The 70,861-nt window shown below is 45.9% G+C and overlaps 3 protein-coding genes and 1 pseudogene across 4 annotated transcripts in view; all 4 read left to right on the top strand.

The window, feature by feature from the left end:
- The first annotated feature begins 4,652 nt into the window (after nucleotides 1-4,652).
- LOC136162889 (sulfotransferase 1C2-like) lies at nucleotides 4,653-18,629 on the top strand. 2 transcript variants are annotated; one of them, XM_065927313.1, is made up of 8 exons: nucleotides 4,653-4,744; nucleotides 11,139-11,312; nucleotides 11,588-11,713; nucleotides 12,359-12,456; nucleotides 12,949-13,075; nucleotides 13,516-13,610; nucleotides 13,757-13,937; nucleotides 15,967-18,629. In XM_065927313.1, exons 2-8 carry the CDS (start codon nucleotides 11,165-11,167, stop codon nucleotides 16,077-16,079), a joined length of 888 nt encoding a protein of 295 aa, XP_065783385.1. In that variant the 5' UTR covers nucleotides 4,653-4,744; nucleotides 11,139-11,164; the 3' UTR covers nucleotides 16,080-18,629. The 2 variants fall into 2 exon arrangements, with proteins under 2 accessions (XP_065783385.1, XP_065783386.1); XM_065927314.1 differs by lacking the exon at nucleotides 4,653-4,744 and adding an exon at nucleotides 6,760-6,786.
- A 10,327-nt stretch (nucleotides 18,630-28,956) lies between these two features.
- Nucleotides 28,957-39,265, top strand: LOC136163997 (sulfotransferase 1C4-like; annotated as a pseudogene).
- A 5,883-nt stretch (nucleotides 39,266-45,148) lies between these two features.
- Nucleotides 45,149-55,628, top strand: LOC136164355 (sulfotransferase 1C4-like). Its single transcript, XM_065929199.1, has 7 exons — nucleotides 45,149-45,569; nucleotides 49,972-50,097; nucleotides 51,049-51,146; nucleotides 51,437-51,563; nucleotides 52,092-52,186; nucleotides 53,284-53,464; nucleotides 54,360-55,628. The coding sequence occupies exons 1-7, from the start codon at nucleotides 45,416-45,418 to the stop codon at nucleotides 54,473-54,475; spliced, it is 897 nt and encodes a 298-aa protein (XP_065785271.1). The 5' UTR covers nucleotides 45,149-45,415; the 3' UTR covers nucleotides 54,476-55,628.
- Nucleotides 55,629-59,758: 4,130 nt separating this feature from the next.
- Nucleotides 59,759-70,861, top strand: part of GCC2 (GRIP and coiled-coil domain containing 2) — a 38,467-nt gene continuing 27,364 nt past the window's right edge. The window contains exons 1-6 of the mRNA XM_065929200.1: nucleotides 59,759-59,850; nucleotides 59,946-60,002; nucleotides 61,394-61,478; nucleotides 62,596-62,660; nucleotides 68,193-68,297; nucleotides 69,300-70,861. The exon at nucleotides 69,300-70,861 is cut by the window's right edge and continues 913 nt beyond it. Of these exons, the coding sequence (XP_065785272.1) occupies nucleotides 59,845-59,850; nucleotides 59,946-60,002; nucleotides 61,394-61,478; nucleotides 62,596-62,660; nucleotides 68,193-68,297; nucleotides 69,300-70,861 (1,880 nt within the window). The 5' untranslated portion in view covers nucleotides 59,759-59,844. The remainder of the gene's footprint in view (nucleotides 59,851-59,945; nucleotides 60,003-61,393; nucleotides 61,479-62,595; nucleotides 62,661-68,192; nucleotides 68,298-69,299) is intronic.

A 70,861-nucleotide genomic window follows, 5' to 3' on the forward strand; every position in this document is an offset into this window, starting at 1 on the left:
ATGAATTGAGGAAGGAAATGGCAACCCACTCCAGTATTCTTGCCTGGAGAATCGGAGGGATGGGGTTGCCTGGTGGGCTGCCGTTCATGGGGTCGCCCAGAGTCAGACACGACTGAAGCGATTTAGCAGCAGCAGCAGCCCCTCTTAGAACTGTCGGCTGAGTCGTTTAGTTTCACGTGTCCTGATTCTCCTTGTTAAAGCCTGCTCAAGGAAGCATCCGCCCTCATTCACACAAGTTGTACTAAGGTCAGTGCTTTGTTTTAAAAGAGTCAGGAAATAGATGACTAATGAGAACCTACTCTACAGCTCAGGGAGCTCTACTTGATACTCTGTAATGGCCTATATGGGAATAGAATCTAAAAAGAGTGGATATGTTCACTTTGCTTTGCACCTGAAACTAACCCAACATTGCAAATCAACTAGACCTCAATAAATTTTTTTTAAAAAAGAGATGGGTCAAAAAACAAGTAAAGAAAAGGAAGAAAGTTGGGAAGTTTCCCTCTGTAGGCATGCCGCTTTCCTGTCAGGTACAGAGAGCCACCTCCTCCTCCAAGGACCTGAGTCAACCCTGTCTGCAGCCTGTGTTCTTTCACCTTCTAAGCAAGCATGCAAATCATTAACCACAGGACGGATAATCCTGTGTGTGTGTGTGTGTGCCTGCTCCCCGACACGTGGCCTCTCAGGTGAAACCACAGGGAACCCACTCCCCGTGGGGCAGAGGGAGGGGACCCAGCTGGTGGGGGTCCCAGGATATCAAGTTCCCTACTCAGGGCACAAGTCCTGCTGTGATGGGGGGGAGGGGCACAGACTCGGGTTAGGTCTGAGCCGAGGGACTGAGATACAGCACCTAGAGAAGATGGAGGTGAATGCCCCATGCCATAAGAATTCACACTGAGATTTGCCGAGCCCCTCAACCCCCAGAAGCATGTTTAGTTTTCTGAAGATGTTCCTTTATAAACAGCCTTGGGACATTCAGGTTGGTATGCAGTTATGTCTATGAAAGTGTTAGCTTCTCAGTCATGTCCGGCTCTTTACAACCCCATGGACTACACCCCACCAGACTCCTCTGTCCTTGGGATCCTCCAGGTAAGAATATTGGACTGGGTTGCCACGCCCTCCTCCAGGGGCTCTTCCCAATGCAGGGTTTGAACCCACTTGTTCTGTGTCTCCTGTATTGGAGGGCAGGTTCTTTACCAATGAGTCACCTGGGAAAACAGTTTTCTCTACATGGATATAAAATTGAAAAAAACCCTTTGAAATCGTGAAGCAATCTGAACAATCTTCACACAGGAAGGCTGTCCACTTCCAGTGAGAGGCCTTGGATGTCAGCATTGTTTCTGGAAATCGTGACCAGTGTGTCAGCCGTCAGCGGGGCTGAGTCCCTCCATATCTCGAATGCTCAGGCAGGGCTTGACTCTGCTTCTCCTGCAAGCTTACAAGAGCAGGTACTGCTGTCAACTAGTCCCCAGGCACTTGCTTTTCTGTTCTCCACAGGTGAATTCCACCAAACATTTATTTTGCTTACCTTTTTATTTTATATTGGAGTTGATTAATGGGGCTTCTCAAGTGGTTCTAGTGGTAAAGAACCCACCTGCCAATGCAGGAGACATAATGCCAGGAGCGGTTATGGCGGGTCCCGCCCGTGACGAGGTCATGAAGAAAATACCGGGCAGGCAAGGCCGTCCGGGACCCCATCCATGACGAGGTCATGAGGAAAAAACCTGACAGGCAAGGCCGTCTAGGATAAGGGACCCTCCAGGTTGGCCTCGGCCTCTACCCCACCCTGTATCCTCCCCACATTTTCTGCTGTTGTTCTTGTTTGCCCTGTTGCAGATTCTTGTGTTGCCTGCCTCCTGCTCCTCTTTCACTGAATGAGGACCAACTTAAAACCCTAATTAATAAATCTCCTGGACGCTGGTACCCTATGAAGGGGCCAGGGATGAAGGAAATGCTTCAATTCAAACCCTTTTGCTGGCATTCTGGCTTTTGATAAATATGTGCTCTCATTGCACAAAATGCTCTTGATTGTTCTAAACATCCTAAGCACAGTACGCTAACAAAAGAAACTATTAAGCATAGGCCCCTTCCCGGGGTGAGAAAAGCTCCACAAATATTATAGCCACAAATGTGCCTAATAGAAAATAGTTTAGATAGGGATTAGCTGGCGACTTCTTGCAGGTGGTTAACTTTTAGACTAAGAGCCTGTTTTGTGCCATATCTGCTGTTTTTGCAGTCCTTCGCATTTCTGTTCTGTAAAAAATGTAATCCTATCTAGTTCCCATAGAGATGACGCTTATTAGAAAGAAAATAGATTAATTATAAGAAAAACAGGGTCGGCTACTGAAGTTGCTTAAGTCACACCAGATGCAAGCCATAAAATGTTAGCAGGCCTGAAGGCCAAATGATAAGAAAGACTCTTGTGAACAAAAAAGTATGTGGGTGACATCCAGTTTCTGTTGAAGGTCAAGTTGTTGTAATGTTTTGAGACGACCTGTGTGTAAGCAATATGCACTTCCCCCAAAGATATTGTTAAGGGTATAAAGGAGCCGTGCAAAAATAAACTTCAGACTTAGCCCCGAGCTTTGTCTCCCTCTCTCTCTCATTCGACGATGCCGTTCATCCTGAGGGTTCCCATGGATCCTGCTGGGGCTGGACCCCAGCAACATAACAGACACAGGTTCGATCCCTGGGTCAGGAAGATCCCCTGGAGGCAGGCACAGCAACCCACTCCAGTATTCTTGCCTGGAGAATTCCCTGGATGGAGGCGCTACAGTCCATAGCAAAGAGTCAGACACGACTGAGCAAGTGACCATGCACGCACATGTGATTAATACACTATGTTGATTAATACATTTCCTTTTGAGACACTGGGCTCCTTTGTAAGGAGGAGACTAAAGACTACAGGCAGCCAACCTGTTTAAGCTTCCTGCACCTGGAGCCTATAGATTTGGAATTCAACGTGAATACACACTCCACTTGCTTCCAAAACTCTAAATGCCACCTCTGTGGATCACTCCTGTACCCCCAACCTTCTCCGGGGCTGTTGTGTTTCCAGCTTCTAGGGAGACAGTCCCACTGTCCGACTTCTGGCCTAAGTCCCTCTCGCCTCGTCGCCACCCCATCCGTCTACTGCCCCTCAGGTCCACCTCTGTTCACAGAAGCATGGCTTTCCTGGGCATTTTTCTCCTTGATCTCCCATAGCTTAGATACTCTGATGTTCAGTTCAGTTCAGTCTCTCAGTCATGTCCGACTCTTCACGACCCCATGGACTGATGCACACCAGGCTTTCCTGTCCATCACCAACTCCGGAGCTTGCTCAAACTGATGTTATGATATAAAATTAATACTTAAATAATATGATGAAAAGTCAATGAATCGTATGTTACATGATAAAGGACACAAGAGGGGAGGAAATAAAGATATTTGTTTGTAAACACACACATAACACAATAAGGAGGAACTCATCTGCTGACCACAGCCCTTGTCTCTGTAACTGCCTCTCCCACCATCTGCTCCGATGCCCCTTTGCCCCCAGCAAGCAGCTCAATGCTATGATTCTGACCTGGGACCTCAGGGTTCCTTGCTGAAGGGTCTGGACCATGAGCTGTCCTCCTGGGAGGGGTTGCTGTTGTTTTCCATTGACCTTGAGCATGGGGCATGGTGACACAGAGACACCCCACAGGGCCTCCTGGATTCAGACTCCCTCTTCCTCACCTTCCATGGATGGATGGATGGACAGATGACTGACAGATGGGTACATGAATGGATGGATGGATGGACAGATGGATGGTTGGATGATAGATGGGTGCAAGAATGAATGGATGGATGACGAATGGATGGATGGGAAGATGATGGACAGATGGGTGGGTGGATGAATGATAGATGGACGGATGATGGATGGATGGATGGACAGATGAATGATAGGTGCATGAATGGATGGATGGGTGAGTGGATGAATGATAGATGAACAGATGATTGATGGATGGATGGGTGGATGGATAGATGATGGATGGGTGGATGGATGGGTGGGTGGATGGATGGTAGATGAACAGATGATTGATGGAAGGATGGAAGGATGGATGGGTGGATGGATGATAGATGGGCACATGAATGGCTGAAGGATGGATGGATGATAGACTGATGGCTACTACAGAATCTACTACAAAATCTCAGTACCTCTTTTTGTTCTCTCTCCTTTGTTTCTGAGGGCCTCACATCTTTGTACAGAATCTCCAGCTTTCTCTGCCACCCCCCGAGCACTTGGCATCTTTCTAAAACCTTATAGAGATTCCAGGAGCAAGTATTCAAGCTAACAGTCATCTCCAGTGGCCCCTTAGGTCTCCCGACAAATGGAGAGAAGGCTTGTCCTCTTGCTGTGGCCTGGTGTCCACAAAACTGCTCTCAGTCCCAGCCCCCCCCCCGCCCCCCCCGCACTGGAGACAAGGCACCCAGTGCTGCTGGTCCCCGGAGGACAGAAGCCGCCTCTAGACCAGGTGTGTCAGGGCTATCGAGAGTAAACGCTGAGTCAGAGCCCTGGTGGGAGGAGGCCAGTCCCTGGACAAGGAAGCTGTGTCAGGCCCAGGCAGCCGCAGTGCTGAGCGTGGGGCCACGTGCCTCGAGGAGAGGTCCAAGGTGACTCCTGCTGCCCGTCCTCAGCTGAGCTCAGACGGCCTGCAGGGCGCTCAAGTCTCCCTCTGCCAAACCAGGACCCAGTCCTCAGTCTGCTCGCCTGGAGACGCCAACTGTGAGTAATAAAAACGTAGAGAGGATGGACTTATGACTCTTTCTTCAGTTAGTCCTTCAGATGAAATGGAGTAAAACATTGAAAATAAAATGGTATTAATTTTGGAAGGGGGTGGGATTCTTAGCCCTTAAAAAGCAAGAACACATTTAGATGATCCTGACTAATGAAAGATTTTTTTTTAACTTATTTTCTAGATGTGTTCATATATAATTAATATGTTACATGGTGTAAGTTTAAGGTATAGAAGGTGTCCATTTGACACAAGTACACATCACAAAATTACCCCCACCAGAGCGTCACATAATTACAATTATTTCTTTGCGGTGAGAACGTTTACTATATACTTTCAAGTATATGACAAGTATTGTTAACTCTAGTCACCACGCTCTGCATTAAATCCCACAATTTATGGGTTTCCCAGGTAGTACTCGTGATAAAGAACCCGCCTGTCAGTACAGGAGACATAAGAGCCGTGGCTTTGATCCCTGGGTTGGGAAGAGCCCCTGGAGGAGGGCGTGGCAAACCACTCTAGTATTCTTGCCTGGGAATCCCATGGACAGAGGAGCCTGGCAGGCTACAGTCCACGGGTTGCGAAGAGTCGAACACAAGTGGTGCGACTTAGTACACACATTCCTCTTTTAACTGGGAGTTTGTATCTTTTGACCTGCATCTCCCTAGTCCTCCTGGCACCATTCTACACTTTGACTCTGCTGTGAGTTCGACATTTTTTAGAGATTCCACATGAAGTGATTCCATACAGCATTTGTCTTTGTGTGTCTTACCTGACTTCACACAATGCCTTTAAGGTCCACCCACATTGTACAATGTAGTGAACATGTAGTAGTGAACATGGCGTAGGATGAGGAGCCACATATCCCGTGGAACAGCTCTGCTTACTGGAAAGGTCCTGCTTTCCTCCGCTCCATCACGGAGCCACTGCTATCCTGGAGCATTGAACCAAAATCAAAATACAATTACGATGAAACTAATATAACATTGCATGTCAATTATACTTCAATCTTAAAAGTCCAATCATGGAATTGCAGAGCTCTCAGTTAAGGTAACAAGAATCCTGTCAATTAACTAAAAGGGAGCAGAAAAATCATGCAACTGGCTCCCATCCCACCCAGGATTAAGGTAAAATAATCCCAATTGAAAAACAGAAGCCAGTCTCATCACTCACTTAACATAAGACAGGTTGTGTGCTGTGAGCTTAGTCGTTTAGTCGTATCCAACTCTTTGTAACCCCATGGACTATAGCCTGCCAGGCTCCTCTGTCCATGGAGATTCTCCAGGCAAGAATACTGGAATGGGTTGCCATGCCCTCCTCCAGGGGATCTTCCCCAACCAGGGATGGAATCCGGGTCTCCCACACTGCAGACAGATTCTTCACCATCTAAGCCACCAGGGAAGCCCATAAGACAGGTTAACAGGAGAAAAAACTAATTTAATTTTTACACACAGGAGCCCATGGAAATATGAGACCTGAAGAAGTGACAAATAGACAGCTTTTACACCTTTAGACAAAGAAATAAATTTGTGAATAACAAGCAAATTTGTGAAAGAGAGAAAGAGTTTGGGGCATGGGGTAAATTGATGAGAAAGTGTCGCCATCGGGAAGAAGGAAGTAGGTTTACTTACCCAGCCTTCTTGGCCCTGAATCTGGGTCTCTGGGGGTAAGGATGCTTCTTCCTCTTATTCGGGGAAGTGGAGGGCCCTTCACCTGGGAGATTTATCTTTAAGGGGGACAGAGTGAGTCAGTGTCTTTCTTATATCACCTATTTCTTAAGTAACTTTGACTAAACAATTCTGGGGCAGCTGCTTGTGCCCCTGACAGCAAAAAGCCCTGGGTTACCACGTGGGGGACACGAACCCTCCCCACAAGGGCCCCACCTCCTGCAGGCACTAGGACCCCTGACTCAGGTAATTTGAGCCTTGGCAGTTGCCATCCAGGCAGCTGGCCACATCCTTAGAAAGTGCCCTCTGAGCTCACTGACCCTTGGTCCAGCCTCTGGGCTCTGATTTTCAGCTGAGACTTGAAGGTAAGGATTTGGCTTAAAAGAAATCCTTTACTTAACGCGTTGGTTTACTTTTTTAATCTTTACTGTTAGTAATGTAGGTGCGGCTATGTAGACAGGGCTGATTAGCTCAAGCCAGAAAGAATTTTCACCAACCTAAAAAAGTAGAGATATTGTTGGTGCTGGATTTTGAGGCTTAATCAGGTTCATGTTTGGGGCAGAACCACATTGTAGGATGCATGTCACCAAGGGGTGCAGTGTCTTCTTGTCTTTCTTTCCAGGGTATCAGAAACCACAAATGATAAATGCCTAGCTTCTTTCACCACTTTGGGCTGCAAGGAAACATTACAATTCTATGATTTATTATTCATCTATTGGCTAGAGTGATTCTATGAAGAGAAACTTCTTTTATCTGCTATTAAGTATTCAGCAGAACAGTTATATAGAAAAGTCAGGAAGAACCATTTTCCTCCATTTATGATTTCAACAGTTGGTTTCTAAGCTTCAGCAAAGGCCTTTGTCATAGTCCCCTTGGGTTGTCGTAACCACACACCACAGACTAAGCAGGTTACACAACAGAAAGATGTTTTGTCACAGCTCTGGAAGTGGGGAGGGCCCGGGTGTGGCCAGCCTGGTCTCTCCCGAGGTCTCTCCTGGGTGTGCAGGCTGCTCCTCACTCACTCTGTACAGCGGCAGCCCTGGCTTTAATCTCCAACTCTAACAAGAACGCACCCAGGTTGGATGAGAGCCACCCTACTGGCCTCACCTTAACTCAGTCACCCCCTTGAAGTCTTGTCTGCAAATGCAGTCACACACTGAGGCCCTGGAGATTAGGGCTTCAGCATACGAACCTGGTAGGGGTGGCATCCGTCTATAATCGTGACCAGTGAGTGAATGCCATTGCCACAGATACAGAGCACCACAAACTCAGCCACTTTAGAGGACACACACTAATCATCTGATGATTTTGGAAGCGAGAGCTCCAAGCAGGCATCTCGGGGCAGAACCATGGTGCCAGGAGGGCCGTGACCCTTCCTGCAGGTTCTGGGAGCACTGGCTCGGGGCTCATGCTTTCTCTCGGCAGAATTCAGCCCCTATGACCATGGGCCAAGGTCCACGTCCCTGCACTGTCGGCTGGGGGTCCTTCTCAGCTCCCTGGGACCGTCCCTGGGCTCCTGTCCCCTCCCGCTTCAGGTCAGTGGTGGCCTGGGTGTCCCGCCAGGCTTTGAGTCCCTCTGGCCTCCTGGGCTACTGCATCCCTCAACTGGTTTTTCCATGCCTCCCGCTCTCTCCTACCTGTCCTTGGGGTCACATTAGCCCCTCTGCCCCAGATAACCCAGGATGAGCTTATGGCCTTCATATCCTTAACCCTAATTCCATCTGCAAAGTCCCTTCACCAGACAGTGGAATGAGCAGAAATAAGACTCAGACACCTTTGGGGCTATTATTCTACGTAACACAATATATATTTTAAAAAGAAATATATCAAAATAATAACAACTCATGCAATAGATTTTTTTTTCCCTTGTGTATCTGGGCTTATTTTAAATTTTATGTAACATATATGTTTATACTCATAATGAAAAGAGTAGTTCTTTTTTTAATTTATTTTTGGTTGCACTAGTCTTCGTTGCTATGCACAGGCCTTCTCTAGTTATGGCGAGCGGGGGCTACTCTTTAGTTGCTGTATGCAGGCTTATCATGGTAGTGGCTTCTTTTGCTGCCAAGCATAGGCTCTAGAGTACACAGGCTTCAGTAGCTGCAGCAAGTGGGCTGAGTTGCCTCGTACTATGTGGAATCTTCCTGGACCAGGGATTGAACTTGTGTCCCATGCGTTGGCAGGCGGATTCTTAACCACTGGACCACCAGGGAAATCCTAGTAATTCTTTTTTATGACTGAAGTGTAATTGATTTACAATGTGTTAATTTCTGCTGCACAGCAAAGTGATTCTGTTAAGCATATGTATACATACTTTTTTTTTTTTTTGCATATAAGAGGTAATTCTTAATGAAGGAATGTGGGATTACCAGGCAGGCTTTGGCTGCATTTCTGAGCAAGTATTGTTGTTCAAGGGGCTCTGAGCAGCCTCACTTGTGTGAGGGTGTTAACATTCCTTTCTAATAGATCCTTGATTTATTTACAAATTAAAACAGAAAAGTTTGTAGAAGACCTACCATGAAAGCCCATTAGAAGCTTTGTTCTCTTCCCTCCTCCCTCCTGAAACCCACCATAATCTCAGGACTTTTGTCCAATCTCTACCTTCTCTGACACTTTGCAAAAACAGCTCCCCCTCAGTCTCCATTCTGAAGGACTGGACTTGCTCTGAGGTCAGGAATCCCTTAATGACAGGCCTGGATGTGGTGAGCACTAGCCTCCAACCAGCTCCCTGGCAGGGCTGCACCAGCCCCCCACTCAATTCCCAATAACCGTTTATAGGCACATCTTCAGGAAGATGGCAGGAAAAGAAGGCAGCTTCTCCTGCCTTTCATTTCTTTTAAACTTTTTATTTTGTCCTGGGGTATAGTCGATTAAAAATGTGATGGTTTCAGGTGGACAGCAAAGGGACTTAGTCATACATACACATGTATCCATTCTCCCCAAACTCCCCTCCCATCCAGGCTGCCACATAAGGTTGAACAGAGTTCCCTGAGCTACACAGTATGTCCTTGTTGGTCATCCATTTAAAATATGGCACTGTGTACATTTCCATTCCAAATTCCCTAACTATCCTGGAAGGACCCTTTCATTTTATTCAAGAGTCAAAATGAGTTAACAAATATAAGGTATTCAGCCGAGCACATGTGGATCTAACTATCCAGTGACTGTTAAATTCTGACTATTGCCAGTGTCCCTAGTGGCAGCAGTCAGCATCTCTGGAATCACAGTAGCCAGCTATCCTAGGAAATAGCAGCAGCTCCTCCTGCTTTTCTCATTTCATGCATTTACGACTCTTTCAACAGAGCAACAAAACAAACAACCTGATTCTAAACCGGACAGAGAATTTAAATAGACATTCTCCAGAGGAAACATACAAATGACAAATGAGCACATTTGAGGGGAAATGAAACTCAAAAGCACAATGAGATGCTGCCTCTCATTCTTTAGGATGGCTACTATTAAATTAAAATAACAACAACAACAACAGAGAATAACAAGTGTTGGTAAGGATGAAAAGAAACCAGAAACCTCATATACCGCCGGTGGGGATGTAAAAGTGTAGCCGCTGTGGGCAACGGGATGGCAAGTCCTCAGAAGAGTGAACATAGACTCATAAATGGTCCAGCAACCCCACTTTGGGGTATTTACCCAAAAGGACTCAAAGCAGGGTATTGAAGAGATATTTGTACACCCATGTTCATAGCAGCTTCATTCTCAACAATTAAAAGTTGGAAGGGTCCATGCATGAATGAATGAATAAAATTCAGTCCTCATCAACTTGTTTGTTTACAAACAGTTCTGTTGTTATTTTTACTGGGAAAGTGTTAAATCTCTGATGTTGAGATTTTCTATATAATTGTCTTTCCACTTATTTACGTCTTTTCTTTTTTCCCTCTGCACCTCATGGGAATGAAAAATTTCATTTATTTATATGAATAAAGATTTATAGTGACTTCCCTGATAGTCCAGTGATGAAGACTTCAGCTTTGATGTGGGTTTGAGTTCAATCTCTGGTCAGAGAACTAAGATTTCTCATGCCTCGCAGCCAAAAAAAAAGACAAAATATAAAACAACATCAATATTATAACAAATTCAATAGACATCTTTAAAAATGGTCCACATAAAAAAAATTTATATCTTACAGATTCTTTGTGAAACTCAATACCTGTGTTTATATACATAATGTATTTATATGTATATTTACATTTACATTTGGATTTTTCTTTTCTGCTGTTGTAAACAAGATCTTTTCTACCACCATATCTTCTTGTATATGAACAATGTTCATGTTTTACATAATAAATTGGTACTCAGCCAAAAATAAATAAATAAATGAAATGCAGTGCTTTCTGAGGGTGAATTCACTCTCAGAAAGGAAGGAAATTCTGACACCTGCTACAACATGGATGGATCTTGAGGACATATGGCAGGTCCTCAATGGACAAGCACTGTCTGGTTCCCCTTGTGTGAGGTCCCTGGAGGAGTCAGGTCCACAGAGACAGAGCATAGCATAGTCGGGGCTGGGGACAGGGGAGGGGCTGAGGAATTAGTGTTTAATAGGTGGTTTCACTTTGGTGAGATAAGACATTCTGGAGATCATGGTGGTGACGGTTGCACAACAGTGAGCTTGCATTTACAAGTGGATAAAATGGTAAATGCCATGTGATGAGTATTGAACCACAATTTTTCAAAAACCTCCTCTATTCTCTGCTCATAGGGACTGCCGTCTCATCCCCAGACCCCATGGCCCTGACCACGGCGGGGACACAGCCCTCACTAGGGGAGGTGGCGGGGATCCCCCTGCCGGCCACCACCGTGGACAACTGGCCCCAGATCCAGGGCTTCGAGGCCCAGCCGGACGACCTCCTCATCTGTACCTACCCTAAGTCAGGTAGCTGTGGGCTGGGTCAGCAGGCTCCCTCGGGGCCACAGTCCCTGGAGGGATGCCTGTGGGAGGTCAAGGGCCCTGCTCTCCTGCCCCAAGGACAGGTTCCTCGGGGAGCTTCAGCCCCTGGGTTTATGGGCTTACAGCTTTGGGGGACCCACCTGCTGGGCTGTGGGCCCTTGGGTGGGGAAGAGGTTGACCTGAACACCCATCAGTCCACCAGGGTGCAGGAGGCAGTTGTCTGACCAGTTTCTGCCTCTCATCTCTCCATCTGGCCGCAGGGACCACGTGGATCCAGGAAATTGTGGACTTGATCGAGCAGAGCGGGGATGTGGACAAGTGTCAGCGGGCGGCCATCCAACACCGCCACCCGTTCCTTGAGTGGGCCCGGCCACCCCAGCCCTCCGGTGAGCGCTCCTCCCCGCTGCCCCATCCCCGGCCAGCGCCCTGGTTACGACTAGTGACCCTGCATTGACCAACAGGTCATCTCCCAGAGCCCAGGGTCACCTGCCAGCTCTTCCTGGGGATTTGGACACAGGTGCCAGGACTTGTGTCCTCATCACAGTATCATCCAATTGGTTTAAGGACGCGGAGGTATTTGCATCAGCGTCTGATTCCCACACAGGAGCAGCTGCTTCCAGGGAGAAGGTCGTGCCTTCTTGATCTCAGCGACACACTCTTTCCCCACCCATAACACATAGATCACACAGAGCAGGTGCTGGGTTGGTGTCTCCAGGGAGCGAGTAGGAGTCAGGACCCATAGGCCATTAGGGTCACAGTTCTCAGAGAGGAAGAAAACAGCCAGCACACGGGCAACTGGTGGGGGTGGGGGCCTATGCTCTGGGACCCCTCTCCCTTGGCTCCTCACCCCCAAACTGAGATCCTGCAGCTGCGGAGCGTGTGCGCCACCCACAGGTAAAGGCCATGGGCCCACCATGAAATCTCCCAAGAGCAGAAAGGTAGGCAGGTGACCAACACGCTGGACAGAGCACTGGACAGAGGTCCCCCTGTGATGCTTGTGAGACAAGGTCCTCCTCTCAATCTCTTTAAAGGTGTGGAGAAGGCTGGAGCAATGCCTCGGCCCCGGGTGCTGAGGACCCACCTCCCCGCCCAGCTGCTGCCTCCATCCTTCTGGGAAAGCAACTGCAAGGTACCAACATTTCAGGACGGAGGGGGCGAATGCTCCAACCCCAAACATCCTCCGTCATGTGTGCTTCTCCACCTCCCGGGCTGAGGATCCAGAGTCACGGTTGAGATGAAACCCATGGGATGCTTGGTGGGGACAGCAGAGGTACTGAGTGCAGTGAGGCCTAGAACGTATCCACACTGTTACCATGAAGCTGACCTCCAGGGAGACCAGGATGAAGGCATTCGGGGGCCATCACAGCCACCATTACAGCTTCTGTCTGTCAGGAGGCCCTGGTTTCTGGATAAAGATTGTTCTAGGAGATCAAGGGGGCCACAAGGAACCAGCTGCCTTGTGGGGAGGAGCCAGGAAGGGAGGCGGGGACCGCAGGGAGTGTGGGTGGCACAGCCCAGGTGAGCAGCAGGCACAGGCCCCCTGGGACAGCTGAGTATTGGTGACCCTGTGAAAACCACCCTCTATGACACTTCACTCCCTCTCTACACTCTTTCCTTCAAGTTCCTCTATGTTGCTCGAAATGCCAAGGATTGTCTGGTCTCCTACTACCACTTCCAGAGGATGAATCGAACGCTTCCTGATCCAGGCACCTGGGACCAGTACTTTGAAACCTTCATCAGTGGAAATGGTAGGGGGCCCCCTCCCATCTCTCCACCACCACGGCCGTGTGGCTCAGCCAGGTCTCCACACACCACAAGACCCCCCAGGACACTGAGTCCTCCCATGGCCTCAGCAGACGTCCCCACCAGATCTGGAAGCTTTTATTCCTGGTCACCCGACCAGCAGGGTCTCCCCTTTCCAAAAGCATCCCTGTCCCGTCATAAGGGCACTGTGATGACAGACAATATATGTGAAGCCACACTGGTAGGCAGGTTGGGATAAATTCCCCTGAGGCTGCCCCATTCTGCCTCACCCCCCACATCAAACAGATCACAACTCATGGATGTATCTGGCTGTAATCTATTTCCCTCTCTCTCCAATGCACTTGAGGTCAATCACATCCCTGAGCATTGGAAGGTTTTGCAGGGCCCTGCACCGGCTCTCTGCTGTGTTCTCTGTGTCTTACAGTTGCATGGGGGTCCTGGTTCGAGCATGTAAGAGGCTGGTGGGAGCTGAGAGACAGCATCCGGATGCTCTTTCTCTTCTATGAGGACATCAAGAGGGTGAGTATAGGCCACGTGGGTAGAGACCATGTCAGACCCAGCTCTGAGAGACCCTGGGCTACTTCCAGGCTGCACGTCTTGCAGGAGAACAAGTGTGATCTTCTGACACAATGCATCCTTCCATTGCTGTGTTACCTACCCCACAGAACCCAAAGCAGGAAATTCAGAAAGTGATGAAGTTCATGGGGAAGAACTTGGATGGAGCCGTGCTGGACACCATTGTCCAGGAGACGACGTTTGAGAAGATGAAGGAAAACCCCATGACCAACCGTTCCACGGCTCCCAAGACCGTCTTGGACCAGTCCATCTCCCCCTTCATGAGGAAAGGTGGGTGGGTTGCACAGACTGCACAGAGATGGATGTAAACCAAGTATTCTATCTGCCTAGTAGCATGGTGCCTGCCCTCCTGATAGGAGGGCGCTGGGCTTTACCAGTCCCAGGACAGTGCATCGTGCATCATGCCTGCTGCTGGAGGCCCTCAGAGAGGAGAGTTCGCTGGTCCTTCGGGGGCAGTCCAGACATCCTGGGAACGCCTGACCTGAGGCCTAGGACCCCAGCAGTAGCAAGGTCTGGGTCTTTGCTCCGAGGTTCTACACACAGATGAGGGCTCTTCTCCACCAACCAGCTTCCTACCTTCCTGCCCATTGCTCTTCTTCCTGCTTCACAGTCTCTCCTCATCAGCCAGTCTCATCATGGCTGAACAGCATGACTTTCAATGGCAACTACTGCTCAGATCTATCTCCTTCCATAATACTTCTTCATTCCAATTCCTAAGAGAGGAATCCTAATTTGCCCAGCTGATGGTTTTTATGGGAAGGCTCAGTAAAGAACCCACCTGCCAATGCAGGAGACCTGGGTTCAATCTCTGGGTCAGAAAGATCCCCTGGAGAAGGGAATGGCAACCCACTCCAGTATTCTTGCCTGGAGAATCCTCATGGACAAAGGAGCCTGGCGGGCTACAGTCCATGAGGTCACAAGAGTCGAACATGACTTAGCAATTGAACAAAAGCAACACCACAATGTTTTCAAAGGGAAAAAAATAAAACCCTTTATCACTGTTTAATTTAAAAAGTAATATATGTGATTATGAAAACATAAATTCGCATTTTAAAAGTTCTCTTTACCAAAACCCTGCTCCCCAAAGCCCCTCTGTAGCAGTTTTATCAATACAGTCTCAGCTGTGGGGACCACCGCTTTGTAAATTCTTTTCTTCTTTCTTCACACACAACTGGGTTTCTTTTGCTGCATTTTCCAGCCTACAACAGCTTCCCTGTTACTGAAACAAGCCAAGCAAATCCACTTCTCTCCCTGGGCAGTCTCAGGTAAGGATCTGGTGAGCTGCCCAGCTCTCCACAGTCCCTCCCCTCAGCTCTGCAGACATACAGGCACCACGGTGAGAGCCAACCCCACAAAACTCAGGCAGGTCCCACAACACACATTCCTCACTAGAGTCTCAAATGTGCCACAAGGGCAGGGCACGGTGGGGCCACAAGGCTCTCTGTTTGGAGGCTTGTGTCCAGATGCATCATAACTCATCAACTCTTCCCCAAGAGTCAGACTCTCAGCTCTGGCTGTTTTCAGTCCTTGTCTTTGTGAATCACACTCCAGCAAACTGCACTGTGCCTAGGTTCTCACGTCCTGACACTCTTCCTTCTCTTGCATAATTTTCCAGAAGAAGCATTGGTGGGGCAAAGAGTATTTCCCTCTTTTGAAGCTATTTTTCATAGTTACTGTTGGGTGAAAAATAGTACCTCATTCATACTTTTCCCCCAAATCTTTTTCCTTTGGGCTGGAACTTACCTCCAGTGAACTGCAGTGTACATTTAACAAGACTTGATACATGAGTGCACACATGCAACCAGCACACTAAATAAGCCTTAAACATCTTCCTCCCCACAAAGGCCCTTCTCCTGCCCCTCTCCAGGCCATCTCTGCCCCTGGAGACTCTCCGTGTGCTTCTCCTATCACCACACCCATTGTGCCTGATCCCAGGCTCCCTTGAACAAATCAGGCAATGGACTATCTTGTATCTGGAGTCTTTTACTCAGTGGACATTTGGAGATTCTCCCAAGTGGCCGAGTGTTAGAAGCTCACGCTTTCTCACTTTTCTGTGGTCGCCCTTCATGTGAGCAGACCTCGCATGGGACCCAGATGCAGCTCCTTGGGGTCGATCGTCCTCTGATTTAGGGGCCCTGACCTCTGATCAGGTGCCCTGGGGCGCCTCTCAGCCAAGAGCAGCAGGAGGAGGGGTACCGCCAGGGGCGTGGGTGAAGCAGTGTGCAGGCACAAATCCCTTCTTCACTTGGGTCACCAGGACTCCCAAGCAGTGACGCTCGTCTGGGCTTTCCCCTTCCAGGAATCGTGGGGGATTGGAAAAACCACTTCACGGTGGCTCAGAATGAGAGATTTGATGAAATCTACAGGCAAAAGATGAAAGGAACTTCAATCAACTTCTGCACAGAGCTCTGAGCCAAATAGCAATAAAGAGGCAGCTACCGGGATCCAACATCATCCTTCATCCCGACCGAAGAGCCTTGGAAAGTAGGCTCTCCACTGGCCCTGTGCTCATTTCAACCATTCTTTCCAAAGTAAGAAACTAGATGGCTTTATAAACTAAGTCAAATACAAGACTTGAACACTGCAAGGACTTTTAAAATTTCCATTATTCTAGAAAGTGCATCCTAGTTCTCTAGTCTGTAACATAATTCTATCTTCAGTATCCATATGCAAATACTTGGCTGCTTCTCTACTGAGAGTATGAAGCCTCTGACGTCAGGAACTCCAGTTGTGCTCAGTCTCAGGTCCCACCTGGTCACTGTGGGAAAGGACATGTGGAGGATGGGCCTCCCGAGGGTTCATGTTCTGATGTCCTTCCCTGGGACCAAGGGGAGGGACCAGACACTAATGCGTGACCCGAGGAGTCCTGGTGCTGAGCTGCATAGAAAACAGAAAGCTCAGGCAGTGAATTTTAATGGAAGAGGGACCTAGGAGACAGGGGAGTGGCATCAAGTGTCAGCCCAGACACAGTGGTCGGATTTGGAGGCAACAGACTCTCACTCCAAATGCCGGGCCCACCGGGGAGCCCGTCAGCATCTGAGCCCTTCATGCTCCCACATTAGCTCTGCTGCTCTGTCCACACTCAGCAATTCACTTGTCTGTACCCACACGGGATGGTAAAGTCTTTTGTGTCTGGTCCCACATCTTAGTCAACATTCACTCCAGCACTTCAGGCAGCACCTGGCCTGGAACGTGTGTGCAGACAGTGCTTGAGTGCCAGCAGATGGCATGAACGTGAATGACTACAGGAAAGCAGGTACATGGCAGGTCACCAGTTTCCAGCTTTTAGTCCCAACTTCTGTCATCCAAAGCTGAAGGCGGAGGGGACATTGACCTGGGGACCCAACGGTGAGGATGCATTAAGGCAAATGAAATTCTAACTTTTCATTACCACCCTTCACTGGCAACTCTCAACAATGTCAGGGATAAAATACTCTTAAGGGGCTGCGGGCAGGGTAGGGGGAGGGCGGGACAGGGTCTATTGGCCGAAGTTCTAAACAATTGCTTAGTTACTACGGAGTTTTTAATTGGAAGATAATTATGATATTGTGATGGTTTCTGCCATTCGTCAACATGAATCAGCCACAGGTACACATATGTCCCCTCCCTCTTAAACCTTCCTCCCACAGCCCACCTTATCCCACCCCTGTAGGTTGTCACAGAGCATCAGCTTTGGGTTACCTGTGTCATCTAGCAAATTCCCACTGGCTATCTGCTTTACATATGATACTGTATATGATTCAATGCTTCTCTCTCAAATCATCCCACCCTTATCTTTTCTGACCACAATGCCATAAGACTAGGTATCAATTACAGGAAAAAAAAAAACTAAAAAACACAAACACATGGAGGCTAAACTACACATTTCTAAGTAACTAACAAGTCACCGAAGAGTCAGAAAGAAAAGTAAAAAATACCTGAAACAGACAACAACAAAAACACAACAACCCAAAACCTATGGGATGCAGCAAAAGTCATTCTAAGAGGGAAGTTTATAGCAGCACAAGCTTACCTCAAGAAAAGAGAAAAACGCAAAATAAACAATCTAAACTTACACCTAAAACAACTAGAAAAAGAACTACAAGAAGATAAGATGCTTGGATGGCATCACCAATTCAACGGACAGGAGTTTTAGCAAACTCCAAGAGATAAAGAAGGACACACGAGCCTGGCGTGCTGCAGGCCATGGGGTCACAAAGTCAGACACGACCCAACAGCTGACAATAGCAACTGAGTTTTAATCAGGGGTACGTAAGCTTCCAAGTAGCGACTTTTTATTACATTAAAAAGTTGTCTCTATCCCCCACAGATTGAGATTTTAGATTATAAATTTTTTGCTGTTTGGTCCCACATTTTCCTCCCCTTTGTGGAGATTATTGATAACTAAGAGGACCGCCCAGCCCCCAGCCCCTGACACACAGCCACAGCCACACCTGTTTCTTTCCAGGATGAGTTTGTAACAGTTCAGAACGCTTCATGTTCACTTCAGGTACAATCAGGGAACCTGCATTACTGAAGTGTTTCTATATCTAAACAGTGGTGGATTCAGAATGAATAATGATACACAGTTGGTTTAAAAACAGAGAAGTAGAACTTATTTGTTCACCTCTGTCAATCGCATGACTCCTTGGCAGTTTTGCTTGTATTCTGATTTTAAAGTGGGAAAATTTAAATGGATGTGAATTGTGATGTATAAGATTTTTGTTTAGTGAGTTCATAGTTTTGTTCACACAGAAAACAGTTTACTGATTTTGAATAACTTTAAAACTGAAATTTACTTTTCTAATAGTTATTTGTTTTAAAGCTCAAGAATGAATCAAGAAAATGAAACATTACATCAGTGGTATGATTTAGTCACTGTCTGAACTATACTTTTTCTGGACACTTTCATTTTAGTAAAATAGACTTGTGATTTCTTTTAAACTGGAATGAGTTTATACACAAAATAGAATAAAAGTTTCCATTGACTATGTTTTCTTACTGAAGTTTTATTATTTGTTTCTACACATGATTAATACAAAAATAATTCCTTGTATATGGGAAGGAAGTGTTTTTAAAAAAAAAAAGATGATTTGTTCCAGAGTCAGATACAATCCAACCCACAAACTGCCTTGTGATTTGTTTGTTTAATTAAACTCTTTCCTATTCCTCGACAACTAGGAACCAAGCACATGGACTTAAGTTTTAGTGAATCTGAGAGTTTAAAAATCAGTTCTGGGAGATTAGATGACCTTATGCATGTGTGCTACGTCACTTCAGTCACATCTGACTCTTTGTGACCCATGGACTGTAGCCCAACAGGCTCCTCTGTCCATGGGATTCTCCAGGCAAGAATACTGGAGTGGTTGATCTCCCTCCTCCAGGAGTTCTTCCCCACCCAGGGATCGAACCCACTTCTCTTATGTCTCCTGCATTGGCAGGCAAGTTCTTTACCACTGAGCCACCTGGAAAGCCCTTAGACAGGCTGCAGGTTTTTAAAACACCTGCAAGTCACCCCTACATCCACCCTCCCAACAACCCCAGGGAAACCCCATGCTGACTGGAGCACATTCTAACTAAAGTCCTAACAGAATGCAGACTTGCAGGTAAAAACACAAGGTCTGTACTTGGACCAGTTCTCAACAGCTCACCAGGGAGAGCTCATAGGAGCAGAGACGTAGAAATAATGCCAGTCCCAGGGGTTGAGTATATTAAGCAACAAGCCAGATAAGGAGGCCATAGCATGCCCTCTGGCTGGACGCCTGGACTTGTCAACAGCCAGCAAGGGTGATTTTAAGAAGACATTTCATCTGAGAAAGAGTTCCATCCATGCTTCATTGGTTCACAACTGGACAGCAGCTTCGTGAATGCCGATGACACAGCGGTGAGGAAGACCCCTCCCAGAGGCCACTGGGTGGGAAGTGAGACCAAGGACAGGAAAGTGGGGACCCTCACACGTGAGAGACAGGTGGCCATGGTTCTCAGAGCACAGAGTTCATCAACTGTGGTTGGGTCTGAGGGTTTAGCCTCCCCAAAAGCTGCAGCGATGGCCTTGACCAGGAGAAGAGGACAAGCCAAGGGAGGGGACATGGGGAGAGGCTCGTGATGGAGGGGGTGCTACGCCTGTTCCAGGACCGAGGGAAGAGCCTGAACTCGGGGGCCACAGAGGCGGTGAGAGGAAGACAGGTCTTGGCCGCAGTGCCCAAGATGCTCTTCATAATCCAAGAGCTGTGAGAACCCCCCAAGCCTCTGAGAAAAAAGGCGACAGGTGGACCAGCATTTCAGCATGTGCTCTGTGGGTGGAGGGGTGGGAGCAGGGCTGGGCCGGGGCATTGAGGATGAGCTTCCTGTTCTCCTTGCTTGATGTTCTCCTACAATAAACCCTGCACTTTCCTTCACCACAACCTGGTGTCAGCAGATTGGCAGGCAGATGAACAGACCCTGGTTCTGTCGGTAATATAACCGTTAACAGAAAGGCATCCTGTGCTTGTCTTCAGGACCAAGTAGGGAGTGGGGGTGGGGGTGGAGTGGTGACCTGATGCACTGGACAAGCCCTGGAGCCACAGCTCAAGGCTGAGCTGACTCTGCCAGTCACTTGCCTGTGCTCACTGCCTCACTCTCTGCCTCAGCTTCCTCATCTGGAAAATGGGGTCCATGATCATAGCTACTGTGATGTTGTGGTTTATAATAAGAAATACATATATTTGATCTTTATCTCGTTCCTGGCATAGAGCTACTAAAACCCTGGGGGTTTCCTAGCAGCAAAGGAGCCTTTTATTATATTAATGTGTTGACTCTTGGAAAGTCCACACAAGGGTGATCAGGAGTGAGAACTTCGAGCCCTGCCCTGGAGGAATGGCTGGAAACTGAGTTCAGACACCAGCGGTCAGTGATACAATCAACCAGCCGTGATGGAGCCTCTGTGTAGCCAGTTAGTCAGAGTCAGTCGCTCAGTCATGACCAACTCTTTGAGACCCCATGAACTATAGCCCTCCAGGCTCCTCTGTCCATGGGATTTCCCAGGCAAGAATACTGGAAAGGGTTGCCATTTCCTTCTCCAAGGGGTCTTCCTGATCCAGGGGTCAAACCCACATCTCCTGCATTGTAATCTCACCGTGTGAGCCACCACGGAAACCTGTGTGAGCCCAAAGGGAGAGGTTTGGAAACCTTCTGGATTAGGGAACCCAGGAGGTCAAGGAGTTAATTTGGGCAAAGTCGAGTTTAAGGAAGGAATGAAGCAGATAGAGTTCTTGGATCTAATGGCTAGGAGAAAAAGGTGGCCTGAGAAAATCCCTACAGTTAGAGGACCCAGGATGCACCTGCAGGAATCAACACTTCTATTTACTGAACAAATAAGAAAAATCCTGAGCTTGTGCAAACCAGGAATAGGGCTTCCTGATCCCCGGTCTCCTCGGATCTGCCAGAGGGCACTCCGAGGACCTGCTCTCACCTGCAAACTCTGGAGGGTACAGGAGAGTTTTCTCTCGCGCGCCCCTGGCTCACCCTCCCCTCCCCTCCCCTGCAGACCACTCCACAGGATGACACCGGTCCCACCGGCCTGGAACATGGAGTCAGCCCTTAGAAGCTTCTGTGAACAGGGAGGGTCCCACACCTCAACAGAGTCTCCTCTTCAGGGCAGGAAAGTCGGCCAGACCCATCCAGACACAAGGCCCCAGCCCCGCCCAGGGAGCCTTTGTGTATTCGCTCTTAGGCGAGTCCATCCAGGCCCACCCATGTGTATGGGTTCTAACACGAACACATAAAACGGTGATGAAAGAGACAGGCAAGCCCACTTGAATCCTCTCCCTCTGCTGTGAGGACTTGACCCTGCACACATGTCCACAAAACACGTTCACATGTTCTGCAGGCCGTGGGAGCTGCACTGGGGCTCCTGGACCCTTGGGATTAGACAAGCCAGCTGAACCACACTGGCTGGGGAAGTACAAGAAAAACAGTGTTCTTCCAGTCCCAGAGGCAAGAATTATGCAACTCGCTCTACAGCCTCTTTGGGTCTCAGACATGATTTGCTTCTTGCTTTTTGAGACCAATGTAATATTACTACCTCCAAGTACCCACCACCACACAAAACAGTTTCTTCTCCACCTGTTGTTGCTCTACTTGGCTCAAAACCCCCTGGTTATTTGTTCAACACCCTGCAAGGTTCTGTGTGTCTTTGGTGCAGACAAACACTGCCTAATACTTGCATTATCCTCCTTGAATTATAAAAATTCCTGCCCCGATATGACTTCACTGCTTTGTTTTCTCCAATTTTAAAAATTCAGAAGCAGAGGTCATCTGCCTCTGTGCTTTATACTGCTTGTAGCACTCATCCTTCTTGGAAGCTAGAATAAAGATGCAAGGACATACCCATAAGGTAGGAGAACACTTAGGTAGTGGGAGCAGATATTTTCCCAATGGAGGGGCATCCGGTGTGTAATTGAGGATGAGGAAGAGTCTGTAGGAAAGAGAAAGAGGTGGCGGTGGGGAAGGTGAGTCCAGGGGGCAACCAGGGACTGAGGATAATGTGTGATGCAACCAAGGAGAGGTTCCTACAGGGAGACACTCACCCGTGGGAACAGAAGTCAGAACAGGCAGTGAGGATTTGGATGGAAAGGAGGGCAGGTGGTGGAGATGCTCTGCATGTTGATCTAGGGGAGGTCACAAGACGTGTGTAGGAGGGAGAATCCATCAGTTTGTTCACTGAAGCTCTGTGCTTCTTACTGTCTGTTAACTATGCCTTGACTTTTAAAAGCCTATCTGTAAGGACACTGCAAAACTCTTAGAGGAAAATATAGGCAGGACACACTTTGATATAAATCACAACAAGATCTTTTTCCAACCCCCTGCCTAGAATAATGAAAATAAAAACAAAAATAAGCAAATGGGACATAATTAAACTTAAATGCTTTTGCACAGCAAAAGAAACCATAAACAAAATGAAAAGACAGCCCTCAGAATGGGAGAAATTATTTGCAAACAAAGCAACTGACAAAATACACCAATAGCTCAAGCAGGTCAATATCAAAAAAACAACTCAAAAAATGATCAGAAGACCCAAACAGACCTTTCTACAAAGACATACAGATGGCCAAGAAGCACATGAAAAGACACTCAGTATCACTAATTATTAGAGATGCAAATAAAAACTACAATGAGGTATCACCTTACACCAGCCAGAATAGCCATCATCAGAAAAAATTTACAAACAATAAATGTTGGAAAGGGTGTGGAGAAAATGGAATCCTCCTATACTGTTGGTGGGAATGTAAATTGATACATTCACTATGGAGAACAGTATGGATATATCTTTAAAAAACTAAAAATAGAAATATCATATGACCCAGCAATCCCACTCCTGGGCATATACCCAGAGAAAACTGTAATTCAAAAGGATGTATGAAAACCGTAATTCAAAAGCTATGTTCATTGCAGCACTATTTACAATAGCCAGGACATGGAAGCAACCTAAATGTCCATCAACAGAAGAATAGACAAAGAAGATGTGGATAGGAATATACAGAGGAATATTACTCAGTCATAAAAAGAGATGAAATAGTGCCATTTGTAGAGACATGATGGGACCTAGTGATTGTCATTCAGAGTAAAGTCAGAGAAAAACAAATATCATATATTAATGAATACATGTGGAATCTATAAAAATGGTATAGATGAACTTACTTGCAAAATGAAAATAGAGACACAGATGGAAGGAATAAACACATGGACACCAAGATGGAAAGGTGGGAATGGGATGAATTGGGAGATCGGGATTGATATATATATACTATTGATACTGTGTCTAAAATAGACAACTAATGAGAACCTACTGTGGAGCAAAAGGAATTCAATGCTCTGTGGTGACCTAAATGGGAAAGAAATCCATAAAAGGGTGGATATATATGTATACATGCATAGCTGATTCACTTTGCTGTACAACAGAAACTAGCACAGCATTTTTTTTTCATTTATTTTTATTAGTTAGAGGCTAATTACTTTACAATACTGTAGTGGCTTTTGCCATACATTGACATGAATCAGACATGGATTTACATATGTTCCCCATCCTGATCCCCCCTCCCACCTCTCTCCCCATCCCATCCCTCTGGGTCTTCCCAGTGCACCAGCCCTGAGCACTTGTCTCATGCATCCAACCTGGGCTGGTGATATGTTTTACACTTGATAGTATACTTGTTTCAATGCTATTCTCTCAAAACATCCCACCCTCACCTTCTCCCACAGAGTCCAAATGTCTGTTCTATACATCTGTGTCTCTTTTTCAGTTTTGCATCTCGTTTTGCATCTATACATCTGTTTTGCATATTGTTACCATCTTTTTAAATTCCATATATATGTGTTAGTACACTGTATTGGTGTTTATCTTTCTGGCTTACTTCACTCTGTATAATGGGCTCCAGTTTCATCCATCTCATTAGAACTGATTCAAATGTATTCTTTTTAATAGCTGAGTAATACTCCATTGCGTATACGTACCATAGCTTCCTTATCCATTTGTCTGCTGATGGGCATCTAGGTTGCTTCCAAGATCTGGCTATTATGAACAGTGCTGCGATGAATATTGGGGTGCATGTGTCTCTTTCAGATCTGGTTTCCTTGGTGTGTGTGCCCAGAAGTGGGATTGCTGGGTCATATGGCAGTTCTATTTCCAGTTTTTTAAGAAATCTCCACACTCTTCTCCATAGCGGCTGTACTAGTTTGCATTTCCACCAACAGTGTAAGAGGGTTCCCTTTTCTCCACACTCTCTCCAGCATTTATCGCTTATAGAGTTTTGGATAGCAGCCATCCTGACTGGCATGTAATGGTACCTCATTGTGGTTTTGATTTGCACTTCTCTGATAATGAGTGATGTTGAGCATCTTTTCATGTGTTTGTTAGCCAACTGTATGCCTTCTTTGGAGAAATGTCTGTTTAGTTCTTTGGCCCATATTTTGGTTGGGTCATTTATTTTTCTGGAATTGAGCTGCAGGAGTTGCTTGTATATTTTTGAAATTCATTCTTTGTCTGTTGCTTCATTTGCTATTGTTTTCTCCCATTCTGAAGGTTGTCTTTTCACCTTGCTTATAGTTTCCTTTGTTGTGCAAAAGCTTTTAAGTTTCGTTAGGTCCCATTTGTTTATTTTTGCTTTTATTTCCAATATTCTGGGAGTTGGGTCATAGAGGATCCTGCTGTGATTTATGTTGGAGAGTGTTTTGCCTATGTTCTCCTCTAGGAGTTTTATAGTTTCTGGTCTTATATTTAGATCTTTAATCCATTTTAAGTTTATTTTTGTGTATGGTGTTAGTAAGTGTTCTAGTTTCATTCCTTTACAGGTGGTTGACCAGTTTTCCCAGCACCACTTGTTAAAGACGTTGTCTTTTTTTCCATTGTATATCCTTGCCTCCTTTGTCTAAGATAAGGTGTCCATAGGTACATGGATTTATCTCTGGGCTTTCTATTCTGCTCCATTGATCTATATTTCTGTCTTTGTAACACAACAGTTTAAAGCAACTATACTCCGTGGACAGAGGTGCCTAGTGCGTGACAGTCCATGAGGTTGCAAAGAGTCAGACACAACTGAGCACACACACAAACACACATATACTACAATAAAAATTAATTTCAGAAGTCCATCTGGTGCTAGTCCTCAGATATGACAATCTGTCATATTCACAGACAATACCAGAGCCTCGAGAATTCATTTGGCCTCAGAAGCCAGGGTAGAATCCCCCTGTCCAGCTGGTGACCTGACGTCTGTCTCCACTTAGTCTGGGAGGGGGTTTCTCTGCATCCCCAGGACACAGGGTCATGCCTCCAGGTGCCTAGACACCTGTTCCAGACGTTCCTTCAGTGACATCACTGGCCTCTCCACCTCCATGGGCATCCACAGGTCCAGGAAATGATGAACACAGGCAGCCCCCTGACACGCTGCCCCAGGGTCCTTCCTCCCTCCTGATAGTGTCCAGGTAGGGCCCAGGGAGCCTCACTGCAAGGAAAGCCTGGTCTGACACAGGGTTCAGGATTCTGATCCTACTTCATGGGGTGGTACTGAACCAAGCAAATGTTCTCTCCAATTTGCCTGACACCCAAGCCCTTGGGTGAGTGGGGCCTGTGCCCAGGGCACTGAGGATAGAATACCCATGTGGGTGCTGTCTTCACTCACTATTCACAGTCTGCTGCTGGTGCGCAAATCCAGAGGGAGGGAATGGAGATGGACCTGGTGGGAAAGATGGGGGACTCGGCACGGTCCCAGCTTCTCCCAGGGGAGGTTATCCAGATCGAAGGGATTATCCTACAGAAGGACACATGCAGGATCTGGGATGAAGTCTGGGCCTCCCAGCCAGGCCTGACGACTTGGTCATCACATCCTACCCCAAAGTAGGTATGCAGTGGACAAGGGACAGCAGGCATGGGCAAGTGCTGCTCTGAGTGGACAATACAGAGGCCAGTGGTGGTGGCGGGGTGGGGGAGGCCCTTGTCTGTAAACCAGACAGGAGGGCAGAGGATCTGACATTTGTCTATGAAATGTTAAAGATTTTAAAGAGCTAGAGCCATCAATTTATTAAAAATATGTAACTAGTCAAAGATCTCTCTTGGTAAATGTCACACTTCACTTGAAAATATGTGGGTTAATTTCAAATATCTTTTGATATTGATCTCTAACATAATTCCACAGTGATAACAGAACAGACTCTGTATGATTTCAATACTTTTAGACCATGAAATTTCTGCACCTGGTCTTAGGTCTCTGAACGTGTTTCAGTGTCTCCTAGTTTATAGTCTATGGGAACTTAAATTTGTATCCTACTCTTGTGTGAAAACTGTATAAATCTTAATTATATCGAATTGGTTCATAATGCTTTTAAGGTCTATTATATTCTTCTACTTCTCTGTACATTCATTGTATTAATTTCTGAGAGTCTGATATTGAAACTCCAGCTAAAAATTTATCTACTTGAGTGGAAGTTGCTTAGTCATGTCCGACTCTTTGCGACCCCATGGACTACACAGTCCATGGAATTCTCCAGGCCAGAATACTGGAGTAGGTCGTCTTTCCCTTCTACAGGGGATCTTCCCAACCCAGAGATCAAACCCAGGTCTCCTGAATTGCAGGTAGATTCTTTACCAGCTGAGCCACCAGGGAAGTCTTATCTACTCAAACAATTGTAATATATAGTGGAATTCTATGTAACTTTGTTTTGTATTTTCTAAGTCTCCTGTAAATATGTGTTATCATATTTGATAATTTTAAAAAAATATTTTAAGAAAAAAAATACGCAACTAGTAAAAGCAGAGTCTTCAGGTCAAAGCATTCATGCTAATCTTTTTTGCTTTATCAAGGCTGTTCTAAACACCAGGGACAACCCTCGGGCATGCAGACACAATGCCTGTGGTCTCTATTCTGCTGGCACTTGGGGTCCAGTCTGGAGCAGGATGTGGGCCCCTGGACAGACCTTCACTCAGGTCCTTGATTACAGCACATGACTAGGGCCCTGGAGGAAGCCGGGGGGTTGACAGGAAGCCAGTGGTGGGGCCTAACTTAGAAGGAGGGAGATCTCCTGCAGGAGCTTGGAGCTACTGTGACTGTTTCACCTGCTTCAGCCACTGTGACCAGGATCACGACCCAAGGGACTTAGAAAAGTGTACCCCATGGTCTGAGGGGTCAATGCTCAGAGATCAAGGGTCACCAGAGCTGGTTCCCCCAAGGACTGTGGGAAGGCTCTGCCCAGGTCCCCTCCTTGGCTTGTTGATGGATGGCCATCTTCACAGCCACCTGCGTTGTTCTCCCTGCATGCACGCCTGTCTCCAAACAGCGTGCACACCAGGCACACCAGATCAGGGACCACCACAATGACCTCATTTTAAGTTCACGGCTTCTATAAAGACCCAAACCCCAATTAAGGCTGCTCGTCACCCTAAGTCCTCAGCCTCACTCCGAAACCATCTCCTTTCTGTCCACATCACAGACCTGCTCCCTCAGGAGGCAGATTCAGTCAGATACGAAGATGTGGGATGTTTAACAGCCATTGCTGTGTGGCAGGAAAGGAAGCAGGGCTCGAGCATTCATTCAGTCCCAGCAAATCCTCAGACAACCTTGGTTCAGATGCTCTGAAGTTGGGGGGCCCCTTGGGGTTCAATTCAACGCAGTGAGTATGGTATATGAAGTGTGTGCTCAGTCGTTTCAGACATGTCTGACTCTTTGTGACCCCATGGACTGCAACCCACCGGGCTCCTCTGTCCATGGGGTTCTCCAGGCAAGAATACTGGAGTGGGTTGCCATGTTTTCCTCCAGGTGATCTTCCCAACCCAGGGATCAAGCCCTGGTCTGCTTGCGTCTCCTGAATTACAGGCAGATTCCTTACCACTGACCCAGCCGGGATGCCCAACAGAGGGGAACAACATCCCCATTAAATGAAGTGTCGCCAAGTTACAAGCACCAGGGACTCACCTCTGGAAAAATGATTAACAAATTAATCATCCTATCTTGTATTTCTTTTTTCTTTTTTCACCCAACCTGACATGCACTTTTTTTCTAAAATGTTCAGTGTCACACCAGGGTGCTCGGGTGGGAAAGGGGCAGAAATGAGGGTTAAAAATTACTGGGAACAGGGACTTCCCTGGTGGTCTAGTGGCTAAGATTTCGCCCTCCCAATGCAGGGTGCTCAGGTTCAATCTAGTCAGGAAACTAGATCCCACATGCCACAACTAAAGATCTCGAGTGCCGCAACTAAGACCTGACACAGTCAAATAGATATTTTTTTAAGTAAATAAATTAGAAATGTATGGTTAATTAAAACAAACAATAAGCAGGGATAGATTTTTGAGAGTGCTTTAAGCTACACTAAGTTATTCAGGTTTGATCTTAGGGCCTCCTGCAGACATGTCTGTGGGCTCTTCAATAACTTCACTGTCATTTTATTAGTGGGGTGATTTGAAAACATAACATAGGCCCATCCTAGGTCATCCCATCCTACCGTGTAATCAGGAGGCCTCCTCTGCACGCAATGGTTTGGGGTCAGATGGTTCTGCCGTAATTACTGAAGGCTGATGGGATGAGAAAAGGAGGCAGGGCAAGGGCAGAAGGGTGGTCCTCAACAGTAAGTGAGAGCCCAGGGAAGGCCCCATGTCAGAGACTCTTACCCACAGTGAACCATGGGGGCTGAGCGCCAGTGGAGAACAGGAGAAGTGGTTTCCAACACTCAGGCATGAAAAAGGGCTGACCATGACCTAAAACCCAGAAGCCATGAGTGAAGAAAATGGACAGAATCAATTCATAAAAATTAAACTCTTTCAGGAGTCGACTAGGCAAATACAATGCCTTCCCCAAGAACTCTGAAGATGCACCTTCCGGTGCAGCTGCTGCCTCTGTCCTTCTGGGAGCAGAGGTGTAAGATGAAGTCAGGGCAGACAGCATATGAGAACATGGGGCGTATCCTACTGCGCCACCCCCGTGCGGGTCTACAGGAACACCAGGGCAGGTGGGGGCCAAGATTGTCTTCCCCGTGCATCACCCTTCAGGATGAAAGTGGGCTGGTGGGTACACACCCACACCTGCTGAGGGCCGGGACAGCATGGCACCCCCAGTCCCTCAGATGCTATGGGTGGAGACGTTACATGAGCTGTCTGATGACACCCATGGGACAGGGGACTGAGATGGGTGTGAACCCAGGTCCTCCTGACCTCACGATCCTGATGGTCCCACCACCCATGTCGCTCACCCCAAGGCTCCCACAGCCACAAAGTTCTGCCTGAGCATCTGCACAGCTGGCCTGCCCATGGCTGTAGGTGGTGGGCATCGAGGGACCAGAAGGCCATGAGGAAGGAAGGGTAAATACCACCCTCTCACCCCTTTTCTCTTGTAGCTAAACCGCCTCTTTAAAGCATCAAAGGGTGCCTGCAAGTTCTAGTCCTTCCAAGACCTGATTAAAAAGCAGGTGGTTATGTCATAACTTTGCAAACATCAAGACTATTTTCCATGTTGAGGCCTTTGGGATGCAGATGATTTTCACAAACATCCTGAGTTGGTCACAAAGGACTTGTTTCGACTCTCAGAGCCCAAGAGACCACTGATGCCCGCGTGGTCTCCAGGCATGCCGACCTGCAGGCAGAGTCCCAGATGGGCCAGCAGTACCAAGCTGAGCCCCAGTCTTCCCTTTCCTGGGGGGATAGCATGGGGGTTCTGGGCCCTCTGATGGTATGGATCCCCATCTCACACCCCCTGGCTCTCCAGGCCTTCAGAGCCTCCACCCCTCCACCCAAGACCTTCCCACAAAGATCCAGAGTCCAGGGAAAGGGAAAAAGACTGAAGACACTGTCAATACACTGTTAGTGCAGACAGAGCCAGGCCTGGGCCAGGGTGGTGGTAAAAAAATAAAGAATAATTACACCATTGACCTGGAGGAAGTGGGTGAAGTGTCACAAGGGTGACAGAGGGGCTGGTTGTGGGGAGCTAATAGGAATTCACTGAGTGATGGAGAGAAAGAGGGTCCTTTTCACCAAAGAAGCAGAAGCCAGGGCTCTGGCACTAAATTCCTGCAAGACCAGAAATGTGGCCTGAGAGGCAGGCAGGAACCAGGCTCATTGCCAGCCTCACACATCTGGATTTTATTCTATGGGCTCCTCGGTCCACTGAAGAATTTAAACAAAAGAAGTGATGCCATTTCACTTTGGAAAGCTCCCCTGGGGCCACAGCAGCGTGGGGTGACGCAGCTGGGCAAGACTGAAAGCTGGGTGTCAGTGAGGAGGTGATGGGACCAGTTCAGGGCAGAGAGGAGGTGACTTCCAGGCAGACAGAAGGAACAGAACCTTGGGAGCTGCTCAGGGCTGGCTCTGGAAGAGGTGCAGGAAGAAGCGTCCAGCATGGCTGTGGTTTTAATGGGGTTAGTGTTTGTGCCGTAAACCAGCGGTCCCCAGCCTTTTCAGCACCAGGGACCAATTTTGTGAAAGGCAATTTTTCCATGGACGTGGTAGGGGTTGTGGTTTCAGGACAATTCAAGTGCATTCCATTTATTGTGCATTTTATTTCTATTATTTTTTAATAAGAACTTTTGAAATTTTTATTTATTTATTTTTGGCTATACTGGGTTTTCACTGTTGTTCACCGACTTTCTCTAATGGCGGGAGGCAGGGGCTACTCTTCGTTGCAGTGTGTGGGCTTCTCATTTCAGTGACCTCTCATTGTAGAGCATGGGCTCTAGAGAGCATGGGCTTCAGTCGTTATAGCACATGGGCTTAGTTGCCTTGTGGCATGTGGGATCTTCCCGGACCAGGGACTGAACCCATGTCTCCTGCATTGGCAGGCAGATTCTTAACCACTGAACCACCAGGGAATTCCTATTTCTATTATTTTTGCATCAGCTCCACTTTAGCTCACCAGGCATTAGATTGGAGGCTGGGGACCCCTGCCATGAACAGAAAGATGGTGTAAGAGAGGAAGACTGAGTCTGGGTGAAGACATTGAATTTTGAGCCTTTGAACCTGAAATGCCAGCAGGACGTTCTGGTGGAGACACACAACTTTCTGACTTGGAAGAAGGGCCTGGATCAGGGACAACTCTGAGAGTCACAGACCAGTAAAGTTTATGGCAGTGGAGGAAGATGGGGAGAAACAAAACAAAGAAGTCCACAAAGCAAGAATAAATGTAGGCCCCAGGCAGACTATAAATAAACCAACAGTTAATAGAGGGTTTTAAACATGTAGTGACTCCCAAGCCCTGGTGACAACAAGAAGGAAGTTGTGTCTCTGCTTCTGACAAAAGTCATGGCCACACCAAATCCTTGCACTATTTCAAGAGGCCTGTCCTCTTGAGGTTCGTCAGTTCAGACCACCTCGTTCAAGGGAGGGAGGGCTGAATGGGGCAGGACATGCTAACTAAGGAAGGCCAGAGGGGTGAGAGGCACCTGGAAACAGGTGCTCCCACAGGAAAAGACAGGTATGGCCATGAGGAGAAGGGAGGCCCACACACAGGGCCCCGCACACCTGGTGAGATGGTTTAACTTAGTCGTGACAACAACGCATGGACATGGAAATGTTTTGTACAGGCAGCAACCCAATCAGACTTGCATGTTTACAAGATTGTACTCTGGCCACCTAATGTGAGGGCTTCCCAGGTGGCTCAGTGAGTAAAGAATCCACCTGCAATGCAGGAGATGCAGGAGGTAAGGGTTCAATCCCTAGGTTGTGAAGATCCCCTAGAGGAGGCAGGGCAACCCACTCCAGTATTCTTGCCTGGAGAATCCCAAGGACAGAGAAACCTGTCGGGCTACAGTCCATAGGGTCGCAGAGTCAGACACGACTGAGCGACTGACCAACAAAAACAAGATTATATGGGCGGCTGGATGACGGGCAGAAGAGAGCAGGTATGTCCGTGGCTTTGAAGATCTGGTAGCTGTGAACACGGATGCACACCGAGTGCCCCCAATTCTTCTGTTATTTACACTGTTTCTTCATTTCTTCCCATCACTCCAGATAATCTATGGTCGAGGAATGCCAAGGACACCAAGGTGTCCTACTATCATTTTCAAAGGAAGAACAAAAGACTCCCCGACCTGGGGACCTGGGACGAGTACTTTGAAAGCTTCCTGGCTGACAAAGGTAAGTCAGACTCCACTCGTGTCTGCAGAGGATAAGGGTCCCTGTAAAATTGTCTGTCTGTGGGAAATAACATTCACACATAGAAGGAGCTCTGATTGTCTGGAGGGGAGGAATACAGGCGATGCCCCTGAGAGGTACAGCATGGTGCTGGCCACTGTCACCCACAGTCAGAGGCTCTGCTTCCAGGGACATCTCCACAGGATGAGGCCAACAAAGCATCACAGAAGGCCAGCTCTATTCAGAGCAGGTTCCACCTCTAGGCCTATGGGAAGTGTTCCACATGCATTAACCTGTTCAGTCTTTAGAGAATCCCCCAGGGGTGGGAGGGATGCCATGTTCTTAGGCAGTCACACTCCCATCAAAGAGACTGGTGCAGGCTTTCTTCCTAAAACTCAACCTCTAAACGGAGTCCAGGAAAGGCAGATTTTGTCAGAAGGCATGAGATTATGGAAGCAAGGGGAAGATGAATGTCTGCTTTCATTTTTTGATAAACCTATTGAGTACTTTCTGGAGAAGGAAATGGCAACTCACTCCAGTACCCTTGCCTGGAAAATCCCATGGATGGAGGAGCGTGGTAGGCTACAGTCCATGGGGTCACAAAGAGTCAGACACGACTGAGCGACTTCACTTTCTATTGAGTACTTATGGTCTCACCGGTCCCTTGGCAGAACCAGAACAACTTTCAGATGCCTTAGCTCATCCATTCATGCCATTGATTCTCCTTAAAGCACAGGACTAGAAAGCACCCTGTGGACCCCCCACATCATGTGCCTGTCCCTTCCTTCTTTCTATTGACTGCAGATGCCCCAGAAGGCTGACCTCTGGGTGTCTCCTCACTTCCACTCACCCCAGCATGTGGCCACATGCCCTCCACGTGTTGCCCAATCAATCCATGGTCCTTGTTGTCCCCGCCCATAACTACCACGCTCTTCCCAGGGCACTCTCCCCATCACCCCCAGGATATCCCATCCCCACAACTCACCCCTGTTCTGGGGCACAGATGCAGCCACAGGGCTGACATCTTGGAGTCCATGTGTCCAAACCCGAGCTCCCCTCTCTCCTCCCAAACCTGACCCCCTGCTGCCTCCGCTTCTTGCAGCAGGCTCTGGCCTCAACTCCTAAGCCCGTCCTGAGCCTGTCCTTCCTCACACACCCAATCAGCCCAGTCACAGACCTGCCAACCTCACCTTCAGAAGACTCCCAGGACCCTCACTTTCCCCCTCCATTCCTACTCCTGTCATATCTTCCCTGATCAGTGAAGAGCCCAGCCTTTCAATGACTGCCCTGACCAACACAAGGCTCTTCTTAACCCAGAAATGGGGGGATTCTGTTAAAAGGGGAGTCAGACCACCTCACTCCTCTGCTTGAAGCCCCCAGCTCCACCCAGCCCACTCTGAGTGAAAACCAGAGCCCCCTGGAACCTCACAGCCCAGGCTCGGGCTCCTGATCATGCTCCCTCCTGGCCCTCAGCCCCCTCGCTCTGTCCACACCCCCGCGGCCTTCTCGCTGCACCCGGACTGCCATGCTCCTGCCCCCACCTGCACCCTGCTGGTCTCTGAGGTCAGAAGCACGCTCCTCTTTCTTCTGGGTCTCACCCAGCATCGACCTCCTACCTCTCCTCCCTGTTTATTTTCTCATGTGAGTCACCATCTGCTGCATGCCCACACCTCCCTCTCCTATGTCCACTCTGAGATGCACAGTCAAAGCAGGGACCCCTGCCTGTTGTGTCCACTGCTGTCTCCTAGTACCTGGAACAGCTAAGGATGAAGCAGGCTTGTGGAATAAATTGTGTGTCCTAAGTCACATTAGTCATGTCCAACTCTGTGACTCCTTGGACTGTAACCTGCCAGGCTCCTCTGTTCATGGGATTTCCCAAGCAAGAATACTGGAATGGGTTGCCCTGCCCTCCTCCAGGAGATCTTCCTGATCCAGGGATTGAACCCTTGTCTCCTACATCAACCTGCATTGACAGGTAGGCTCTTGACCACTAGTGCTACCTGGGAAACCCAGAATAAATTAACCTACCCCAACACTGCCTTATGAGGTAGGCACTGTTAAGAGCCCTCTTTTAGGGATGAAGGTTTAAAAAAAAGCAAGACTCAGAGAGGTTAAGTAACTGGCCCAGGTCACACAGCTGGGTCAGACCTGGGATCCAAACCCAGCAGGTTCCAGAGCCTGAGGGACTAATCACACCAGTTCCTGAAAGAAAGAACTGCAGTAAACGCACATCAGAGGAGTTGTTCTGGAGCAGGGCCGCCCGTGGCTCTGGCCGTCTTCTGAGGACTCAACTCACCTTCCCTCCCACCTTCTCACAGCCCAAACTCATGTTTTCCTTTCAGTGGTCTGAGGGTCCTGGTACGACCAAGTGAAGGGCTGATGGAGGAAGAAGGACAGCCACGCCATCCTCTACCTTTTCTATGAAAAAATGTTGCAAGTAAGAAATGTCCTTGCATCCTGACTTCATGGCATTTTTCTTCCAGTTACAGACCCAGGAGAGACATGAAGAAAAGTGAGGTGTAAAGGTTTGTCTATACAAAGCATTTTGCAGGCCAGCTCCACTTCTCCACCACCTCACCTGCAGCTGCCATATTCTCAATGCAGCCCGGACTCCAACTTTCCTGGACCTGGCAAGAGGCTCCTGCGTCTTCCCTGGATCAACCCACCCATGTCCCCCAGAAGCTCCCGTTTCAGCCAGAAGATCCCACTCTGTCTCTCCAGGCTCCTTCCAGGATCACTACCTCCCTGTTATCTACTCTGATTTCCTATGGAAAGAATTAGGATCTCAGTTGGAAAGAACTAGTGAGGAAGAATAGAGCTATTTTGGTTTGCTTTCTTATGATATTAAAGCTTTATCATTTTAAATACAAGTTTCCCATTAGTAGCATCTCTCGCACGTGTGATCCTGGTTCAAAGCCTGCTTTGTACGTTTACAGGTAACATAAACCTATGGCCAGTGTTGCCCTGACCTCGGGTGGTCACACCCAGTCTCCCCTCCTCCCCCTGCTCCTTTCCATCCTCCTGTTTGGTTGGGTGTCCAACCCCTCTCCACCCACCCTCACTCTCAGCTTTCCCAGGTGTCAGCATAGCCTCCGCCAACCCAGCCCCCCGCCCTGTCCCTGACTGAGGGCTGAAGAGACGGGCCAGCAGGGTCGGGACAGACATGTGACCCCAGTCAGGGTGGCCAGGGAAGAGGGGAGCCCTGCAGGGGCCCAGAGACCCCCTTACTGGGTGACTTCCACCCCACCTGCAGCCTCTTCCCCAGAGGGTCTGAGGCTCTCATGAGGCCCCTCTGCAGACAGGTGTCCTCATCAGGCCCTGAGTCCGGTCATCAGGCACATGGCTCCACACGTGCTCAAAGGAAAAGTGACACCCCTCTCCTCCCAAAGAGCATCTTATCTGCTCCTGGGTGAGCGTAGTTTCCCAGATGAGATACTTCCCAGGGCCATGCCAACTCTTACTTGCAGCACGTGGGATCTAGTTCCTTGACCAGGGATCGAACCCAGACCCCCTGCGTTGGGAACGTGGACTGTTAGCCACTGGACCACCAGGAAAGTCTCTATAACTGCACTTTCAGTGGCCATGTTTAGTGATTTGACATGCATAAATCTCCATATATTAATAAGCATAACTTACTAGAATTACTTTTAAACATAAACTAACAAGTTTTAAAACACTGCCTTTAACTGTTTTAAAACATTTAAGAACCTGGGCTGAGTTCTCTAAGGTTTGACCGTGCTTGCATTTTTTCCTTGAATAAAAAAATATATATATCTACCCCCTCTCTTCCGCTCTCCCCCACAGGACCCAAAACGTGAAATTAGGAAAGTAATGGAATTCCTGGGGAAGAACTTGAAAGAAGTTTTAGACAAAAATGTCTATAACACTTCATTTGTCATCATGAAAAATAACCCCATGACCAACTATGTAAATGATGCCAAAATGAATCACCAACTGTCTCCATTCACGAAAAAAGGTGATGTTTACCTGCCCCATCTGCCCCCTGACAACAGACAACTTTTCTGATCCACAGTGGTTTTCTACCCTTCAGGCTCGGGAGTTGCAGCAAGTGTCTTCTGAAGTGAGTTCCTCAAAGTCTTTTTCTGAGACAGCCCATGCTTCGCCCTCAGAGAGGAGTGGGAATCCATGAATGGTGCCTACTCAGTCACATCCAACTATTGCAGCCCCACGGACTGTAGCCCGGCAGGCTCCTCTCTTATGGGATTTTCCAGGCCCGAGTCCTGGAGTGGGTTGTCATATCCTCCTCCAGGGGATCTTCCAGATCCAGGGATCGAACCCGTGTCTTCAGCATCTCCTACATTGGCAGGTGGACTCTTTACCACTGTGCCACCTGGGAAGCCCACCACTGTGCAGCATCTGAGTGTAAGTGAGTTTCTGAGAAGGAGCTTGCTTAGTTCTGTTTAACCCAGAGCTTCAAACACGTACGTGACCCAAACTCTTTCTTAAGTGAAGCCTCTAATCTCCAGGGAGCTCTCGCTCCTCCCAGTACATTTTGGAGGACGGTGCGAAGGTCACTGGCCTTCAGACTTAGAAGGGTGGTCTTCTAGTTAAATCACTTACCCAAGAATGACTGCGGAGGCACAGTGGGTCTCGGAGCCTGCCCAGAGCCCACCCTAGGCAACCACATTGCCGCCTCCTTAACAGACTTCATGAGGTTATAATTATTTTAGGAAAATGGAAAAAAAGTTCCTAGTACATGTTGCTTAATAAAATAAGCAAAAACTTAAGGCTCAGAGGAGACATTTTCTATCTAATTTGATCATTAATGAACCTGGTTCTTTTTTCTATTGGGAAAAAGATATTGTCTATTTGTCCATGTATTTATAGGCACAGCAAGTACTATACATGTTGGAAGGTCTATTTCTTAGCTGTGGAGATTTTTTCCCCCAGCTTCATTTAGGGATGATTGTCAAGTAAAACGGAGAAGGCAATGGCACCCCACTCCAGTACTCTTGCCTGGAAAATCCCATGGACGGAGGAGCCTGGTAGGCTGCAGTCCATGGGGTCACGAAGAGTTAGACACGACTGAGCAACTTCACTTTCACTTTTCACTTTCATGCATTGGAGAAGGAAATGGCAACCCACTCCATTGTTCTTGCCTGGAGAATCCCAGGGATGGGGGAACCTAGTGGGCTGCCGTCTGTGGGGTCACACAGAGTTAGACAGAACTGAAGTGACTTAGCAGCAGCAGCAGTCGAGTAAAAAGTGAGTATAATGTACACAGCGTGACGTTTTGACATATGTACACACTTAGAAACAATCACCACAACCAAGCTGATAATACAACACACCCATCATGGTTACCCTATTTGGTGGGGGAGTGAAAACAACTGAGCTCCACTTTCTTAGCAAATTTCAAGTATACAATAAATTATTGATTACAATCGCCACATTGTCGAGTAAGTCTCCAGAATTTATTCATCTCATAAATGAATGTTTGCACCTTTGGTCACATCTCCCCTGTTCTCATACCCCCAATAACACCACTCTACTGTTACTATGAGTTCAATTTTCTTAGGTTCCACATATAAGTGAGATTGTGCAGCATTTGTCTTTCTATATCTGGCCTGTTTCACTGAGCATAATGTCCTCCAATGTCACCTATGTTGTCACACACGTCAGGATTTCCATCTTCATTAAGCCTGAATAATATTCCCTTGCACAGGCACGTGATCCTCTCTGTGAGCTTATCCTCGTTTGGGCTCCACAGTGCAGCTTTAGGTTCTTAATTAGACTCTGAAGCCTTCCCAGGGCTATTTTTCTTCATGGATGGCTGGTTGTTCTTTGTGAGAGATGAAGGCTTGTATCTCCTACTCCAGGCTTCCCTGTTGCTTCAGATGGTAAAGAATCCACCTGCAATGCAGGAGAGCTGGGTTTGATCCCTGGGTTGGGAAGATCCCCTGGAGAAGGAAATGATAGCCACTCCAGTATTCTTGCCTGGGAAATCCTGTAGACAGAGGAGCCTAGCAGGCTCCTAGCAGTCCATGAAGTCACAAAGAGTCAGACATGACTGAGCAACTAACATACACACACACACACACACACACACACACACACACACACACACACACACACTCATCTCCTACTCCACCATTTTTTGCTGATATCAGTCATCTAATTTTCTTATAAGCCAACTGATAAGTTACACAACTGTATAATTTATTACCCCTAGAAAATTAAGCAGATCTACATTTCACATGAAAATAACACTACACAGACTTCAAAGTCTTCATGAAGCAGATGACACAGAGAAATCAGAAGAGAATAGCTCTATATGGAATCTCTGGCCAGTTTTCATTATTAAAACTTTAAATTTTTGAATACTCCACTGCATAAGCATGAAATAGAGCTGACCAACTCTACTATTCCTTCAGATTCTGTTGCTTTGTTTCAACTACATGTTAAGACAATGACAATGCAAGTTGGGAAGGGGAATCCTTGGTTATGTTCAACTAGGAACAGGGCCTGAACATGTCCTCTGAGATACAGAGGACAGAAGATGCTTGAGGTTTCAGCCCTCCATTGACCTCTGAGGAGAAGATAAGAAATTGGGTGCAGTTACCTTAAGTGGAAAGTTAGATGAACTCAGGGTTCAGGTGGACCAGGTGGGTCAGAGGGCTGCAGGGCACGACACGGAGCATTAGACAACCAGGTCTGGGTTTACTCCCTGCCCGAGTGTCTCAGGACAGGACTATTCACAGGTGCCTCACCTGTGAGATGCAGTAGTCACATCTGTAGCCTCAAGTCTCTCTCAGCGTCAGGAGGACCACTGGCCAGTGTCTGCATCAGAAACTTAAGTGCTGAGAAGAACGGGTTTACCTACACGCAAAGCAATTCAAATTTTTGAGAATGTCTCTGAATGTGCTGTCCACCACTCTTGCCAGGAGTCATCAGAGATTGGAAAAATCAGTTCACTGTTGCGCAGACCAAGAAGTTTAATGAAGACTATGAGAAACACATGGCTGACACCTCTCTGTCCTTCCACATGCACTGTAAGAGGCAGCCTATGTGAAGCAGGAGAGAAATCTGTTTCCAAAACCACCACTGCCTCATATGACCCAACACGAGGGTCTTTAAACGATGACCTGGGCGTTCTTCAGCCTTGAATTCCTGACCCATCTTTTGGATGAACCCAGTGTGATGTCAGTTATCCAGCATCTATATGCATCATTTCCTTCTCTCTCTGCAGAGTTCAGTCTTTAGGTGGATGTCAGGGTACCAACATGTAATATATGACCTCATACACATGTATCACTTCTGTTCCTTCTATATATCCTATATATCCTCTTTCTATCTTCTGTTATAATTTTCTTTGAATTCAAACATTTCTTTCAATCTTTTGCCTCAAAAATGCCAGCTCCATTCATTTGGTAAAATGTGTATTGGGTGCCTTATTCATGCTGGGGAGGGAAGGGCATCAAAAGATGATAAAAACAGGACTTCCCTGGTGGTCTAATGGTTAAGAATCCACCTGCCAATGCAGGCAACACAGGTTCGATCTCTGGTCTGGGAAGATTCCACATACCATGGGGCAGCTAAGCCCATGCGCCACAACTATTGACCACAAGCGCCCTAAAACCCATTCTCTACAACAAGAGAAGCCACTATAGTGAAAAGCCTGCATACCACAATTAGAAAGAAGCCCCCGCTCGCCTCAACAAGAGAAAGACTGCAGGAAACAATGAAGACCCATCCTAGCCATAAATAAATGAATAACTTAAAAAAAGATGATAGTAACTTTCCTGGTGGTCCAGTGGCTGAGACTCCATGCTCCCAATGCAGGGGAGCTCCCACATGCTGCAACAACTAAAGATCCCACATGCCACAACGAGGGCCCGATGGGACGGGATGCTCACGTCCCTGTCCCTCCAGCCTCCCTGTGCTGAGGGTGCGAATAAGTAAAATGTGGTGGACGCACATCTCAATCACAAAGCAATCAACTGGAAGCAGCAGATTTACACGTGGCAACAAGAAGATGTCTTTGAAATGCTGTGCTTAGAGGGAAAATGTGAGGAAGCAAAGGCAGTGAATAACTCAGTATAGTTTATAGGAATTAAACACAGTCAAACCAAAAAGATTCATTTTGCAAGAACACATACAAAGCAACAGATGCATGCTAAATACCACAGGCTCTGTGGAGGAGGGGACTGGGAAGGAGAGCAGCCCCGCCTGGACCAGTGATGGCAAGCCGTGAGCCAGGCCTTCATCCTCTCCACTCCCCGCATGGATCAGCCTGCCTCTACCATGCCTGTGCGCTCCTGGGACCACTGGCAGGAGACTTCTTAGAGAAGACGCACAATCACGTAATGACGATCACAACATCGGCAGATGTGGGCACAGAGACAGTCATCAGGCTGTCTGAACACCTGAACATCCATCAGTCTCTCTCCTGACCAGCGGACCGTGAGGAGAAGCAATGAACAAGAAGCTTCCCTTGCCTGGACCTCCCACCCCCCCACTCCAACATCCAGGACATCGGCCCTGCATACTGCTTCTAAGAGTAGCGTCCATCCCACTGATATGTTCTCCTAGGATGTCCACTCTGCTCCCCGGGACCCGGCTGGCACGGGCTCCTGTGGGGCCCACAGGTGGTGGGGTGGGGTGGGCAGAGCGCGACCCAGAGGAGAGGTCTCAGCTGCATCACCCCTGGGCTTGGATATCACTTACTGCTCTCTCGAGTCCCTGCACATCCTCTCTAGTCACCAGACGTGACTGAGGAGATAATGAGAGATGCCTAGGGACTAAACAGCCCCCAAAGATCCTATTAAATCTTCACCTCACCTCGTTGCTGTGAGACCAGCAGCAGGAGACATACAGACAGATAAACATCCCAACAGACGTCAGTAGCCATGCGATTCACAATTTAGAGACAGAGGCGAGGAAAGGAGAGAGGGAATGAGAGAAAAAGAGGTGGGAAGGCCAAGATCAAACTGAGATGTTTCACATTAACCGTGTGCGATGCTTGTTGATAAAACTGTCATAAGTACTTGTCATGTGCTTTGACACATACAGGCAAACCTCGGGGGTACTTTGGGTTCACTTCCAGACCAAGGCAGTGAAGAAAACATCAAATAGAGTCACCTGAATTTTTTGGCTTCTCAGCACATGTAAGAAGCTATGTTCAGGGCTTCCCTAGTGGTCCAGTGGTTAAGAGTGTACCTGCCAATGCAGAGTAGGTGGGTTCAAACCCTGGTCTGGGAAGATCCCTTATGCCACAGAGCAACCAAGCCCACAAGCCGCAACTACTGAAGTCCTTGAGCTCAAGGGCCAGTGCTCTGCAACAAGAGAAGCCACCACGGTGAGAAGCCCTCAGAACACAACGAGAGAGTAGCCCCTGCTCACCACAACTAGGGAAAAGCCCACACAAGATCAAAGGCCCAGTGGACAGTCAGAAAAGAGGGGCCAGGGAGAACCAGAGGAGGACAGGGCAGTGTGCCAAGACGGCAGGAGGACTTACATGCCTCGATTCCTCTATTAATCCTGGGAGACTAAAGGGGCTCAGAAGAGATTAAATAATTGTAAGCTTACACGACTCTTGAGGGGCAGCACCAATCCAACCCCAGATGCTTGAAATTCCAAAACAATGTCTGCCAGACACAGACTTGGCACTGGACGATTTTATAGCTAAGTGCAGCATTTATTTAATTCTCCTGCATTTGTGAGAAAGTATTATTGCTGCAATCCATGGGGTCACAAGGAGTCAGACACGACTTAGCGACAGAACATCATGAAAGGAGAACAGGAAACATCCGTGCAGCCATGGTAATTTTTCAGGTTATGTGAAGCCTTCAGCTTCCCCTGGTTCTGTCTCAGCCCATGTCCCCAGCACACAAGGGACTAAACAAAACTGCCAGGATGTGGCTAAGCTCCCAGTTCTCTATGCTGCTGGCACACAGACTATGAAGACCAGAGGAGAAATTTAACCAAAAATTATAGATGATTTTTCTAAGTCTGTTCGAATGCATACTAGGGCCAGGAATTCCACCTGGTAATCTTGATCCCAAGTGTCCCTCCATCTCCCAACAGCCGACAGGGAAGCTGAAGGGCAAGGAGGGCCCGGGAACCCCCGAGGTCCCAGTCACAGGACATTACTCACAGTTAAGATTGTTGACTACACTCCCTCCCGGTTGCCCAGCAGTAAACACACTCTGTCATTCACAGGGTCAGGGGCTGTTAAGAGCCCTGTTTTCACAAGGGAAAGTCAGGGTGTGGGGGCAAAGCAGTCAGCACTCCATGTCCGGCCCTCAGCTGGGGGAGCTGGTGCAGGGTTCGGAGCAGGCGTCCACGTCTGGCTCTCATCACAGAGACTGGCTGAAGCCACAGGCTCACCTGATCCTCCCCCTCCCCCCATGGTTATGGCCCATAGACCTCACCCTTGGTTCTCCAGTTAGTTTCACTCTTTCCTTCTGCCCAGGACACAGGCACCAGGCTCAGAGCTGCCCACAGTGACGATATAGGCAGTGGAGGACACTGGGCTGAGTTCAAAGCACAGCCTCAAAGGACAGGAAGGGGCCACCATCAAGGATGTGGGAGACACCCAAATTCAGGGACAGGATCTCCAGAGGGGGCACTTTGGGGAGGATATTAGAAAAGACCTGAAGGGAGCACAGGGCGTTGGCCCTGCAGAGCGGGAATGTGCATGGCTTGGGGTCCTGGGTACCACAGAGGTCCCCACCTAGAGGCCTCCGAGGGATGCGCTGAAGCTCTGGGTGGGAAGGGATTGAAGCAAGAAGTGAGACTCCTGCTCCAGGAACAGCATCTGGAGCTGCTGGGGGCAGGGGAGGCATCCCAGGGAAGTTCTCTGTCCATTCAACTCAATTCTGTCTTGACACTGACGACCCAGGGTTAGCACAGACCTGCAGGTCAAGGATAAAATCTTTCACAAGATCCCCCCACCACCCTTCACATGCAATCACAAGCCTTGTGGACCATCTGTGCTGCTGATCAACCTGCTCTAAGGGGTGGTGGGGGGGGGGGAGGCAGGGGGAGCGTCCCCACACCCTTATAGGTTAGAACTCACTGAAAGTGCTACACCTACAATTACAGTTGTGTCATACATAGACAATACAGATTGGGACAGGTGAATGTTACATGTGCAGGGGTCAGGCTCTCAGAGGAGACGGGGCAGAGCTGTCGTGCCCTGTCCCTCATCCTCAGCGAGCCTCCAGGCAGCCCCTCCCAGAAAGCATCCACATGCCCAGCAGGTGTGATCTCCCTGACAACCCAGGTGGGGTCCACAGGGACTCACAAACAGCCAAAGGTTCCAACTGCTCAGGAACTTCCAGGGGTTTTTGAGACACAGCATCAGGAACCAGAAACAAAGACCAGATGTACTTGATAACACCACGAGGAGAAGCAGGAGGGCTATGTGGGTCTGCTCTTGTTTTGCTTTTGTTTTTTCATGAGTTTTTTTTTTTTTTTAATTAATTATTTTAATTGGAGGTTAATTTACAATATTGTGGTGGTTTTTGCCATACATCAACATGAATCAGCCACAGTGTACATGTGTCCCAACATCCCCATCCCATCCCTCTGGGTTGTTCCAGTGCACTGGCTTTGAGTGCCCTGTTTCACAAATCACACTTGGACTGGTCATCTATTTCACATATGGTAATATACATGTTTCAGTGCTATTCTCTCAAATCATCCCACCCTCGCCTTCTCCCACAGAGTCCAAAAGTCTGTTCTTTACATCTGTGTCTCTTTTACTGTCTTGCATATAGGGTCATCATTACCATCTCTTTAAATTCTATATATATGCATTAATATACTGTATTAGTGTTTTTCTTTCTGACTTACTTCACTCTGTGTAACAGGTTCCAGTTTCATTCACCTCATTAGAACGGACTCAAATGCATTATTTTAAATAGCTGAGTAATAGTGCATTGTGTGTATATGTACCACAGCTTTCTTATCCATTCATCTGCCAGTGGACATCTAGGTTGCTTTCATGTCCTAGCTATTGCAAACAGTGCTTCAACAAACATTGGGGTGCATGTATCTCTTTCAATTCTGGTTTTCTTGGTGTGTATGCACAGAAGTGGGATTGCTGGGTCATATGGCAGTTCTATTTCCAGTTTTTTAAGAAATCTCCACACTGTTCTCCAGTTTTCATTCCCACCAACAGTGCAAGAGGGTTCCCTTTTCTCCACACCCTCTCCAGCATTTGTTGTTTGTAAACTTTTTGACGGCACAGGCACATTCTGACCTGCATGAGATGGTACATCACTGTGGTCTGATTGCTCTTGGTTTTGAAGCGGTCAGCCAAGAAGGGTTGTGGTGGAAAGGTGCGGGGTGGGGAGAAAACAGAACAAGCAGCATAAATAAACACCAGGGCTTTGAGGAAAACAAGTGATTCCCGGTGGTGGTGGGGGGTGGGCCGGGGGCGTTGTTGGGATGGGGAGGGATCCGGCATCAGCCTGGGAGGTGAACTCCAGGAAGAAGTCAGAGGATGTGCCTTCTGTAAATCTGTGGCTTTCAAACATGTTTTATTGCCTGTGAAGAGACCAGGGCTGATACTGACACCAAACAGCCTACAACAGGAAGAGAATCATTCCTATTGCAGCCTCCTCTATTTCAGTCTTAAAAATAACACTGCTGATTCCCTACCCCCACATCTGTGCTGGGAGGTTGGGTCTAAGCTCTCATTGTTGGCAGCACAGAAACTTCCCTCCAGCATTTCAAGGAAGTGAGTCTCTGCTGCAACTTGTAAGACCACCTGCAGATTTCCTGCAACTTTGTAACGAGCTTAAAATTCCCAGAAGAAACAATTAAAGAGCTCTGTGAATTATTTTGTGAATGCAGAGGACTGCAAATGAGGTGGCCCTGACCGTCGCTAAGGGCACAGAAGAGTGGCTGAAGGCGCAAAGGACACGGCCAAGGGGCGGGGAGCCGCGGTGCTGCCCAGAGCAGAGGGCTAGGCAGCTACGTCACTGCCCCTCCGGGAGGCGGCTACAGCTCATCAGAAGTGCTTTGTGCAAAGTCCTAAGCCAGAGTTCCGCTCTCTGGCCAGGCCAGCTGCCCCTAGACGGCCAACTCCCGGCGGGGCCTGAGGTCTCAGCCCTGCCCTGTCTGTTAAGCTGTCAAGCACACAGCTCTGAGCTGTCTGATGGTAGCTTTCCCGAGCTAAAATTTCTGACCCCTGACACTGGCCTTGAACAAGATGGAGGATTTGCAATCAGAGGGCATTGGTCGCGTGGCTGTGGACTACGTGGGAGGCATCCTACAGCCCACGCCCACCTGTGACACCTGGGATCAGATCAGGAGCTTCCAAGCCAGGCCCGACGACCTGCTCATTTCTACCTACCCGAAAGCAGGTAGGCGGCAGGGATAGGGGACGGGGGAGGTGGAGGGAGGGGCAGGGACAGAAGCAAGCAAGACGAAACACTGAGGATGTTGAGAAACCCACGGGGTTTGAGCAGAAAACCATTGAGTGGGCAGAGGGATAGGGCCAACATAAATCACGGGGTGGGGGGCGGGGGGAACCACACAAAAAAACATTAAAATGACCTACACGTCTTTAGAATTTAATACTTCCCGTGAAGTCCATGTTGTTTACTTCCCTGCAAGACAGTAAATCAAACAGTCTGAAACAAAGGGGCCAGACTTGTTGATTTACTTCAGGGCAGACCCTTACAGCAGAGCCAGACCGGGCACCCCCCCAGCTGGCGGGGCGGGTTGGGGGGGGAGGAGGCGGCTGAGCGGAGAAGGGAGCTCATGTTCTGCAAGACTGAACTTATAAGTCCCCCCTGTTCAGGGTCCCAGACCTACCCACTGCATCTCCACCCTCCCAGTGGTATGTTGTGAACCTGCTTTTCTTATTTCAATAATCAATTTAACAAAGTTACTGCAGAAACAGGACAAAAGAGCTCAGCCACTGCGTTATGTAAAGTTTGAGGGTGAGCCGGGATGCGGAGTGCTCTGCACCTATTTGTGTGCATCTACAATCAGGCCAAAACACAGTGCTCAGCTCACACCCCAACTGCACATACATTTGCTCTTTGCAAAATCAGTAACTGTCAATAACTTCTGCTACATTTGTTCATGGGCACACACACATATACTCTACCCACCCTCTGACTTTATCTGTACTGATGCAGATGGGGCCTTAGACTCATGTCTCCACTGGTTTCAAATCAGCCCTGACTTTCTGATGTTACTCCTCATGAGTTTGTTCAGAATTAAAATTTTCTAAATGTGAGTTTCTGAAAGTAACCCCTGGTGGAGAATCACATCTCACTGCCTTATTTCACTCAATTCTACTCTATCACCATAATTTCAGTACAGTGCTTACTCTTTCATCTTTTTCCACCTACCAAAAGTGAGCATTAAGGTTTGGTTCACTTAGAGCTTTCATGGGTTAGGGGGATTACAATCTAATAACAACAGAAAGAAAAGTACTTACCAATTAATGCTGTATTTAATCAGTCACGAAAACTGCATATGCTAACAAAGGCTGTATTGATAAAAGGGAATAAGAAACAAGCTCAGATGATGTAAAGGTTTTCACCTAGATTTTTAGCAGAATAGTAAACGCTCTGTGACTGAGCAGAGATACACACTTTGTAGAATCACTGACCTCTGACCCCAAGAACCAGCTGACTTTGAACTTCCAGCTACACTGGAACCTGCCCCAATGTTAGCCCATGGCTATAAATTCAAAGTTGTTGTTTAGTTGCTAAGTCATGTCTGACTCTTTGAAACCCCATGGACTGTAGCCCACCAGGCTCCTTTGTCCATGGAATTCTCCAGGCAAGAATACTGGAATGGGTTGCCATTTCCTACTCCAGGGGATCTTCCCAACCCAGGGATTAAACCCACATCTCCTGCTTGGCAGGCAGATTCTTCATCACTGAGCCACCTAGGAAGCCGCCAAAATTCATAGTAAACACACAAAACTAGTGTAAATGGTATTTCTTTTTTTTTTTTTTTTTTTTTTTTTAATATTATTTTATTAGTTGGAGGCCAATCACTTTACAACATTTCAGTGGGTTTTGTCATACATTGACATGAATCAGCCATATAGTTACATGTATTCCCCATCCCGATCCCCCCTCCCACCTCCCTCCCCACCCGACTCCTCAGGGTCCTCCCAGTGCACCAGGCCCGAGCACCTGACTCATGTATCCCACCTGGGCTGGTGGTCCGTTTCACCATAGATAATATACATGCTGTTCTTTCAAAACATCCCACCCTCACGTTCTCCCCCAGAGTTCAAAAGTCTGTTCTGTATTTCTGTGTCTCTTTTTCTGTTTTGCATATAGGGTTATCGCCACCATCTATCTAAATTCCGTATATATGTGTTAGTATACTGTAATGTTCTTTATCTTTCTGACTTACTTCACTCTGTATAATGGGCTCCAGTTTCATCCATCTCATTAGAACTGATTCAAATGAATTCTTTTTAACGGCTGAGTAATATTCCATGGTGTATATGTACCACAGCTTCCTTATCCATTCATCTGCTGATGGGCATCTAGGTTGCTTCCATGTCCTGGCTCCTCAACTGGGATGCAGGCAGCCAAGCCGTTGGGTCCACAGCTGAGTCACTGCCAGAGCCTGGCCAGCCAGCAGCTGACCAGCGACACCCCCTTGCCCCAGAGGCTCTTGCAGACTGTCCTCTCTTTCTCCCCCATCTCCTGTCTCCTCCCCACTCCCCCCACGGGAAGAGCAGACTGCTGATGCTCAGATGCCACGCCTGTCCCCAGCCTGGTTATAACAGCTCAGTTGTTTTCCTGAGCATTTTAGTATTTGAGTAAAGTGTAGTTTGAATTAAACCATTTTTTAGAATGAAAAAATTTTAGGTCTTCTCTTGACTAGCAATTTTTTTTTTTTAAAAGACAGAAAAATGATCAGGATTTGATTCAGTTTCATTTCGTGTTCTCGCTCTAGATGGTTTCAGGCTTTGTCTTGGATCAAGTGTTTGGTGTTTACTTCTTCCAGGAAAGCTCCTGAGTCCAGCTGGCTGTGTCGTAGTCACACTGACCATTCTGAGTCCTTGATAGCTCCCGGAAAGGACTCGTCTTTACAGCAACACTGCAGGATTTAGAGGTGTGGTTGTCAGCCATGCCCGGGACCTGTGCGCTTTGTGACTGTTTTTGGCTGCAGTCTATGCCTATGAAATAAGTCGATCCCACCCCGGTATTCCCATCCCTCCTGTCCGCAGAGACCTCTGTCAGGAGGACAGGTTGCTGATGAAATCAGCTCAGAGTCTAAATTTAGTAGACCTCCTCTCGTTGAACTGAAACCAAGTAAGGATATTTTGTCGGTGTCTGGTAGCTCCAGAGCTTACTTAGCTTTATAAAATATCATTGCTTGTTACTTGCTTTCAGAAAGTTAAGTCATCTTGGATTGTGTTACTGTTGTTGCAGATGTCATTGTATTACAGTGGAATATTATTCATATTTGTGACATATTACATAGAGGTGGTGTTTTAGGGGTTTTGCCCATAGTTTTTCTCTGATTTTATTTGGCTGAAGATGGTTTTTAAAACCTATTTACTTGGTCTCAGCAAACTAACTAATTGGAGAGCAGGGGGGGCAAAAAGTGAGTTGAAAAATCAGGCGAAGGAGATTCAGAGTAGGGTTTAGCTGCTGCAGTGGGTAATACACTCCCATGTCTCTACTAATGTGCTGCTTGAAAGGAGTTTATTTTTTGAGTAGAATATGGAAAATAGTAGTGTTTTTTCCTTCTAAATGTGTTTGTTTATATATATATATATTTGATCCTTTGTTACCAAAAATAAACATAAATTGCTGTTTTAAAAAAAAAAAAAAAAAAAAAAAAAAAAACTAGTGTAAATGACTCTAACTTCCTTTGAGTTGATAGCTAAAGAAATATTGGTCCTTTAACCCGTAATGAAGAGTTGGTGCCAGATAAAATTAGAGACCAACTCATCTAGGAAACAAAATGCCACTGCTATTTGATCTCCTGACACGGACGTGGTCAGACACCTGGTTCAATAGGTCTTCAAGGCTGCAAAGTAGGTGGTAGCCCTCACACTAGTCAGGATGGGGCCCATATAAGTGACCAAAACTGGAGACAGAAGCCCTCCTCCAGGGGTAGTGGGGGCGCAGCTTCTGGATCGAGCTCCGAGCTTGATCCAGATGTGCGGAGTGGCTTCCACACATCTTGTACCTGGTGGGGCCACCCTCAGACCTCTATCTCCTTCTTTTAACTCTCAGAAGGTCAATCAGTCTCAGGGTGTTCATAATCTCAGTGGCAAAGGAGCCTAGGAATGCACTTTCTAACCTTCAGGGAAAGTAGGACAGCGTGAACACAGAGACTAAGCCCTAATCACTCGCTCATTTAGCCAACACACAACAAAGCCTCCTGGGTACCAACCTCAGGCTGTGCACTTGGGAAACAGTCTGAAGATCACACAGGGATGACCCCACATCACAGTTGGGTGAGAAAGACTTCCACTCCACCTTTCTGAGGAACAATGCCACCAACTCAGTAGCAAGACAACCCTAATGAATGGTTGTGACAGAGAAAAGAACTGTCTATTTAGGAATCTTATATCCACTCCAAACTGGAGTCTTTGCCTAAAAATCCCATATTATGATAACACAAGATATAAACAAAGAAGGATGTTTTCTGAATTCCACTATAAAGCAGGCTTCAATGTTCACACAGCTGCTCTAAAGAGTATTTGCTCACATCCTAAGAAATGCGTGAGATAATGTCTGTGCCTCCTATTCTTACCCATGGAACAAGGAACAACATGGACGCAGGAGATTGTGGACTTGATACAAAACGGGGGTGATGTCGACCAAAGCCAGAGGGCACCCACGCACGAGCGATTTCCCTTCATCGAGTGGATAGTCCCTTCCCTAGGATCTGGTGAGTACAGCACGGCTGCACCTGACCCCAGGTCTAGACGTACTCTGGAATTTTTACTAGCCAGCAGCCCTCTCAGGCTTCCCAGGTAGTGCTGTGGTAAAGAATCCACCTGCAAATGCAGGAGATGTGGGTTCCATCCTTGGGTTGGGAGGATCCCCTAGAGAAGGAAATGGCAACCCACTGCAGTATTCTTGTCTGGAGAATCCCATAGACAGAAGAGCCTGGTGGACATGGCTGAGTGACTAAGCACAGTAGCCCTTTCAGAATCCCAGGTGTTCAAACCACCATCAATGGACCTCAAGACTCTTTTTCCCTGACTGGCCATGGCTATACTTCAGACATTTTCTAATTGAGTTTCTGTTCATACGAAAGTAAGTTAAGGGACTTACCTGGTGGTTCAGTGGCTAAGATTCCGAGCTCTCAATGCAAGGGACCTGGGTTCAATCCCTGGTCAGGGAAACTAGAATGCACATGCTACAGTTAAGACCTGGTACAGCCAAATAAATATAAATAAATATTAAAAATAAATATTAAAAAAGTTTTAAAATAAAAGTAAGTTTTGATTCTCCAATTAGAAATTAAATTCATTCCACAAAGATGAGCCTAGGTAAGATAATTTTATGATGGAAGGGTTTGAATTTTTTAGGTTCTTATTTATTTGGTTTATTGTTATGGTTAAAAGCTGTTCTAGAGACTTTGCTGGTGGTCAGTGGTTAAAATGGTGCTCTCACTGCAGGGAGCATGAGTTCAATCCCAGCTGGGGAACTAGAATCCCACAAACTATGTGGCAAAAACAAAAACTGCTCTAGCCAAAAATCCCATTCTCTCATATGAAAGCCACAGAGAGTTACAGGTGGTCTGGAGTGTTCCTAATGTAGTAAAAATGGGGCAGCAAGTTTCTGAAGCAAATGGAGAAAAATAATGGAAAGTTGTTGAAAACTAATTTCACAGGCTTGGAACAAGCGAATGCAATGACCTCACCCCGGATATTGAAGACACACCTCCCCTTCCACTTGCTGCCACCATCTCTCCTGGAGAAGAACTGTAAGGTAGGGAGCCAAAGGAATGCAGAGTTGGCCCCTTAGAAGGACCTCAGACTGGTCTTCAATTTCCTCTTAAAACACTTCACTTGTTAAATTAAAAACAGAAACAAAAAAATCCACTGGTCACATATCATCAACACGCAGATTGACATGAATCCTTTCCACCTCCCACAAAAGCCACAGCACAGAAACGCAGCATCAGGAAAACCCACCTGTGTGGAATACGCCCACCCTCACGTCATTCTCTGCTGTTCTAATCCTGGTTTTGCTTCTCCTCTTCCCCTCTCCGCTCCTAGATGATCTACGTAGCCAGGAACCCCAAGGACAACATGGTGTCTTATTACCACTTCCACAGGATGAATAGAATCCTTCCTGCTCCAGGCACCTGGGAGGAATACTTTGAGAATTTTCTGGCTGGGAAGGGTGAGAGCTTGATTTCCATCCTGTCTCAAAATCCTCAAGCACTCTACAAAGAAGGTGTCAGTTCCTGAGAACAGCAGGGACTCTGCTGACTTTCAGTTTAGTCACTCAGTTGTGTCTGACTCTTTGAGATCCCATGGACTGCAGCACGCCAGGCCTCCCTGTCCATCACCTACTCCCAGAGTTTACTCAGACTTAGGCCCATGGAGTCAATAATGCCATCCAACCATCTCATCCTCTGTCATCCGCTTCTCCTCCTGCCTTCAATCTTTTCCAGCATCAGGGTCTTTTCAAATGAGTCAACTCTTCGCATTAGTATTGGCCAAAGTATTGGAGTTTCAGCTTCAACATCAGTACTTACAGTAAATATTCAGGACTGACTTCCATTAGCTGGCTTTGCCATGAAGGAATCGCCAGGGTGACCTCCTCCCTCCCTTGAGGATCCTCCTCCCGGGTGGGGGTGGGGGTGGGTGGTGTACTTGTCACTGGGTTTCTGTGACTCACTGCCCTGTTTCTGGTCCCATCCTGCAGTGTGCTGGGGCTCCTGGTACGACCATGTGAAGGGCTGGTGGCACGCCAAGGACCAGCACCGCATCCTCTACCTTTTCTACGAGGACATGAAGGAGGTGAGGACCAGGCCACCTAACAACTCCCCATTTGACCATAAATGCTTCAGTTGCAATGTGTGCACCCCATCGGGGACCCTCAGATTGCATTCGGGCACAGGAGGTGCTGTGTTTCACTGGCTGCCCCATCCACCCATCACAGCGCACCTGGCACATCATGAGTTTCCATATCACAATCTCACCTGAGCTCCCTGGAACTCTGGACTGTGGGACACCTTTTCCTTACAGGCAGAGGATGGCAAACATGAGTGATGCCTTTTCTCCCCCCTTGCGGTGTGTATTTTAAAATTCCCATTAGAAGGGAAAAACTTTGTAGTACATTTTGGTTTTTTTTCATTAGTGCTAGAGGAATGACAGGGTTTCAACAAACAGTTTAAGAAATTCGGTGCAGTGGGAAACACTATGGACTCTCGAACTCAAGTTCTGACTTACTGCTTGCTGGCAATTCTTCTTTGTGAAGAGGCTTGACATCTAGGAATTTTGATGTTAGAAGTCATTAGAGAGATGCTATCAGGACTGAAGGAGGTGGTGTCATGAGAATTGATGGTAAATGGTCATCTACCCAGCACTTTTGTGACTCCGCTGGGTCTGTACAGAATGACAATCTGTGTTCCTGGATTTGTAACTGAGAGCCTGATTTTTGAACCTGATTTTTGAAAAGTACATCACAGACAGAAGCAGGAAACAGGCCACTGTGACATCTGCTCTCAGCATCAGTTCACTGCCTCCCCCAGGGGCATTTATCAGATGGGCTGGAGCAGGACATTTGGACCTGACCCTGGACATACTGCCCCATGGAGCATGTTCCACGCACTCCAGGTCACTGTGTTTCGAGCATCTTACTGATGTGACCCAGTTGACATGTTAGAGCAAGAACAGTGTAAAGACTCCAGTTAATACAGAGAACAGTACGAGTCACCACATCTAAATGAGTCATTTCTGAAAAGCTGAACATGTGTGAGATATGATTTTTAAAAATTTTAACTCGTGGCATGTTACTGATTACTATTATTAATTCATTTCAATATTTTTTAAGACTATTATTGATTGATACACATTATCTTATACCAAGTCTTTTCTTTTGACTCCGCTCATAGAACCCAAAGCATGAAATCCAGAAGCTGGCAGAATTTATTGGAAAAAGCTTAGATGATAAAGTTCTGGATAAAATTGTTCACCACACTTCGTTTAGTGTCATGAAGCAGAACCCGATGGCAAACTACACGTCGATTCCGGCTAAATTCATGAACCACTTGATTTCTCCATTCATGAGAAAAGGTTTTCAATGTTTCCTTTTGGCCATAATCCTGAAGGAATTGTCCAATATTTCATAGTCTCTGGGGAGTTCTCTTTCTATAGAAAAGAAAAATAAGATTGATAATGAAGGATTCTGGGAAAAGAACAATTTAAGAAACCACAGATGAAATTAACGTTCAGCCACAAGTGGAAAGTGAGATTTGGTGTCTAGGTCCAAGGGCTTATCCTCTTGTTCCCTCTGGAGTTCTGGCTGATAAGGTGAAAAGATACAGAATCGAGTCAGATGGAGCAAAGTATCCACTTTATAGAGAGTTCCAGGCTGTCAGAAACGTCCATTCATTCAAAACTACTTCCCAAGTGGTTACTGTGTGCCAGACTCTGTTCTAGGTAATGTTCAGAGCAGTGAACAAAACACAGGAAAGTTCCAGCCCTAGTGGAAATTATATTCTAGCCATAAACAGGAAGCAAATGAAAAAACATGCAGGATAATAGATGACAGTATGGAGAAAAACCAGCCTGGGAAAGGTAACAGGGATTGCAACTGGAGAATTGGGGGGAATCTTCCTTTCTCAAAATGGCATGTGCAGTCCCTCCACTAGCAGGCCTTGCTTGTTCTACAGGCAACATCATGTTAGCACAGACCTTGATTCAGTGGGCAGGAAGGACACACAGGAGTGACCCTCAGCCCTGCTGCTCATACAACCTTGTCATCTCCCGACCCACACACCAGACAGGTGATCCTTCCTCCCTCCTGGAGGAGACCCTGCCGGGTCAGCCAGAGGAATGTCTCCGGGTCAGGGGGTAGAACTCCTCATACAGGAGCAGAACAGAGAACCACCCCTCCCAGCACCCTGTCCCCTACACCCTCCTACCCCACTCCCACCACAGTACTGACTCCCCACCATGACTGTTTCAGGGGTCATCGGGGATTGGAAGAACCACTTCACCGTGGCCCAGAATGAGAGATTTGATGATGATTACAGGAAGAACATGGCTGACACCACTCTAACTCTCCACTTTCGATTCTCGTAAGGAAGAAAAAGCACCAGATTTAATTGGTGTAAAAGTTGATTATCCTTACCCCGTGATATTGAATTCAGGTGACTGGACTAGTGCTTCTTGTGTCTGCTTTTGTTCGCCCTAATAAAAGATGGAGCTAACAGAGGTTGGGGCCAGGTGGAGGGCGGAGACTTACAACCCTGGCATCCTTGCTAATAATCATGATGCGTCAGTTTTCTACAGACCACATGCATATGAACATGTTAAATATGCTCTGGTCATCACATAAGAATATACTAAAGTTTTCAGATGAAGTGTTGGTTTAAGCAAATTTGTAAATACAGCACTAAAATGTGTCAATAGCTACTATTTCTTGGTAGCCAGCGATTTCTTGGTAGCCAAGTAACCATCATCAGGTGACTGTTTTCCCCTGAAACTTTCTCATTCACTCCAGGCTTCTTCCTTCAGTGCCTCTACCCCTGTCTCTCACCACTGCCTCTGCATTTCGCTGGACTCCCCTCCCACTCCCAGCCAACCCATCCCAAACTTGCACCTTGGCCCACCTCTCTGCAGCCCCTCCTCAATTGTGTTCTCATCCATCAGCAACACCTGTCAGTGTACCTCCAGGATGTCTTACCTCTGCAACCGCCCTTCCAGTTCAGAAGCCTCTCCCTTGCCTATAAGCTATGTAACTTGTTTCTCTGTTCATCATACATCTGCCAAACTTCTTTTCCCACAGCAAGATTCTTTACATTTCTCTTTAGCTCAGAATCTTTCGATGATTCTCATGTTTGCTGCCTACAAGATACATCCCAAGCAATTTTAGCCATCGATTCAAAGGCAGCTACATGGATGACTTACCTTATGACATGGGTGACTTACCTTCCAAACCGCCTGCCAGCTGGATTTCATGCTGCCAAACCCCCTCCTCACTGCAGCAGAGAGCCACCTCGCTGGGTTCGAGCGCGTCTCGCAGGTTCCTCCCCACCCCAACTAGTCTTACTGTCATCCCACCTTCTCCAGACGTTTCCTTTCCTTTCTCTCCACCAGTTTAAAACATAAATAGCAAGTTCACTAACCAACACAGGCCTCCCATCTTCCTGCAACCTGAAGGACCATCTGCTCTTTGGAAGTCTTTCACACATAATTCTTATGTGATTAAGATTAAAGTGTATCATTAAATCTCTTATAGGTCTGTATTGTCTCTTTTGTGCTTATTTAAATTTTCATTTGCTCATTTTTTCTCCAAGAGAAGGACGTTGCTAAATACTTCAATGCACACCAAATGGCAAGAACTGAGAGCTAAGTAACTGAAATACTCTATCAGTCAAGGAAATCTAAAAAGCCAACTTCTTATATTCTAAGTAGTCCTATACCAGTTATCTTCTAGAGCTTACTGTGTTAGCCACTAGCTGCATGTAGTTACTTAAATTATTTAAAATTTGAAAAGACACCTATACCCCAATGTTCATAGCAGCACCATTTACAATAGCCAAGACACAGAAACCTAACTGTCCATTGACAGATGAATGGATAAATAAGACTTGGCATGTGTGTGTGTGTGTGTGTGAGACGGAATATTACTCAGGCATAAAAAATGTGATCTTGTCATTTGTGACAACATGGATGGACCTATTAGATTTTACACTAAGTGCAATAATCAAAGACAAAAACCATATTGTTTCACTTACATGTAGAATCTAAAAAACAAAAACAGAAACAGACTCACAGTTACAGACTGTAATATACAGCATAGGGAATATAGTCACTAATGCAATAATTTTATAAGGTAACAGATGGTTACTAGACTTATTGTGGTGATCAATCCTCAATGTATATAAATGTCAAATCACTCCACACAACACCTAAAACTAATACAATATTGTAGGTCAACTATACTTCAATTAAAAAATTTTTTTAAATCTGGTCATTTTCAGTTTATAACCTTGGGTTTACATAAATAAATTGCATTGTTTTCAAAAGAATTACATTTTAAAATGCTTAAGACTATTACTCACTGAAATATTTAAATGAAAATAATAAACTGTCACACACATTTTTAAAAAATTAAAAATAAATTTAAAAGTAGACTATGTAGAGGCAGAAAGCAGAACTGTGGTTACTGGGGACTGCAGGCGGGGTGGGAGGGTATAGGAATACCAGTCAAACGGCACAAAGCTGCAGTTATGTAGGACAAGTAATCTAGAGATCTGACATCCAGCATGATAACTATAGTTAATAAGACTGTACTGGGAACTCTCTGGTGGTCCAGTGGTTAGGACTCCGTGTTTTGCTGCTGTCAGTCTGGGTTCGATCCCTGGTTGGGGAATTAACATCCAGCAACCCTCACTGCACAGTCAAAAAAAAAAGTACTGAAAACTGGAAATTGCTAAGAGTACATTTCGGATGCTCTCATCATACATGTAAATAGGTGGAGAAGACATTAATTAGCTTGACGGTAGTAATCACTCTGCTGTGTATACATACATCAAGTCATCATGTACACCTTATAAGTAACGTAAGTGAAAGTCGCTCAGTCATCTCCAACTGTTTGTGACCCCATGGACTATAGCCCAACATGCTCCTTTGTCTATGGAATTCTCCAGGGAAGAATACTGGAGTTGGTTGCCATTTTCTACTCCAGGGGATCTTCCCGACCCAGTTGTTGAACTCAGGTGTCCTGCATTGCAGGCAGATTCTTTACCATCTGGACCACCAGGGAAGCCCTGTACACCATAAAGATACACAATTAAATATATACAATTATTGTTAGAAAGTAAAAATATTAAATGAAACAGATCCTGTTATGTAACATTGCATTACTTTCTCCATAACTCATACCTCTGTTAAATTAATGGTTTCCATGCTTATCATCCGTCTCTACCACTAGTCCAGAAAGGAGACCTTTTTTTTTTTTCATTTATTTTTATTAGTTGGAGGCTAATTACTTTACAATATTGTAGTGGTTTTTGTCTTACATTGACATGAATCAGCCATGGATTTACATGTATTCCCCATCCCGATCCCCCCTCCCACCTCCCTCTCCACCCGATCCCTCTGGGTCTTCCCAGTGCACCAGGCCCGAGCACTTGTCTCATACATCCAGCCTGGACTGGCGATCTGTTTCACCCTAGATAATATACATGTTTCGATGCTGTTCTCTCGAAACATCCCACCCTCGCCTTCTCCCACAGAGTCCAAAAGTCTGTTCTGTACATCTGTGTCTCTTTTTCTGTTTTACATATAGGGTTATTGTTACCATCTTTCTAAATTCCATATATATGCGTTAGTATACTGTATTGGTGTTTATCTTTCTGGCTTACTCCACTCTGTATAATGGGCTCCAGTTTCATCCATCACATTAGAACTGATTCAAATGAATTCTTTTTAATGGCTGAGTAATATTCCATGGTGTATATGTACCACAGCTTCCTTATCCATTCGTCTGCTGATGGGCATCTAGTTTGCTTCCATGTCCTGCTCTGCGGGGGGAAGTACAGCTGTAACTAAGACAAAAAAGGTCTCCTTATGGAGACTAGGTGCACAGAAGATGCTCTGTTACTGTGCGGACTGAATGAACCAGTACATAGCATCAGCCTGTACCCCTAACACACACACGCACATGCACACACACACACACACACACACACACACTTTCACTGTTCCTGTTCTAGCCCAACCCAAAGTCTGTAACAGCTAGGACTACAGGATGACCTCCTTGGTCTCTGAGCCAGTGGGAAGCACCATGCTGACCTCCTTGCCCCCTCTACTGGCCAATCTAGCAGCACATGGCTGTTTTGACCTGCTATCCTCGCCCAGAGGAACCACCCTGCCTAGGGACCATGGTGTCTAGAATCTTCCCCTGTGCTTGAATTACCTGTGCCCAGTTTCTTTGCCAGTTATCTGGAAATAGGCAGAGAGGGACCAACTCTACCTAACAGACCCTGGCCTGGATCACCTGCCTCCTCTTACTGTGTCCGAGGCTTCCTGTGTATGTGCTAAGTTGATTCAATCATATCTGACTCCTTCTGACCTCATGGACTGTAGCCTGCCAGGCTCCTCTGTCTATGGGATTCTCTAAGCAAGAATATTGGAGTGGGTTGCCATGCCCTCCTCCAGGGGATCTTCCTGACCCAGGGACTGAACCCACATCTCCTTTGTCTCCTGCATTGGCAGGTGGGTTCTTTACCACTAGTGCCACCTGGGAAGTCTCAGGCTTCAGACGATGCTTTAAAAAAAAAAAAACACCACCATATTCTCAAATAGCAGGAGAAGGTCCTGAGGCCACTGCTTTTCTGACACATTAGAGATGAATCCACCTAAACACACCAGTCCCCTTATTTTGAACCCCACTCAAATTCAATCCTGTAATAATAGATCATCTGAAATGAGGAGACCTAAAACTCAACCTGCAATGGGTAAAGAAATGAAATAGCTGTGGTTTCTTACAAGTTCTTTTAGCTGGACAAATGTCTCTATGTCTGGTTTATTTCATGTGAATGGAAACAAGAAGTCTTTTAGGCCTGTGAACAACGCACTGAGATATGTGTAGAATTCGATGGGTTAAAGATAATTATCTAAGAGATAGGCGTGTACTCCTGAGATTCTAATATGATTTTTCAGTCTTCACAGAGGGCTGTGAAGTAAAATTCATGAGCAAAATTCAGAAACCAAGCAAAAGTTGCTTGCTTCGAAAAAGTAATAGCATCTGAATCAGGGGAGGAGAGAGAAGATGGGAGAAGTGAGGGGACCAGAGAGTGGACAGGAGAGGGACAGGAATAGGGACAGGTGAGGGGACAGGAGATGGGACAGGAGATGGATATGAATGGGGACAGTTGAGACAGCAGATGAGAGAGGAGACAGGATATGGGACAGCTGAGAGGACAGGAGATGAGAGAGAAGAGGGACAGGAATCAGAACAAAAATGGGGACAGGGGAGGGGACAGGAGATGCGACAGGTGATGGGACAGACGACGGACAGGAAAGTGGACAAAAGATGGGGCAGGAGAAGGGACAGGACACGAGAGAGAAGGACGGGAATGGAACAAGTGAAAGAAATGTGACTAGGGAGGCCGCCGGAGCCGCCTAGCTGCGCAGGGCCTGACCTTCCCAGGAGAGCCCCACGCCCCAACCGGCGTCCAGCACATGGCCCCGCCCCCAGGTGCGCCCCGCCCCGCCCCGCCTCCTCGAGGGCGGGTCCGGCGGGGCGGGGCGGGTCCGGCGGGGCGGGGCGGGTCCGGCGGGGCGGGGGAAGCCACCTCCCGAGGCGGAAGCGGAAGCTCCAGCGCCGCGGGCCCGTAGCCGTGGAGACGCGGGGGCGGGGCCGGCAGAGAAGCGAGACCTTTAACCCGCGGCGGCGGTCCGCGGGAGGCGCGGGGTGGAAGTGTGGGCTGCGGGCGGCCATGGAGGTAACGCGAGGGCTCGGGAGCCGAGGGACCACCTCCCCGCCTGCCGGGGTCTACACGGCCGCCCCTGACCGGCCGGCTTTCGTTGTGTTTTGCAGGAGCCTGTTCACGACGGGGTGGCCTCGCCGGCCGCTCCCGGGACCGGGAAGTCCAAGGTGAAGAGACGTCTGAGAGGCGGGTCCCACCGGGAGGGGACAGCCTGAGGGACAGCTTTCCTCGGGGTCCGGACCTGAGCGGTCAGGGGCTCCCTCTGAGTTCACTGGGGTGAACCCTGGCTTTCCATGCTGCCCCGGTCAGCGTGCCTCTGAGATGCCGTAGTTTCAAACGTTCAACGAAACAGTCTGGTTTCTGAGGTCCAAGCGGCGACCGGACCAAGCCGGGCGGGCGGGCGGGCGGGCGTTGTCGGGGGCTCGGTCCTGCCGGCGCCTTTTCTGAGGTGGACACAGGTCACCCCCATGGCATGGGCGGGGGTCGGTCCAGAGTTGGGGACTTGCTACCGAGGTTTCCTGCTACGGCTGAGTTTCAGACAGTCGTCCAAACTCTGTGTTCCCGGAAGTTTCACTGTGACCCGGAGTTAAATACTTCTGTGATCCCAGCTTTACCCATTAGAAAACTGAGCCCACAGGCGCTAAGTAACTTTCCCTCATTTTTCAGTTAAATCTTAAATGCGCCCTGATTCATGTTGCTGTAATTAGGGCTTAACGTGTTTTCCTGTAGCCAGAGGCTTCTTTCAGTTTGAATAGGACGAAAGTTTCACACAACTGAGGAACTTTAAGTAAAGTTAGTCCCAGTTCCTTGATTTTGCAGTTAAAGAAATTAAATCAAATTAGAAAAAAAGTCTTAACCTGTAAGAAGAATTTTCTGTAGCAAGAGGATATGTGCGGTTTTTTTACGTTTCATTGTAGTTGCTTAACTAATAATTACTGAGTTAAACTTGGATTTGCTGATCTTAAAAAACAAAGGTCCATCTAGTCAAAGCTATGGTTTTTCCACGAGTCATGTATGGATGTGAGAGTTGGACTGTAAAGAAAGCTGAGCGCCGAATGATGCTTTTGAACTGTAGTTTTGGAGAAGACTCTTTGAGAGTCCCCTGGACAGGAGATCCAGCTAGTCCATCCTGAAGGAAATCAGTCCTGAATATTCATTGGTAGGACTGACGCTGAAGCTGAAACTCCAATACTTTGGCCACCTGATGCGAAGAACTGACTCATTAGAAAAGATCCTGATGCTGGGAAAGATTGAAGGCAAGAGAAGGGAATGACAGAAGATGAGATGGTTGATGACATCACTGACTAAATGGATAGGAGTCTGAGTAAACTCTGGGAGTTGGTGATGGACAGGGACGCCTGGTGTGCTGCAGTCCATGGGGTGGCAAAGAGTCAGACATGGCTGTTTGAACTGAACTGAATATTAAAAAATGTGGTATTTGGTTGATATAAATATTCAGTAGGATTTTTTTTATATTTTGGCAGACTTTATGTTTCTTTTTTGTGGTATAGTAGAAACATGAATTATAACAAGTTGGTAATATCTCTACATCTTCCAGCTGGAAGCCTTGCCCAAGGAAGATCTTATCAAGTTTGCCAAGAAGCAGATGATGCTAATACAGAAAACAAAATTGAGATGTACAGGTATTGGGTTGAAAATACTCATCTTGACCACAGTCTGGTTTAATCATGATTGCAAATACTGGTTTTTTAATAGTACACTGGCTTGTTTGATCAGTGAATCCAATAATATTAGAGTAGTGCAATCTTACTTAATATTCTAACCACTTATTTTGATTTTTTTTTATTATCTCATAAGCCTAAACTGCAGTTACCTTTGAATTGATAAAAAAGGTCAGGGAGAAGGATTTTAAGAAATAGTGTGTTAAAGTTAAGCACATTTTTTTTTTTAACCTCCCGTGGATTGTATATTCTTCTGAGTAAGGCATTTTTTCCTAAAGTTGGCGGTTGATATGTTAGAGGTGTGAGGTTCTGAGCCCAAACAAGTTTAAAAAAAAAAAGGCCCTAAATAAAGCAATAAAAGACTTCTTTCCTGGAATTCTGAAGCATATTTACTGAAGTTGCTTGATTCCCTATTCAGTTTGTATTTCTTTATATTCCACAAAGATTAGGTGTTAGTTTCCTTTTGTAATATGTGTGAGTGAGCTCTTTTCAGTGACTTAACTGCCCAGTCTGAAAGCCAACACTTATTTTCTACTAGAACAGGTTTAGTTGTGTTTTTAAAGTTTGGATCCACTTACGATAAAGAGAGTAATTTATTTGAAAATGTGTAGGCACCAGATCTGGACATGAGTTGATGAAATAGATTACTGTGTATGTTTAATATGAGATTAGTTGTTGCTCTAAGATTAAACAAGTTATTTACAGTTGAAGTAATGTCTGAGATTTGCTTCAGAAATGTCAGGATGCATAAGAGAAGAGGGAAAAGAGGAAGCGAAGACAGCTTGGGATAAAATAATATTGCTTATTTAGTCAGTATTAAACCAAGATGATGGAGCATAGAGGTTAATCATACTATTCTCTCTAGTTTTTTTAATTTGTAGTTTTCCGTGATAAAAAGGGAAATGAAAGGAAATGCCAGGTGAACTTAATGCTTTCTCAAAAATATGTGCTGTTTCTTAAAAAGTATTATAATTTATAGCACGCTTTTTTTTTAAAGAATGTACTTCTCACTTTAGCCAGTAATTCCTTCTTCATTTCTGAACTAGTATCTTTTTTTTATTTTTTCATAATTGTTTAGAGTTGGAGAAAGAAGTTGAAGAATTGAGGTCAAAGCTGGTTGCTGGAGGAGATGACATCATTAAGGTAAGGACACGGTGTGTGTCTCGCTTTGATTTTGTTTGTTTCCTTAGATGAGATGCCCAATGATAATTCGAATTTCCTGAAGGCTGTCAGCTGCTCCCACCCAAGGTTACATGCTCCATCTCTCTGGTTAAGTGTGTGGAGAGAGGTGGATGAGCTCTGCTGCCCTTTCTGTTCTGACCTGGTGTCGCTTTCTGTCCTTTGCATCCCACTCACTCTGTCCTTAATGCTTGCTGCCTCGGTCTCAGTCCTCCTCTTCCCTTGCCCATGAGGAACCCAGCCCTGAGCAGGACTTTGAGGAGTCTCTCCATTTCCAGGGCTCTTTGTGAAGCACTTCATGTCATCCTTGTGAAACACACTTATCTTGATGACCCTGTAACTGGACTCCCTCTCTTCTTAGTTCTACGTACTCTTGTCAAGTCACAGAATACTGTTTTTATCTTGTTATTCCCTGTTTAAAAACCTGAGTTGCTTATTCTTACAGGCCCTTATCTTAAAAATAATTTTTAAAATTTATTTGTTCGTTTTTGGCTGTGCTGGGTCTTTGTTGCTACTCGGGCTTTCTCTAGTTGTGAACCGGATCTACTCTTTGTTTTGATGTACACAGTTCTCATTGCAGTGACTTCTCTTGTTGCAGAGCACGGGTTCTGTAGTGTATGGACTTCAGTAGTTGTGGCACATGGACTCATGGATCATTGGTTGTGGCCTAGGGGCTTAGTTGCTCCAAAGCATGTGGGATCTTTCTGGATCAGGGATCAAACCTAAGCCCTCTGCACTGGCAGGAGGTTTCTTTACCACTGAGTCACCAGGGAAGCCCTTACGTGCCCTTAATGCTAATTAAATGCTTTTCCTTCCCCCACTTGGCCTGACCGTCTTTAAAGTTTCTTTGCTTCTGAAAGCTTTGCAGTAATTTTTTTTTCTTGCTTTTCCATGTTTGTAATTTGAGTCTTGCTGTCTGTCTAGTCTTGGATTATATATTGTCTTACTCTCCCAGCTTGGGAGCGGTGAACAGTCGAGGGGCTCCCAGGAAGTTCAAGGAGTCTTTAAATCGCTGTGTACACCTCGTACTGCCATTTTGTTCTTTATTTAGCCAAAACAGTATATGAATTCTGAATGGTGTGCACAAATAACATTTGGATTTGTAATGTACAGATTGGCTTAAGCATTTCTGAATCATAATGATTTTATTTGGTCATTACATGTTTTCCTGATTGTTAATAGCCAAGGTTGGCCACAAAATTCATTCTAGTTTCTCATAACAGCTTACAGAAAAGTTCGAACAAACTTTGTGGCCAACCCAGTAATTAATTATGGCTTTCCTGGTGGCTCAGATGGTAAAGAATGCACCTGCAGTACAGGAGACCTGGATTTGATCCTTGGGTTGGGAAGATCCCCGGGAGGAGGGCATGGCAACCCACTCCAGTATACTTGCTTGGAGAATCCTCATGGACAGAGGTACCTGGCGGGCTACAGTCCGTGGGGTTGCAAGGAGTCAGACAAGACTGAGTGACTAAGCACAGTAATTAATTAAAGAACCTGACTCTAGAGCCAGACTGCCTGATTCAGATCTTGAGACCCTGCTCTGTCACATGCAGGCTGTGTGACCATGGCTACGTTTCCTAACTTCTCTGTGACTCTTCCACTGGAGACTAGAGAGAATAACGAATAACAAGACCTGCTTTCCTAGAGTCAATACACACAGTGCTGAGAGCTGGATCTGTCCCATAAGTACTCAGTGATTTTGTTATTACCATGTATTATTTGTAGGGGATATTGTATACATATATGTATGCATATATACATACATGCTCACCCACACACTAAAAAGCACGTTCTTGTATCTGAAAAGAACATTGCAGATGCCATTGTGTCAGTGAACTCTTAGCCCTTAAAATATTTTCCATACACTTACATTTCAGAATATTTAAATATTAAACATGGGTCCCTTGTTTCCTCCTTGTTCATGTATTCTCCTGTTCTGTCAAAACTACTCTTAAAAATGAGGGTAAAAATCTCTCTTAAATTAGCTAAGTTTACCTTTCAGGTTATTAATTTAATACTAAAGCATGTTACCCTGACTACTTAAGTCTCAGAAAGTAAAAGCTTGGTAAAATTAAATCAAGATTGCCTGGCAAAATATCAATAACCTCAGATATGCAGATGACACCACCCTTATGGCAGAAAGTGAAGAGGAACTGAAAAGCCTCTTGATGAAAGTGAAAGAGAACAGTGAAAAAGTTGACTTAAAACTCAACTTTCAAAAAACGAAAATCATGGCATCCCGTCCCATCACTTCATGGCAAATAGATGGGAAACAGTGATAGACTTTATTCTCTTGGGCTCCAAAATCACTGCAGATGGTGACTGCAGCCATGAAATTAAAACACATTTGCTCCTTGGAAGACAAGCTATGACCAACCTAGACGGCATATTAAAAAGCAGAGACATCGCTTTGCTGACAAAGGTCTGTTTAGTCAAAGCTATGGTTTTTCCAATAGTCATGTAAGGGTATGAGAGTTGGGCCATAAAGAAAACTGAGCGCCGAAGAATTGATGTTTTTGAACTGTGGTGTTGGAGAAGACTCTTAAGAGTCCCTTGGATTGCAAGGAGATCCAACCAGTCAATCCTAAAGGAAATTAGTCCTGAATATTCATTGGAAGGACTGATGCTGAAGTTCCAGTACTCTGGCCGTCTGATTCGAAGAACTGACTCCTTAGACCCTGATGTTGGGAACGATTGAAGGCAGGAGGAGGAGGGGACAACACGGATGAGAGAATTCTGTTCATCACCGACTCGATGGACGTGAGTTTGAGTAAGTTCTGGGAGCTGGTGATGGGCAGGGAAGCCTGGCATGCTGCAGTCCGTGAGGTCACAAAGTCAGACACGACTGAGCGACTGAACTGAAAATTAAATGAGAATGAAATCTTTTGATTTCCAGTCCTAATGAGAAGATTACACTGGAGAGTGATTGGAGGAGCTTGAGCATCAGCTAATCAGCTGCTTTGAGTTTTCTGTTTTAGAAAAATCACAAATTGCAGTATAATATATCATCTACACATCTGAGAAAGGGAATAGACTTTCCTGCTACATTTTATTCCTTCATTGGGAGAAAGTACACTGGAAAAACATGACTTTGAATGTAGTTTTCTGTTCATCATAAAAATGTATGGCTTTTTAGGGGGCTTCCCAGGTAGTGCTAGTGATAAAAAACCCACCTGCCAATGCTGGAGATATAGGATACCTGGGTTCAGTCCCTGGGTTGGGAAGATCCCCTGGAGAAGCAAATGGCAACTCACTCTAGTACTCTTGCCTGGAGAATTCCATGGACAGAGGAGCCTGACAGGCTACAGTCCATGGGGTCGCAAAGAGACAGAACTGAGTAATTAACACTTTCACTAACATTTTTACAAGTTTCAATTATTAAATTTGTGATAGTCATCTTCTAATGCATTGAAATACATCTGAAGTTGTATTGCAAACCTGTCATATTTGACTTTTAAAAAAAAGAAGAAAAAAATCCCTATTTTCCATGTCAAACTGAGAGGTGTGTGGTATTACAGTGAGCTTATATGCTGCTTCCAAATGCACAAGGAAGGAAAAGATTGCAAGTTAGGATGTGAAGTTTCTTGTACATATCCCTCTTGTGGTTTTCTCGTTGCTGGAATTTGTATTTCCTGGGAGATGACTGCATTTTGTGCCTCTGATCTCTAAGGATATTTATAGCTGTTTTCCAATAATGCCCTCTGTATATCTCCTAAAATTATTGTTTTCAGGCTTCCCCTGATAATTTATCAAAAAGTTTACATTGCAATACTATGTAGTGTGAAAAAAACTAATTTTAAAACTAAAATTGTTTTAACAAAAGTAATGTATGCACATGATTTAGAAACAGTGCTAACAACTAATAACTATAATACTGAATAGTTTATGGAAATTATGTTTCTAAATAATACGTGCTATTCTTTGATTTATTCCTTGGTGAGACATTTAGCTATTAACTTCTTGTTATAACTGATGAAAACTTAGCTAGCTTTCACAATGACGCCTACTTTCCAAATGGTTAAACAGATCAAATAATCGTTCATAAACTTTTTCCTGGATACCTGCCACCTCAAGCCTTCTGTCCTGTGCTCGTTTGTTCTGGTTGTCTCTAGGTCTGCTGTGGTTTTCCTGGAGCCAGCCTCGTGCCATGACCCAGTGAATATCTGTGCTGCTTTCTGCTTCAGCCCCTCACCTCTACCCCACTTGCTGGGTGGAATGTCATTTATTTTCCTGGTTAACCTTCTTGTTCTGTAGACCATGTTCTTCTCTAAGTTCCTGAGAACAGAGGCATAGGAGGAAGATTGTTATCATCTTGTATTGAAAAGTGGCTGTATTCTACGCTCATGTTTATAAACAGTGTTTATAACTTGATATAGAACTCTTAATTTTTTCTGCATCTGCTTTGTTTTTATATTTTTTTCTTTATTGTTTCACATTCAGAAGTTCAGAGGCAATTCTAGGGTGATAGTTGATTTTGTTGTTTAGGATTTTATCTAGGTTTTAAGGTTTAGGATTGATTAAATTCACAGTGAAATGGGTCCATGATTTTCTTGCATTGTAAAGTCCTTGGATATTGTTATCAAGTTATGCCAGTTGTGAGAATAACTTGAGAATTCTTCTTGCTTTTTATTTTCTCTGAAGAAACTCGTATGTAATTGGGATAATCTGTTGTTTGAAAACTTGATAGAACTCACCTGCAAAGCTCTCTTTTCCTCCTGTGTCTTTTGTTTAAACCTCTAGTTTAATTTTTAAGTAGTTATAGTATTGATTTGTGTGTGTGTGTGAGTTACATTTTTCTAGAAATTTTTATCTATACTGTTTTACTTTTCGGTATTATTGGCAGGTTAATAATTGACCATAATATTCTCATTAACTATTTAATCTGTAGTTTATATATAGATAGGTTCCCTTTCTGTTCATTGTGTTTATGACTTCCGTCTTCTCTTGATCAGTCTCATAAGAGGTCTGCTTTGTTAGCTTTGTTTTCAAGAAACTGACTCTTGGCTTGTTCTGGTTTCTACTTCACTGAGTTCCTCTCCTATTTCATCTTTGCAGGGTATGAACCTTTTCTGGGGGTGGAGGGACACTGGGGGTTTGCTTGCCCGTTGTTCTAAGCACTCCTGATCAAGAGTGTTAGTCCCAACTAGAACCTACTTCCTGTACCCGCCTCAGCGGTATCTGGTGCCTCCATTCCTGAGCATTTGGTTTTCTAGTGAGTGTTTGCCAACTTCTTGTATATTTCTCCGTGTGAGCCCTCAGATTCTAGCCTGCTGCTGCTTTCTAATTCATTTCCTCCACCTCCTCCACTGTCAGTTTTTCAAAGTTGTATTGAAATTTTTCATATGTGCATGTCTTATCTCCTTTTCCCTTGGTTCTTGTGTATAGCCTTTTAAATATGCTTACTTTAGCATGGTTTGGAGAGGTGAGGAGATAATTATGGGTAAATCAATCCACTGTTTTTAACCTCAAACAAATTGCCCTATTCCAAAACAGGCCTTGACTGAACGTCTGGATGCTCTTCTTTTGGAAAAAGCAGAGACTGAGCAACACTGCGTTTCTCTGAAGAAGGAAAATATTAAAATGAAGCAAGAGGTTGAGGTAAGGCAGGATTTTATTTTTTGTTTTTTTTTTAAATTAACTTATATAATATAGTTGTAAATTTTAGAACCAAGATCTTAAAAAGCATCTCATTGGACTTCCCTGGTGGCTCAGTGGTAAAGAATCTGCCTGTCAGTGTAGGAGACACAGGTTCAATCCCTGACCCAGGAAGATCCCACATGCCACAGAGCAACTAAGCCAGTGCACCACAACTGCTAAGACCTCATGCCATAGAGACTGAGCTGTGCAATAGGAGAAGCCACTGCAATGAGAAGCCCCTGCTCACCACAGTTAGAGGCAAGCCTGAGTAGCAATGAAGACCCAGCACAGCCACAAATAAATAAATAAATATAAATAAGACTAAAAAAATACTAAGAAAAAAAAAGCATCTCATCTTATTTTAACTATAATATTTGCAGATAAGGAAACAGACTGATATTTTAAAAGAAGGATAACTGAAATCACTGAGCTACACAGGGAGATACAACTAACATTTACCTGTTCATTGTTTACTCTTTTTAGCTGTAGTATCATTTTTTAATAAAATGGGGAAAATACCTATTTTATGAAATATCTGTTTTATGATAAACTACCAATTTAAATGCTGATGGTCCCACATACTGTACATACTGCTGCTTGTTCACTTCTAGGATACTCGCCTGCCATTGGGTCTGCGCTACTTTTCTCCCCAAAACTTTATCACTCTATTCAGGAGATGTTCATTAAAGCCTGTAACTTAATAGAACTTATGTAATTTATTACCATTTAAAACAAAATTAAACTCAGAGATTTCCTTGCTTTGAGTAAGACTTTAGTACTACTGCTGGATATCATCCATCATTCTTAAGGTAGTCAGAGCTTCTAAGCAGAATTTTTGAGATCTAAGGATCATATTTCTCTGTGTACATTGCTACTTGTTTCCTCTTTATGAGACTGTATCTCATATTTTTCCTGAGGGCAGGGGTTTTGTCTTAAATAATTTTTGTGTGCTTACATTTATAGGATTCTGTAACTAAGTTGGAAGATGTGCAGAAAGAGTTGGAACAGTCACAAAGAAGCTATGGGAAAGAAATAGAAAATTTGAGAAATGAATTAGCAGCAGTACATTCCAAATACAGTAACGATAAAGCTGATTGGCAAAATGAAGTGGAAGAAGCAGCAAAAAAACAATTAGAGCTTTCAGAACAGCTCAGGTTTCAGAGTGATTCTGAAGATTATGTTAAAAAGCTGCAAGAGGAGATTCAGAAAATTAAGCCAGCCTTTGAGGATCAAATTTTATGTCTGCAAAAGCAGTTAGAAACTGCCACAAATGAAAAAGAGCAAGAAATTACTCACCTCCGAGGAGTGATTGAGGCTAATTGTCAGCAGTACCAAAAAGATATTAATAGTTTGCAAGAAGAACTTGTACAGTTGAAATCTACACACCAAGAAGAGGTGAAAGAACTGATATGCCAAATTGAAACATCTGCCAAAGAACACGAAGCAGAAGTAAATTATTTGATCCAGCTAAAGGATAACTTGGTCAGAAAGTGTGAGGCAGGTGAGATGAACATTCAGGAGAAGTATAAATGTGAATTAGAAAATGAAGGGAAAGCCTCAGGTGCAGACCAAGAAAATCAGGTGTGTACTTTGCTCTTAAAGGAAGATTCTGTTGTAGAACAAGCAGTAAATATAAAACTTAGACACTTAGAAGATGCCCTAAAGGAACTGGAGTCCCAACATAGCATCTTAAAAGATGAGTTAACTTACATGAATAATCTAAAATTAAAACTTGAAATTGATGCCCAACATATAAAGGATGAGTTTTTTCATGAACGGGAAGATTTAGAGTTTAAAATTAATGAATTATTACTAGCTAAAGAAGAACAGGGGTATATAATCGAGAAATTAAAATCTGAGCTAGAAGATGCAAATAAACAGTTTTGCTGCACCATAGAACAACATAACAAGGAAGTACTGAGTCTGAAGAAACAGCATCAAAAAGAAATAACAGAACTAAATGAGACATTTTTGTCAGATTCAGAAAAAGAAAAGTTGGCATTAATGTTTGAAATACAGGGTCTTAAGGAACAGTGTGAAAAACTACAACAAGAAAAGCAAGAAGCAACGTTAAACTACGAGGGTTTACGAGAGATTATGGAAATTTTACAGACAGAGCTGGGGGAATCTGCTGAAAAAATAAGTCAAGAGTTTGAATCAATGAAGCAACAACAAGCTTTTAATATTAATGAACTTCAGCAGAAGCTCCAAACTGCATTTAATGAAAAAGATGCTCTTGTTGAAACTGTGACTTGTCTCCAGAGAGAAAATGATAACTTACTGTCACAGCAGGAGTGTGTACCAGAACTTGAAAATACCATAAAGAACCTTCAAGAGAAGAATGAACTGTATCAAGTTAGTCTCCATCAGAGAGATTCCATGTTACAAGAATTTGAAGCAAAGATAAGTTCTCTTACTGAGGAAAAATATGATTTCATAAGTAAGATGAAAAGTTCTCATGAAGAGATGGATAATCTCCACAAAAAATGTGAAAGGGAAGAAAGGTTGACTGTAGAACTTAGGGA

Source organism: Muntiacus reevesi, chromosome 3 (assembly GCF_963930625.1).
Source record: "Muntiacus reevesi chromosome 3, mMunRee1.1, whole genome shotgun sequence".
Classification (NCBI taxonomy): domain Eukaryota; kingdom Metazoa; phylum Chordata; class Mammalia; order Artiodactyla; family Cervidae; genus Muntiacus; species Muntiacus reevesi.

What these genes read in the sequence shown, in the direction of transcription:
- LOC136162889 (XM_065927313.1), top strand. Translation starts at nt 11,165, where the DNA reads ATGGCCCTGACCACGGCGGGGACACAGCCCTCACTAGGGGAGGTGGCG. An exon ending in CTGTACCTACCCTAAGTCAG is followed by an intron (nt 11,313 to 11,587) that starts GTAGCTGTGGGC and finishes ATCTGGCCGCAG; the next exon opens with GGACCACGTGGATCCAGGAA. An exon ending in CCGGCCACCCCAGCCCTCCG is followed by an intron (nt 11,714 to 12,358) that starts GTGAGCGCTCCT and finishes ATCTCTTTAAAG; the next exon opens with GTGTGGAGAAGGCTGGAGCA.
- LOC136164355 (XM_065929199.1), top strand. Translation starts at nt 45,416, where the DNA reads ATGGAGGATTTGCAATCAGAGGGCATTGGTCGCGTGGCTGTGGACTAC. An exon ending in TCCTGGAGAAGAACTGTAAG is followed by an intron (nt 51,147 to 51,436) that starts GTAGGGAGCCAA and finishes CTCCGCTCCTAG; the next exon opens with ATGATCTACGTAGCCAGGAA. An exon ending in GAATTTTCTGGCTGGGAAGG is followed by an intron (nt 51,564 to 52,091) that starts GTGAGAGCTTGA and finishes CCCATCCTGCAG; the next exon opens with TGTGCTGGGGCTCCTGGTAC.